Consider the following 72,089-nt stretch of genomic DNA (forward strand, 5'->3'; position numbering starts at 1 on the left):
GAGATCGCAGAAGGGTCAGCTGGAAGACAGCTGGGGATTCCAGCTGGGATATTCTATCTGATTCTATTCTATTTGATTGGCTGTGTGGCAAAGGTGGTTGGCTCATAATCGCACCCTCTGTGCCACCAGCCTCCCTTCTCTCTACCTTTCTTTTCTTCACAGCACTTATCCAGTTATGTTTCCTCCTTGGCTAATGTGTTATCTTTCACCAGTATGCTATGGCAGGAGGGGAGGGGCCTTCATTAGACGATTGACACTATCTCTAGACCTGACTCAGGGGAGGCTCTTGTGAGACAGACTTCCTGGAGAGACAAAACATGACAGATAAAAGCAATGGCTCCACCCTTGTTCAACTTGGTGAACCAATGAGTATTTACTGGGGTGACTAACTGGAGTATGGGGGACTCATTACTTACAAGGAGCAGGGATGTCTCAAAAGCAGTGGCAACATCAGAGAGATCACCCTGACATGGGTTTAGATTTCTCCTGCAGGCTCCACATGACATTAGACCAGAAGTGCTGGTATTCTCTATCCTTCAAGCTGACTGGGGACATCTCACCTGGATAAGGTAGGTGCATTGAGAGGTCCTTTATAGTCTCAAGATTCCCCACTCTTGGTAAGTCCCAGGCCCTGGCTGATATGGCCTGATTAGATTGTTGGTGGCCTCTCTGGAGAAGAATCTGGCTTCCCAGAGAAGCCTTTGCTAGGGTAGGTAGAACTCCTTCTGCACAGGATGTGTCTATGCTCAGGACTAAAACGGGTCCTAGAATGAGCTAGGAGCTGCCTATGATTAGCCATCCATCTCCTTGTTTCCCACAAGACTGCTTGTAACTCTGACGGTTGCTGATTCAGGCCTCCCAAGCAGGGTATGTCCTCCTGCTGACCCCTCAGGCACAGGACCAGCTCTTCTCTGTTCCCTTTAAATCCTGCATCCCCACCTCTCCTGTGTATTTAGTTGGTGCTGAGGCTTTCCTGCCATCATAAGGGTCAGGGGAAGAAGGCCATTGTAAGTGTCGGCAAGAGATGGTAGTGGATCCTTATGGTTCCCACAGTGCCCAGAGCAGAGGGAGAGGGGGAGGGAAAGAGGGAGGAGAGGGAGAGGGAGGGAGAGGGGGAGGGGGAGGGGGAGGGGGAGGGGGAGGGGGAGGGAGGGATCTTACTTGCTATGATATGAACGTGGCCTTTCTGTGAGAAGACCTTCCTGTAAGCTAGAAATACTTTCAGCACAGGTGAGTTCTTTATGTGATGGTGTGGGGCCATGAAAGCAGTCTATTTTGGTTGAATGAGGCTTGCTCCAGTGACCCAGTAGGAAACTACAAGGGACAGAACAGTGAGCCACATTCCTAGAGACAGGTGCCTGACACCATAGAGCCCCCAACTCCATAATTCTGTGACTATCAGCCACGCAGACAATGTTCCGAGTTTCTGGCATTCTGGCTAGACTCCATTCCCACAGTTACTGGACTATAGCCAGGTATGCTCTTCCCCATAGTTACCTGGCAGCAGCAAGATAGTCCAGCCCACAACAAAAGGGGCTGCTTGGCCCATCCTCACTCTCTTTAAGCTCTTACCTTTTTTACTCTATTCTCTAGCCCTCCTTCTCTCTCTCCCTTCCCCCTTCTTTCCACGTGGCCATGGCCAGTGGTCTCCCTCTTTCTACCTTCTCTCTTTCTCCCTGCCTTTCTACAATAAAGCTCCAAAACCATTTTTAAAAAGAGGATGGAAGGAGGGAGTGAGTGAGTGAGGGAGGGAGGGATAGAGGGAGGTAGAAAGAGAGAGAGATAGAGATATCTCACTTGGTATGATATGAATGTGGCCTCTCTGTGAGAAGACCTTCCTGGTAGCTAGAAACACTTTCAGCACAGGTGAGTTCTTTATGTGCTGATAAAACATGGGAAGTGGAAGATGCCAGAATCTGCCTGTGAATAAACCCTATGTATGACAGGCTCTTACCCATGTGTCTCAGGGAACAGCTCACAGATTTGGAGGGTTGCCACTTTAAGCCATTGAGGTAGGATGTGCTCTCCTGGTGTTCCTTCATATCTAGGACTGTTAGTCATTTCCCTAGAACTGTCAGTCATTCTACTGGAGCCTTGTACCCCTGGCTTTGACAGGTGTCTCAGCTTCTGTGGGAGCTTACCTGGGTGACCTGGGAGAAGAGTAGCCGAACAGCAGGATCAGATAGTATCGGATCTATTATTTCCACCATGTCTAGGACACAGATATGAGGTGTCTGTTGGACAGTGGTGTTCCAAAGCCCTGTGTTGGCTGTATTCATATGGATCAGTTTTATAGCTATGCATGATATTGTATGATATTGCAATGCAGAGTGAAGTTCTCAGAAGCAGCCCTCTGTCCCCTGATGAGTCTCCAATCCTGTGGGCAGCATGTCTTTACGGTTAGATTTGCTTTTATCCTGGATACTCCAAGTCAGTATCTCCTTCCAGACCTGTTATGTTTCCAAGTCTGGGGTGTTTGTGTAATTCTGGCAAGGATTCCCACATTAGGGCCCCTCCTGCTCCAGGGGAAAGAACATGACTGTGGAGGGTCAGCCATCAGCCAGTTTCTGTGTGCGTTCAGGCCTGTGCTGCACAGGGCTGTATAACTTTCTTCCAGTAGGGGTCTTAATAGCTTCATTTTTGCAAACAGACTTGTAATCCTTGAATGGTTTCAGTTCAGAACGCAAACACCCAGCATGGCCAGCAGAGGGCAGCGCGCATCCCATTCAGAACTGTATAGTTGGTCATTCCGTTAGTCACCACAGGTTCTCGACGTATTCCACGTATTCCCCCTATTTGAAAATAATATTTAAATCTATCATTTGAGAAGTCCATTGTGTATGCGGTGCGTTTTCATCTATTCATTCCTATTCTATTTAACTTCCCTTGGATGCTCCTTCCCATGTTCACCCCACATTCATGCATTTAAAACTCGTTAGAATTAGCCCACTAAGAGCAGTATGCACATGGGTGTTGGGTTACCTCTAAGGATAAGGACAAACTTCCAGTGGCACATCCCCCAGATAAAAGCATGCTCCTATCTCAGCAGCCATCAATTACCCCACAGCTCCTCAGTTAGGACTTGGCCCCTGGGACCTTTCCTTCCAAACTCAAGTTTTTACTAGGATGATCTTGTTCAGGCTGGGTGCAGGGAACAATAGCTGTTGTGGGCTCACAAGTGCTATGGCCCTGTCATGTCTGGAGCACAGCATTCCTTAGTGTCATCTCCATTCTTTGGCTTCTATGGTCTTTCTGCCCCCTTTCCGTAACAATCCTTGAGCTTTCTTTTTCCTTCCTTCCTTCCTTCCTTCCTTCCTTCCTTCCTTCCTTCCTTTCTTTCTTTCTTTTTTTCTGTGTAAAAGTGTTTTCTTTGATATACTCACAGTCTCCCATTTTTCAATTTTGTTTTGTAGTTGGTGCTTTCGAGTTTAAGACAATGCGCTGGCTTTCTGTAAGCAGAAACATCTCTTTCTGTTTGCCTCTCGTCTAACAGGTTGAGGTTTATATTCGAGTATCTCACCCAACTTGATTTTGTATTAACATATGAATCCAGACGAGTACTGCGGGTCTGAAACCAGTCTCTGGAGTTCATCCTGTGATTGGCTGAATTACAATGTAAAGTTTTGACTCTAGTAACATGAGGGTACTAACTAGGAATCAGTAGGGTTCTAATGTGTGGCTGATAGGCAGGGGAAATGTCTTATAAAGACCCCAGTGAAGCTTACAAATACCTTCTGAGAGTTTCTGAACATTTAAAAGATTTAGGGGACATTGATTTCTTACGTTTCTGCCAGGAGAACTAGCATAATACATGCATCTGAAAATGTGAACTCTCTTTGCGTAAGGAGTTGCTAATCATCATTCTGTAGCAGGTGCCAGGTAGGCTTTGAGTCTCCTGGGGACATTCCTACCAGATACCTATCAATTTTGGACTCCCATCGGTCTCCTCAAAGCGAGACACACAGTGTGACCAACTAAGAGGTGAAGAGTCCTCTAAAGAGCTGATTTAATTTCCTAGCAAATAGAAAGGTAAACTGGGAGCAGTGTGTGGGAGTGGGTCTTATGTACATGGGGCAATGGAAATAAAACAAGAACCCCAGTCCGAGCAGCTCATAATTAACAATATTGGCCTAGTTCCCACCCATTCTCCTTTTGATATTGTATCTCAGTGAGGTAGTCACTGCATTTCTGTGCTTAGTCGTTTGGATGACACATGGAGTGTTGGCTCTATGTGCCCACTATTGCAAGTGAAAGTGTCATCTCCCTTGGTTGACATGGGGGTCAGGGCACCGAAGCCTAGAGTTACTGGAATGTGATAGTGACTATCACACTCACGTCTCATATCTTTCTACCTCGTTCTTCCAGGAAGTGTCCCCAGATTGTCCTCTTATAAATGTAGGGGAGACACTAGCCTATCAGCATCTCTGGAGAGTACAGCAGTGGTCTTTTTAAGTCACATCTTACCCAGAGGTTTGTGGCCACTGACATCTGCAGCCAAAATGAGATGGGTGAGCATTTGGATCTCATGGCCATGGGGCCCTTGTGTCAGTGTGGAGCTTTCATAGGTGAGGTAGATGTGGTGACTGGGGTTGGGCCTAAGTAAGCCCGAAGTTACATGACAGTCATAGGCAGAAGTAGCCTATTCCCACATTACTGTTTCCACACTATCAGCTTCCATTTCTTCTTTCTCAGAGTAGGATAGTCCAGGCTTGTTGAATTGCCCATAATATCTAGAGACAGCATCTTTGATCAATGGTGATCAATCCTTCACTGAGCAGCCATTGCTGACTGACTGGCCTCCTTATTTCAAATGCTGCAAAATTCCCACACTTTTTAGAACAGAATTGAAATTCACAAAGAACTCATTTTAGCTACAAGAAGGTGTATTTCAAAGAATGATTGGCTTTATTGAGAGCGTGTAATCTATTAGTGGCCACTCCCAAAAGAAAGAACTCCCTCCATCCCCAGCAGCCTCCTGCTTAGACTCCTCAGTTTGGGTTGAGGTCTTAGAAGCCTGTTCCCAGTCCTTGCTGGAATTTTTTTTTACTGGCTTGATTTTGTGTGGGTCTTGTACAGGTAACCACAGATACTGTGAGTTCATATGTGTACCTGCCATGTCACGTCTAAAGGAGAGCACCTCACTGCACTCCTCATCCCCTGGGGACATTCTTTCTACCTCTTCTTTCCTGCCACTACTGAGCCTTGGGATAGGGATTTGGTATCAATGTCCTATCTTACACGTTCTGTCTTAGTTAGGGTTTCTATTGCTTCAACAAAACATGACCAAAAAGCAAGTTGGGGAGGAAATGGTTTATTTTACTCTCAGTTCCATAGGACAGTTCATCCTCAAAAGCAGTGAGGGCAGGAACTCAAGAAGTGCAGGAATTCAGAAGCAGGAGCTGGTACAGAGGCCATGAGGGAGTGCTGCTTACTGGCTTATTTTCCTTGGCTTGCTCAGCCTGCTCTCTTATAGAACCTGGGACCACCATCTCAGGGAGGGCCCAGCCCATTGTGGGTGGTGCCATCCCACAATGGGCTGGGCCCTCCCCCATCAATCACTAATTAAGAAATTCCATACAGACTTGCCTACAACCTGATTTTATGGAGACTTCTCCTCAATGGAGGTTCCTTCTTTTCAGATAACTATTTAGTGTCAAGTTGACACAAGAGTAGCCTACACACTTGTTATGCTCAACACTTCGAATGGCTATGGGTTTTTGTATTGGTTACTACCTTCTGCAACAGGAAACTTCTCTGACAGAGATTGGGGCATCACAATCTATGATTATGAAGCATAAATATTTAGAAGGCAGTTTAACAACATGACTACTTAACAAAATATGGGCCCATTGGGGCTATGATCTTTCTAGCCATGGGTTCAAGTACAGTTAAGAGAGCTTAAGTTTATCCTTATAAGCAGGATTATATAAGTTTTGTGTTTGTATATCAGTATTGTAGCATGGTGGGTCTAATGTTGGTTAAAAGTATTGATGAATTTCTTCCACAGCAGCCTAGGTGGCTCTTTGCATCACTTCTTGATTGATAATTAATGTGCAAAAGTCCAGCTCACTGTGGACAGTGTCCCCTCTGGGCTGGTGGAACTGGCTATTCTAGGAAAGGAGGCTGAACAAGCATTGAGGACCAAGACATTAAGCAACAACACTCCATGGCCTCTGCATCAATTACTGCCTCTAGATTCCTGCTCGCTCAGCTTTAGCTTTTGCTAACCTTAGCAGGTGTACTGATTGGGAGGAATGGCTTCCTCTAATTAACATGACTTTAGTGTTCTGGCAAGCTAAAGTTTTATAACTTGTCTCTAGTTCATGCCCATGAATAAGGTCTGTGAATTTATACTAAAGTTATAAAGTTTGTTAACATTATTGGGGAGTATCTGGGTTGTGTTCCAGACATCTGAATTTTTCCTCCATGGCCAACCAGTACAGGGAGGGGACTGGAACATGTGGATGAGACATGGCTTTGTTTATAGAAGGAGGTCTATTGACCACTGTGACAACATACTTGGACATTCCAATGAGTTTTGAACTAACCCTTATACAAACTCCAAAGGTACATCCTGCTCCAGGCCTCATTTGATTTAGCTCCAGGCTTTCACGAAATTCATTGATATTCAAATTCCATCTCGGACTGTCTTCTTTCAATACCCTACCATAGCTTGGACTTTAAGTACCTCTGTTGGTTCCATGGGAGTCAATGGCCAAGATCCATCCCTGGAGCTGCCAATCACTGGCCATGTGACTCAGGGATTGCTATTTATACTTAATTTTTCTCCCTGGAACATCATAGGGAGTACTAGAACATCTTGTAGTTTTCATTTTTTTACTCATTCCTACATGCCAGAGGTTTACCTGTTAGGGCAGTTCACGGTATGTGATGGTTAGTTTCAAATGTCCCCTTGCCACAACCTAGAACAACTTGTGGGTAGAGTCTTAGTTGAGGAATTGTGTACATCAGTTTGGCCTGTGGGACATATCTCTCAGGGATTTTCCTTATTATTCAATAATGTAGACAAGCCCAGCTCACTGTGGTTGGAACCATTTCTGGGGCAGGTGCCCTTGAACTATATAAAAAAATCTACCAAGGACAGTGGTTCCTATTGTACTTTTTTTTGCTGTGAAGTGAGTTCTTTGGTTGGAGGTAACACTGAGTAGAATAACAAAAAATCTTGCCTGCCTTGAAGTTGCTGTCTTGCATTCATGTCTTGAGTTCCTTCAGTGATGGGACTGTGACCTGAAATTTTACTTTGAATAAACCCTTTCTTGCCCTATGTTGCTTTTATCCAGTCAGAGTATTTTATCACAGCAACAAAAATAAAATATGAATCTAGGACACATTAGTGTCCTAGAATCAGTGACTCAAGTATAAGCTATACATCCACTGGGCTGACAATGATGTGGGTACTGTGCTTTGGGATAAGGGTCTGTGAGTGGAGAAGCAGACCCTGGTCATCTTCAACTCACTGTGGCCAGGTAGGAATATCACCACAGCTTCTGTGTTTTCAAGAAAAGGAAAGACTTTTAAATGATACACGTGGTGGTTTGGGTAAGAATGGCCCCCATAGACTAATGTGCTTGAATACTTGGGCCATAGGGAGTGCCAATATTAGAAGGTGTGGCCTTGTTGAAGGAAGTGTATTACTAGGAAATGGGCCTTGTGGTCTTAGAAGTTTAAGCTAGTTCTCTGCCTGCTGTCTGCAGCAGATGTAGACTCTCACTTCCTCCTCCTCCTCCTCTTCCTTATGTCTATTTTTATGTATCTATACTTTAGTAGAAAATAAAACTGGAAACTCAACAAGTTTTGGGAAATTAAAATTGATTGCATGGCTACATAGTGGTCCTTGAGACTCAGTAGAAATCTTTATGTTTAGTTCAGAAAACAATGAGAAAGCTCATTTCTTTTTTTTCCTTTTTTTTAAATTAGGTATTTTCCTCATTTACATTTCCAATGCTATCCAAAAAGTCCCCAATACACTCCCCCCACCACTCCCCTACCCAACCACTCCCACTTTTTGGCCCTGGCGTTCCCCTGTACTGGGGCATATAAAGTTTGCAAGTCCAATGGGCCTCTCTTTCCAGTGATGGCCGACTAGGCCATCTTTTGATACATATGCAGCTAGAGTCAAGAGCTCCGGGGTACTGGTTAGTTCATAATGTTGTTCCACCCATAGGGTTGCGGATCCCTTCAGCTCCTTGGGTACTTTCTCCAGCTCCTCCATTGGGAGCCCTGTGATCCATCCAATAGCTGACTGTGAGCATCCACTTCTGTGTTTGCTAGGCCCCGGCATTGTCTCACAAGAGACAGCTATATCTAGGTCCTTTCAGCAAAATCTTGCTAGTGTATACAATGGTGCCAGCATTTGGAAGCTGATTATGGGATGGATCCCTGGATATGGCAGTCTTTAGATGGTCCATTCTTTCGTCACAGCTCCAAACTTTATCTCTGTAACTCTTTCCATGGGTGTTTTGTTCCCAATTCTAAGAAGGGGCACAGTGTCCACACTTTGGTCTTCGTTCTTCTTGAGTTTCATGCGTTTCACAAATTGTATCTTATATCTTGGGTATCCTAAGTTTGTGGGCTAATATCCACTTATCAGTGAGTACATATTGTGTGAGTTCCTTTGTGATTGTGTTACCTCACTCAGGTTGATGCCCTCCAGGTCCATCCATTTGCCTAGGAATTTCATAAATTCATTCCTTTTAATAGCTGAGTAGTACCCCATTGTGTAAATGTACCACATTTTCTGTATCCATTCCTCTGTTGAGGGGCATCTGGGTTCTTTCCAGCTTCTGGATATTATAAATAAGGCTGCTATGAACATAGAGGAGCATGTGTCCTTCTTACCGGTTGGAACATCTTCTGGATATATGTCCAGGAGAGGTATTGCTGGATCCTCTGGTAGTATTATGTCCAATTTTCTGAGGAACCACCAAACTGATTTCCAGAGTGGTTGTACAAGCTTGCAATCCCACCAACAATGAAGGAATGTTCCTCGAGAAAGCTCATTTCTACATTAAGGTTCTGACCAGCACATGAGTCCTGTGGACAATGCTTTACTTCTTAGTGCCCTTCCTTGAGGTTACTCTAGGACATTTCAGACATCAGTAGTCCATGAGCCTTTGGGGCTTTCAGAGCCTCTCCACTTCTCCCTAGAGATAAGCTATGTCTTTTAGTTTGCTAGTTCTAGAAAATGGATAAAGCATACAGTAGTGACAGGCGATACAGATGTAATGTTATTTTCTAGGTTCTGGATGAATTGATTTGATGATTAGGACTAGTGGCACCTTGTCTGCAGTAGGCTGCCTTCTGAGCTACTATCCCTTAACCCTGTGACTATCAAGTCACTGTGAGTAGTTTGTCTTGGTTAGAAAGCTGGCTTTCTAGTGTGAGGAGCCTTTCTATAGGCTGAAGAGAATCATTCCTACATCGAAAATATCTTTCACATTCAAAACAGAGGTGAGGTGCTGAAAGATGCAAAGGACTGTCTGAGGCTAAACCAGCATCTCTATCTCTGTCTGTCCTAGACATGTATAGCTATAGAAACACAGATAGATGCCCAGAAACACATAGAGATGGATTTACTGAGACAGACTGAGGCAGGTACACAGAGGTAGATACTGAAGACCTTTGAAGAATGCTAGGTAAGACCACTTATTCACAGGATGCTATCTTGTCATTTTGCTCCCTCATGCCTAGGACTAGTTAGCATCAGCTACCCTTGGTCCCTATATTTCCAGCCTTGACACATTTTTCAGCTTCTTTCCAACCATGATCTTGGAGCAGCAGAACATCAGAATCAGTAAGTAGAGTTGCACAATTTCCACATGGGCCGGAGTTCAGAGAAGATGGGAGTTCTAGGCTAATGAGTAGCCAGTGCCACCCCAAGGCCTGATTGTGGCTGTATTTATAGGCATCATGATTGCATGCTACCAAAGATTAGGGAATCTTTGGTGACATTGGGATCCAGAGTATATCTCCAATGATCAAAATTCCTGTCAGTTTTCATGAGTTGTTTACAGTCTTGTGGGTACTGTATCTGAGTATGGATGGATTTTGTGTCATTTTGGGTATCCTGAGTTGTTGTCTCATGCCTGGATTACTTTGTTCTCAAGGTTAGGGGGTACTGAAAGCTTTCTGGCAATGGAGCTCATAATATGATCCTCACTGTTAAAAATGACTATGATTATGTAAATAGAATTTTACATTATCATCATCAAGCAGTAATTCCTGGTTATGGGAAACAAACAGGGGAGAGTGTGTAAAAGGCATTAACAACCTTCAGAGTCATCAAGAGGTCACAAAAAGCACTCGAGTAAGTTGCCAGGAACAAGGTTCAACTTGTGCCATAGAACTGGTTCAGTGAGGAGTTCCCATTGCATGAGAAACCAGAACAGACACAACAGCAAACACTGCTACCACCAGCTGAATTTCACTCTGTACCAAGGCATGTACCTCTCAGATCTTTTGATACATTCATTATACCAGTATGAAATGGAGGAAGGGAGAAAGGAGGAGAGAAGGAGAAAGAGGGAAAGAGAGGGAGAGAGAATGAGAACACAGAGAAAAGGATGGGGAAAATTTTAAAGAGTTGAAGAGACATGGGTGGAAATAGAGACATGGACTGAAAAAAGATTGACACCCAGAACTGTAGAGAGACAGATTCACTGAGACAAGAGTGTGGCAAACAGATAAGAGCAAAGATTGAGCAATGGAGACAGAGTCCCCCTTCTTCCTGTTCTCCTTCCTTCCTTCCTTCCTTCCTTCCTTCCTTCCTTCCTTCCTTCCTTCCTTCCTTCCTTCCTTCCTTCCTTCCCTCCTTCCTCCCTCCCTCCCTCCCTCCCTCCCTCCCTCCCTTCTTCTTCTTTTTCTTTCTTTCTTTCTTTCTTTCTTTCTTTCTTTCTTTCTTTCTTTCTTTCTTTCTTTCTTTCTTTCATAATAAGATGTGTATGATTGTAGATGTGCATGTACCATGGCATATGTGTGATCACAGACTACTTTTGGACATGGGTTTTCTCCTTGTACTGTGGATTCCATGGATCAAAGTGAGGCTGTCTGGCTTGCACAGCAAGTGCTTTTACCTGCTGATCTATCCCACAGGCTTAGTCTTTTAAGCAACAACAGCAACAATAACAGCAACAACAACAACAACAACAACAACAACAACAACAACGAAACAAAAATCTCTATCATTTGGCCTCATGATACATGCCTAAACATGATAATTGCCCTGGTAGTAGAGGAGAGGAGTCTCAGTCACAAGTCAGATCACAGGAGAGTCTGGGAAAGAAAGCCCTTTGGTGTTCATTCAGTACCTTGAGAGGTTGTTTGTGTCTTTCACGGAGCTCTACAATAGCAAATTCCTTAAACACACAACTTAAGTCTGGTGAACCAAACCAAACTGGAAAGTTTATTATTCTCCAGGTCAGTAACTCTTTTATTGTTGTTTCTAGAATATTTATTTTGCTTTCATATATATGAAGAGGTCTTTGTTGGTTTGGAGTTCAGCAAGAAGCAGAAAGATAGATAGATCAACAAATGTGTGATAGATCAACACATTTTCTGGGATACAGTTGAGCAACCAAGACTTAGAAAAAGATTGGATAGGTGATTCTATGGTGTCATTCAGGGATCACTAGAAGGAGCTCGAAAGTGACAGCCCTAGAGGAGTCCTGAGGTTCTAGACCTTAGAGTATGTTGAATTTCAGGGGATAATACTGGCTAGTTTTAGGGGCATCTATGGAAGGTTTAGCACAGAGGCTTGATAAGCTTTCTGGAGACACAATTCCCTTCAAAATTGTGAAGACGAGTGGAGTGAGGTCTAATCATGGGGATAAAGAGATACAATCTCAGGTCTGCTGCTTTCTCTTGTGCTGTTTGTATCCCTGTCCTTCACTGAGGCATTTAGCATAAGAACTGAGCGGTCCAGGAGATTATACCATCCTTTCCTTTTCCTACTTTTATAACTAGAGACATTTCTGCAACCTAGTATTTATTCCTTTAAAACTGGAATGACATTATCATTAGGCAGTTGTTATGTAGCTGAAGCAAGACAAGATCTAAAACCCTAGAAGGTAGCTGCTTGGCATGATCTTTCATATCATGAAATGAAAGGAAATTCTGTCCCAGAAAGGGACTTGGAGAATTGGAATTCCCTGCTCTCAGTCTAGAAGATGCTTGGTTCTTACAGTTTTGCTTGTAGAGCTCCAACCACCCTGTGACAAATTTTGGGTTAATTTCTCACAAGATAACCTCCAATCCAGCTTGCATTCCTCAACAGAGTGTATGGGGAATCAAGGGCATTCCCTGAACCTTCCATTTTGCCAGTAGCTATGGCCATCCTGAATGCTGAAGTGAATAGAGCAGTTGGTTATGCAGGCCACTCTAGAGGTGGGTGCTAAGAGTGCTCACATAGATCCAGATGCATCTCTTTCAGCATAAGGCATTATGTAGGAGAGAGATGGAGTAAGGACTCCCTTTCCTCATCACTGATGGCATAAACATGGCCTCTGACATCAGATACCTCTAGATGGGTAAGGAGCCAAAACTCAGGGACCAAGGATCAGGGAAGAGAACACCAAGCTTGACTGGGATGGAAAGGAACATCTTTTGTCAGAGATACCTGAGAGGTCAGAGGGCAGTGAGAGCTACATTAATAAAGGAATTCTGAAGCATATTTTAGGCATCTGGAAGACTAGGTCACTATTGGAGAGCATAGTGTATGTGGATGTGCATGGGCAGGCGGGTGTGTGTATATGCTTGTGTGTGTGTATGTGAGTATGCAGATGCACTATTCTCTCTTTATACACTTACTTTGAATTTTGTAGATTCTTTCAATTTAGAAATTATATGACTTTTTTTTTTGTCTCAGAGAAAATGTCTTCTGTATTCTTTGGTAATTTCATTCCCTCATTGTTTCCTGTCTTCTTTGTTATTTCTTCAACTACAGAAATTCTTGAGTATTTTATCAATGCATTTCATAACATTAATCCTACTGAGTGTGGGATGTCTTTCTATATTCTAGTATCTATCTCTTTCTTAAGATGTTTAAAGTTTTCATTGTAGAGTACCTTCACTTCCTTGGTTAGGTTTTTGTTGCTGTTTCTTTTATTTTTTGTTTTTGTTTTATTCAAGACGGGGTTTCTCTGTGTAGCCCTGGCTGCCCTGGAACTTGCTTTGTAGACCAGGCTGCTCTTGTATTTAGAGAGATCTACCTGCCCCTGTCTCCCAAATGTTGGGATTAAAGGCATGGACCTCCCTCAAGTCCTTCCAGATCCTCTCTTTCCCCCATCCATAGAACTTTAAGTTCTTTCTCAAAAACAAAACAACGAGACAAACAAAAAACTCCCAAGCCCAATACAACAAGCTCTCCAAACCTAGAAAACAAAACACAATATTCAAAATGAAAAACAAAACAAAACAAGAAAATCTCAAACTGTAACCAAATAAAAATACACATAAAAAACTGGAATCCATTGTTTGTTGGTCAACTGCACTTGAACATGAGACATGCCCTGGAGAGGTTGGTATATGCAGTGCCATTCCAATGGAAAAAACTGATTTTCCCTCTCCCAGCAGGTATAAGTGACAGTTCAATTGTTAACTTTTACCCTAGTGGCTAGGCATTCATTCATTCATTCATTCAAAAATATAATATAATAAGATGAAACACAAACTATCATATCAAAATTGGACAAGGCAAACCAACCTTGGGGAGGAAAAGAGTCCAAGAGAAGGCACAAGAGTCAGAGACCTACTCACTTGCATGCTCAGGTATCCCATAGGAACACTAAACTGGAAGCCATAATAAAAGCACAGAGGACCTAGTACAGATCTGTGCATGCCCTTGTACATGTTATTTCAGTCTCTGTGGGTTCATATGAGCTTTGATCATGGTGATTTAGAGGACCCGGTTTTCTTGGTGTCCTACATTCCACTTGGGTCTTACATATTTTTCACTCCCTCTTCAAAAGGGTTCCCTGAACTCTGAGGGGACAGATTTAGGGTTGAGTGTTTCAAAGTCTCTCCCTGTCTGCTTAATGCCTGGCGGTGGATTTTTTTATTTGTTCCCATTGCTGAAGGAGGAAACTTCTCTGATGATTGTTGAACAGAGTACTGACCTATGAATATAGCAGAATATTATTAGGAGTTATGATGGAGACACAAACTAGAGTTTTCTTATCTGAGAAAATGCCTCCACAAGATCCAACTGTAAGGTATTTTCTTAATTAGTTATTGACAGGAGAAAACCCAGCCCATTGTGAGTGGTGCCACCCCTGAGTCTTATGTTTATGAGAAAGCAGGCTAAGCAAGCCATATGGGAACAATCCAGTAGCATCATCCCTCCATGGCCTCTATATCAGCTACTGCCTTCAGGTTTCAGCTCTGTTTGAGTTCCTGTCCTGGCTTCCTCCAGTACTGAATTATGATATGGAAGTGTAAGCCAAATAAACCTTTCCTCCCCAACTTGTTTTTGGTCATGATGTTTTGTTACAGCAATAGAAACCCTAAGAGAAGTTGGTACCAGTGTAGTGGGGTATTGCTATGAGAGACCTGACCATGTTTTTTAGTAAAACTGTGGAGAGACTTTGAAAACTTTAGACCAGAGAAGCAATTGAATGTTAAGAACTCAGTAGGATGCTCTGTGGGAGCTTGGAAGATAAGAATGTTGAGAGCAATGCAAAGAATGGAGACCTGGCATGTGAAGTTTCAGAAGGAAGTTTAAAATCTCTATCAGGTTGTTTGCTATTTTGAATTGAGATTCTATTCTGGTCAGCTGGGGTTGAAGAGTCAGCCATAATTAACAGGAGACCAGCAATATTGAAGTAAAACCTTTACATCATTGGGACAATTGATGCTAGTTAGCTGGAGCTGGGAAATTAGCAGTAATTGTGAAGAGACCAGGCTCATTGAGCTAAAAATTTTCTAGGAAATATTTCCTCACATAAGCTGTATTCCAGAAGTTTTGGAGGTTGTTCCTTGTGCTGGCAGCAGAACTAGGTAGTACAAGAATTATGCAAGTGGTATTTGTCTTGAAGACATGAAGGGGTCATGGAGAACAATTGAGTCTTGACAATGTGAGAAGGCAGATGAATCCATTGGTAAAGGGGCAGCCTTAGTGGCAGGTGAAGGCCCAGGACTGAAGGTGTCATTCAAAGAAGTTGAGGAGGCTTGACACCAGGAAGAACGTCTATGAAAGGCTAATGGTGAAAGTACAGCCCAGTTGCAGTAGAAGACCCCAGAAATGTGAAGATGCCCATACTATGAGACAATCATCAAGAACAGTGGAGAGGAGCCAGCTGGACCCTAGAAGACAAGCTGTATGTGCTGCAGAGGTCAGAGCCCCTTGGAGGAGCTCAGAAGATTGTGAGTGAATCCCAGGTAATTGGACATGATGTATTTTTAATTTAATGATTAATTAAGTGATTAATTTTATATCGCTTCTCTCCTCCCATTCTTTCTCCCTCACCTCTACTCCTCCCTTTCTCTTGAGAAAAGAGGAGGTCTCCCCTGGATATCAACCAGCCTTGTCAGCAATACTATCCAGTCGCAGTAATACTAGGTGCATCCTGTCCTAATGGGGCTAGATGAGGCAGCCCAGCAGGAGGAAAAGGTCCTAAGGGCAGGAAACAGAGTCAAAGACAGCTCCTACTCCCTAGTTGACATGATTGGGTTCCTTTCTGTGTTTCTCTGTATTGTCTTATTTCCTACTGTACTTAGGATGCTGCACACTTATTAGATATATGAATTACTTACATTTTGACTAGTTCCTGGTGTTCTTCTTACTTTGTTGTCCTCTTTCTTATGAAAGAGATATTAGTTTGATTTATCCTCATTTGCTTATTTTGGCTATAAATGCACATTTTCCTTGGGTCATAGTAATAGAACTTTCTTTCTGAGCAATGTTCCAGAGATTTTGTACCATATTTCGTTCTTGTTTTATAGTCTGAGTTTTCACAGTGAAGTCTTCAATCCACTATGTGTTGATTTTTGTATATAATATGAGACAAGAAACTGAAAATGAGACCTAGGATTTCAGCCTGTGAGTGGCTGAGTTAAAGGCTAGGTTGATTTGTTGGATCATAATATATCTATGATCACAATAAGGGTATTAATTGGAAAACAATTAGGTCCTAATACTAGACTTGAGGTAGGTGAAGTTATTCTGTATCTAAATTACGAAAAATTTGGGTGAATTTACAAAGGCTTCTTGAAGTCTTTGTACCTTCAAAAAAGGCCTACATGTATGCCCATGTTTTTGAACCCAAAACATAGACCCATAGAATCATTCTCTAACCACTACTGAGGAAATCTACCTTTCTTTGGCTAAGTAAATGGTAATGGTCACTTTTAGGTAAAGGCCTTTCTTGTTCTGCATTTTCTTAGGACCTTCCCAGCTCTTCTGTACTTCAGCAAACACAGAGCCTCGACTTATAACTGGTGCATCAAGATGAATCATACTGTGTTACTCATAAAGATGTGCACTGTCTTTCTGAACACTGTTTTTCAGTTATTAATTTATAGTAACTAATTTGGATATAATGTGTGGAAATGAATATTAAGGGCATAAGGTGTTGAAACCCTTACCTGCAAATTTGGATCAGGTACTATTTAATAATATAGTTTTAGTTGATTTTTTACCTTTAATGTTGGACCCCAGTGATGTAGACTCAAATTCTATGTGTAGTTATTAGGATGGCATCCAAAGCCCAGAGTATTCACTATTTAAAAAGTAGCAGTGTGTCTTTTCCCTTTCATGTTAGCACACAGACTTACTTTTACTCTCTGCTCACTGACACTGGGAGCCTCCTGTGTATAAAGTCTTTTCATATTCATGCAAGAAACAGGTTAGTTGATATAAAGGTATAAAAGGTATAAAGCTACCAGTATCTCTGAAGAGTGGCTTTTTGTTAGTCCCAACTTGGGGTGGGAATGGTGGCTGTGGATTCAGAAACCCAAATAAAAAGATGGTATATGGATCCAAGTGTGGAAGGTACATTGTGGCTACATGAAAATTACAAATATGAAGGAGGTGGCAGGGTGGTTGTGATGGTTTGATCTGAATAAGCCCTGACTGCATAACATAATTTAGGTAGCAGTGGCTCCATCCATGCCCCTGCTCCCTACTTTGGCCACCTGAGTTAACTTCCTACTTGGAGTAAGATGGACCTCAATAGTACATTTCTTGAAAAATCAAATGGAATCACATTAACTTAATTCTTGGCCATATTTTTTTCTTAAGAAGACATGGGTGTCTGGGCTGTTCTTTAATGCAGGTGCCCTGAAATATTCACATTTTCTTAACACAATACAGATTTATAGAAGAGTCATTTTGGTATGAAGAAGCTACACCTCCGGGTTTTTTTCCTTTATTAAAGCAAATGGTTACACATGGTACACATGACTTCTGGCAAACCAACGGCGTTTTTGGCAACATCTGCCTTTTCCTTTATAACAGGTGCTAACTTGAAGTAAAAACCATGGGCATTTCTGAATGTGACAGTTGTTGTTTCCTTGGAGACATTTTATTGTGTCAAGAACAGCAACTGAAAGAAAAGAACAGAAAAACCTCAGATTCTTGCTATAGCTGCAGTGACGTTTAGCATGCTTGATGAAGGCACAGTTATTTAAAGAAAAAGTTCCACAACTGATACTCTGGATGTCCAATAAAATATGAGCTGTCTTAAACTAACCTACCAGGGAGAATCCCACAGCTCAAAAGCTACGTATATTTGTGGTTATTACACTCGAAAGAGCAAATAGAGGATCCTTTCTTTTCTATTAATTTTGAGACATGGTCTTACTCTATAGGTCTTACTGGCTTGGAATTCATTATTTAGGTCAGGCTGGCTCTGAGTCACAGAAATGCCCTTTCCTTATCCTCTTAGATGCTGGGAATAAAGGATGAACCACCATCTCTGGCTGTAGACCATTCTGTTCTACAGCCACCACAGTTTGTCACCACAAACTGTTCAGTGGGACAGTGGTGCTATGGTGGTAGGAGGAAATGGAGTGACACTTGGCTTTCCCACCCCCGCACTTTCTCAGAGAAGCTCCATAGCTTAACTCACTCACTTGTTCACACTAAATCCATCTTCCTGAGCTCTGTCTCATAGCATTTCTCTACATTTTATAGATTCTGACTTTTCTTGTGTATGACTGTTGAAAGAGCAATGCTCTAAGTCTAATGTTGGCCTCTACAATGATCATCCCGAGTCAGACCCTCCAGAGGTGACCACCTCAAGATTTTGTTTCCTTTTGTGGTGCTGTCTGTGCTGAGAAGATTCTAAGAGCATATTTAGTATATTCTATGTTCTCTGGTGAAATACTTGCAGCTGATTGTCTGGTACTAGAACATGCAGTAAAGATTAAGTTTTTTTTTTTTTGGGGGGGGGGTTTCAAGACAGGGTTTCTCTGTGTAGCCCTGTCTGTCCTGGAACTCACTTTGTAGACCAAGCTGGCCTTGAACTCAGAAATCTGCCTGCCTCTGCTTCCCGAGTTCTGGGATTAAAGGCGTGCACCACCACGCCTGGCAAAGATTAAGTTTTAAAAGTTAGTGGCTAGAGATCCACATTGCTGTTTGTTTGTTTTTCTTGTTTTTCTTAATGACACCATTAATCTAGATATTCCTATATGTGTTTTTCCTCTTTGTTTTTGATCTAGATATTCCTATATGTGTTTCTCCTCTATGTTTTGTATTTGTTGTTTTAAATCATTAACTTGATAGAATCTAGAATCACTTGAGAGATAGGCTTCTTTTATGCTTGCAGGAAACTACCTTGATTGTGTTAATTGATGTGGGTTGACCCATTTTAAGTGTGGACAGGACCATTCTGCAGGCAGACATCATGGAATAAGTAAAAATGGAGAAACTGAGGAAGCTTGCACTCATTCATTGCTCTCTGATTTTGGACTGTGGTTTATTGTAGTTTCCTTTCCAGTTGCTATGACGAAATATTCTGACAAAAACATTGTATGAGAGAAAGGGCTTAGTTCATAATTGCAAATTATAGTTTGTCATTACAAGGTCATCAAGGTGGCAGGAACTTGAAGTTAGTTATCACAACCACAATCAAAAGCAGAGCGATCACTTTCTGCAGTCTTTTACAGTCCAGGCCTGAAACCCTGGAAGTGGGCATGCCTTCTTACCTCACTTAATTCAACAAAGACAATCACCTATAGGCAATCTAGACAATTCATGATTCTTTTCTATAATGTTCTAAGATTGTGTCAAGTATCATGTGGATGCCATGTGACCAGCTACTTTAAGCTCATATTGTCCTGGTTTCCCTGCCACAGTCTACTATATACTGAACTTGGAGATAAATGCATTTTCTCCCCTTTGTTTTTTTCTGAACATTACATCATATCAAAAAAAAAATCAAGGCAATTGCTAAGCAGAGGAAGGTTAAACAGACTATGACCGTTTTAAACCAAGGAGAGACTTAGAACTCAGTACATTGAATGCCTCTCTGATGTAACAGATAACAAATGTGAAGTCCATTGCTCTTCATAGAGTAGAAAGTTCACAAAGACAGAACTTGGACCAGGATGGATTTTCCCAGCCCCATTTTGATTCTCATCCGATCCAAGTACACCCCTAGCTGACCACTGCATCCTGCTGCTCCACAAGAATCAATTTCTGGATTTCCTTTACCAAATTGTATTTATCACAAGGAAGAAGTGACTATGGGCTTTGCCAGAAGTAATTCAGTTACATTTTGAGTTCAAGAACTCCTTATGCACTGATGATGGTTAGCTTGATTCCTGATATCATAGACTGTGCTCTTGACTTCTGATCACTAGTCATATGATTGGGGTAAACTATTTATCCAAGAAATAGTGATTGTGACTCCCTTTTATTCACAAGACCATTGTGAAGAATAAGTTAAAATGAAGGCCTTGTTCTTCATTCAAGGTCTATGTTTCCTGCGCTTGGCCTTCCAAGACATGCATCATCTTTCACCAAGTTACCTAATCTAAGACATCAAGTTCATATTTCATATTAGTCACGTTTATCGTGGTCATGTGTTAAGTGGTCCTGTGAAAGGTCGTTAAGAAGTGGGTGCCTGTCTCCTGATAGACATCTGGCCTCTTGGGGAGCTATGCTTTCCTGGGGGTAAAGAAGAATGGTTTCTACCAAGAATATTTTCTAGATTTATTTTCTAGACAAACATGATAAGAAAGGGGTTGAAAATCTTGGAAATCTCTTTTACTAGCTCTTTGTTCTGGCCAGGCTCTTTGCCTGATACCTAGGACAAAGGCTGATGCCCCTGTTGCCAGTTGGCTACATGCTTTTGAGCCTTGGAATGCTGTCCTACTGAGCGCTCCTCAAATCCCAAACTAATTTTTCTCCTGGTCTCTGACCCATTGTATCCAGCTCTGGTCAGGGGTTCAGCAGGTCTTGGTACTTACCTGGGTTGATCTGAAAGCATGATAGAAAGAAGATCATCAGCAGAAAGCAGGAGATCTTCATGGTTGCTGCACGTGGAGCTGATTACAGGCAGGGCCAGTGATGCAAAGCTTAGCTAAAGGTGAATTCAGAGCACAGAGTGCATCTGCAGTCATAGAGAGGAAGAACTAAGTAACCTCGAAGTTGAGCTTTAAGGAGAGATGACAATCTAGAGTGCCTGCCCAATAGCTAAGCTCTACAGTGCTTATCCAAGGCATCTCAAATCCCGAGATCATTTTGTCTCTGTTGCCTAGACCTAGATTTTGCTCTCACCCTGAAAATGCTAAGTGCCACTTGTCTAAACAGGACTCGTAAATGCTCCATAGGAAACATACAATTTCTTTAAACTATGTTTACCACCAAGACTTTTAAATCTATCATAATTACACATTGTATGGTTTCACTCCTGGTTGTACCCTGGTTGTTTTACAGTGCCGGACATGGATAGGAGGCAGAAGGAAGTGTCCTCCCCATACTTTCATGGTTATATGATTTAATTGACATCATTTAAAAAGATATGGTGGATACATTACAAACTTTTAGAGGGAAACTGACCATGAAAAACATCCATGTCTATCAATAATTTGCTACAACTGTAGCATTCTAAACCCTGATCAGTCAACTAAAGGAAGGGTGGAAACCAGGAATCTGGCTCCTGCCTGCTTTTCTTTCAGCCCTTGTCCCTATGGTTTCACTAATATATAGCTTTCTGTCCAAAGACAGCACCAGACAGTTATCACAGACATTTAAGTAATTGGAAAAATGAGAATACCAAAATATTAAATATTAAAATATTTATTTTGATTCCCTTATAGGATACTCTTTACCAGCTGAGGTGGTCAGCTGTTGATAATGTCCAATGTCACCCATACATACAGGTGACCAAGACTTGTAATGCTCTTGGTCCCTGAGTATACATGTCTTCAGAATTACAGAATCAGACACCTTTCACTGTGGATCCAAAATGGCCACACACTGGTTTTGGCTCTTTTCTGTCTTGAAGTGTAAAATACTTCACCCTTCTCTTAACTTTAGGTTGTATGAGAAACTAGGTGGTTTTTCTTAAGACTCTTTCCTATTCTCTCTTGGATTGATTCTCTTGGGAATCATTTCCTGATCTCTTTCACTCCTGCTATCTGTAAGATCTAGAAAGTCAACTCGATTCAATGTCATCTGTGGGCAAGAGTGTTTCATAGCATGTCTGTGTCCTTCTTTGTCTCTCACAAGAAGTACAGTAGCATCTGTATCTCTCAGTAAGGCCGAGGCTGATCCTCTGGTGTGATTTGTCTTAGCCTACTCTTCTATTCTTCCATTGTAGGATGAACTTTATTTAGAGTGGCCTCATAACAATCTGATAATTTTTTACATTGGTGATTATATTCAGAGTTGTAAAATGATCCTGGCTCTTTACTTCTTTGATGTCTATTTACTATGAAAAGTTTAATAAAGATGGAATGCAGATAATGTTGTTAAGTTATAGTGAGAGATCCATAGAATATTCATCAGTCATTTCAAAGAGGGGTATTTGTAGGAAAAGTAATTACAGTTTTGTTGTTTTGGAAAAATGTCCTGATCTTGTATTTATATGATGAGTATATTGCTGACATGCTGTGTTTCTCTTCTTGTAGCTGTGACAACTCAGGGAAAGATGGGAATATTTTGGCTTATAGTTTAAGAGACACAGTCCATGATGGCATAGATGGTGTGGAAGAAGGAGCATGCAATCACATTGACTCCACAGTCAAGAAACACAGAAGGGACCAGGGAAAGGCTCTGTTGGGGAGAACAATTGTTGCATAAGCACAAGGATTTAGGTTTGTATCTTCAGTGTCCACTTGAAAGCTGTATACGGACTTACTTGCCTTGCTTGTGACCCCAATGCTAGGAGAAGTGGGGTGAAGTCCTACGTGCAAGGATAGTAAGAAGAACTGAGGGAGTTTTACCTTGGGGCAAGATCCCTCCTAGCTAAGCTTTTTGTTTATGTTTTTGTAGCTTTATGAAGTATAGTTATATCATGTTAGGCATTACCATGACCTGATTATTACTTTTATTTGGAAACATAATTTTCTGTGAAATTGATAAGGTATGTATTGCAATGGATAGTCTTGGTTGTCAATTTGACCATATCTGGAAGGAACTGCAATCCAGAAATGGAGGGCCCAATTGTGATCCAGATCTTGAAGCATAGTGATAGTGGCCATGCTTATAAATACCTTGTGAAAAGAAATTAAAGGCAAGTTAGGGTTCAGGTGAGGAGCTTTTAATCCCAACACTGAAGAAACAGAGACTACAGAGCAAGTTCCAAGACAGCAAAGCTTAAGGCAGTGAAGAAGTCAGTGAAAACAGAAAACTGGTGAAATTGTAATAGACCAAAGGGGACCATGTTCCAGCCCCAGCAGGCAGAGGAACCTGGCAGTTTCAGTCATGTGGCTCTTGCTTAAGAGTCAAGAGTAGACAGGGTTACTGGGACAATTGATGCTGGTTAGCTGGAGCTAAGGAATTAGCAGTGATTAAGAAGAGACCAACATCACTGATGTGAAATCTTCTGGGAAGTGTTATCTGAGAGCATAAAGAAGCTGTGTTCCAGAGATAAACATCTTGGTCATAGCCTGGTGATTTAAAAATCACCTTGGTCGTAATGGTTGCAAAGATATGAAGGTATCATGGAGAGCATCTGAGCCTTGGCACTGGGGAGAGGCCAGGCAAGGCCAATGGTGAACTTCCAGCCTCAGTGACAGTTGAGCCTTGGCACCATGACACATGTATAAGAGAGGATATTAGTGAAAGTGAAGCTTAGTTGTAGTAGAAGATCCCAGTGCTGCAGAGATGCAAGTACCATGGGATGACCACCAAAAGAGTAGCAGCAGTGGAGTGAAACATTCTGGAGCCTAGAAGACAAGGTGTGTTTGCTACAGAGGGCAGAGGTAGAGAAATGTCCTCCCTTTGGAGGAGCCCAGAAGATGATGTGTGGATCCTGGATTCTAGACATTGGACATTGACTTATTTACAGTGTTGCAGTTTAATTTTGCTTGGTCCAGATTGTGACTGTGCCCTGAATCTTCTGTCTTGAAGAAGGTATTTAATTCAATCTTAACGTTTGCAGGTGTCCAAAGCTTGATCTTTTAAGAGATTTTGGATTTTTAGAGAGGTTGGATATTTAAAACAGATTGAAGTTTTAATATGCTTTAATTTGTAAAGACTGTTAGACTTTTAAGGTTATTTTATGTTTTTAACATGAGATGTTGAGGATGAATAAGAAGGGTAGGGTTGTAGCTTAATAGTGATGTATTTGTGTTTCAAGTTAACAAGGGGTCTTTTGTATTGGCTGGTTTTGTGTGTTTGCTTGACACAAGTTAGAGTAATCAGAGAGGAAGGAGCCTCAGATTAGGAAATGCCTCCATGAGATTGTAAGGCATTTTCTCAACTACGGATCAGTGAGAGGTGGGCCAGCTCATGGTGGGTGGTGCCTGCATTCTATGAGAAAGTAAGCTGAGCAAGCCATGGGAAGCAAGCCAGTAAGCAACCTCGCTTCATAGTTGGTCTTTGTATCAGCTCCTGTTTCCAGGTTCCAACCCTGTTTAGTTCCTGTCTTGACATCTTTCAATGATCTGGAAGTATAAGCCAAATAAACTCTTTCCTCCTCAACTTGCTTTTTGGTCATAGTGTTTGATTGCAGCAATAAAATCCTAACTAAGACACCATAATCATGCACACTTTATCGAATGATCCTCTTCCGCCTTTCTTCTCTTCATACCCTTTCATGGTTAATACTTTCCTTACCATTCCACTTTTAGTATGCTTCATTTTAATCAAGCTTCACTCATCCTTGAAACTTCTCTTTACCCATCTTATGGTTCTCTTTGTAGCTCCGAAAACCTATATGTAAACATGTAGCCATAGATACATACAGAATGGTGCTTTTAAAGTAGCAGGTTTGCACCCGAGTTCTCTGAAAAAAAATCTTTATCCCTTTCCATAGTCCTCCTTTATCCTGTTCTATATTTTCTAATGTAATTTAAGTCTTTCCATTCCATTATTTCCCCTTAATCTTTTACAGATGAGTTTTCTTTATTGTCTCAAAAATTTCTAGAATTACCTATATTTGATGAATTCATGATGTCAATGACTCTAGGGAGAACTGTCATAGCCCTAGTGGTGTGTGACACACTGATCAGTGTTAATACTTTAAGGAGGCCAGAATGTGATGGCCAAGTATCTCATAACTTTGGAATAGTTTTCAAATGTTAAGAAGAGTAGAGGTCTACTCCTAGTTCATTTGTCAAAATGGAAACCTGAAAACATCACCCCAGAAAACCCACTTTCCTGGTAAATGTTTGCAGAACTGAATGGTAGTGTTCAGTACTCACCCCTAAGAGACTTGCCTCAGTCTCAGATCTCCTATGGCTCAGATTTGTAGATACAGTGCAGTTAGAAGTGGATGGATAGGGGTAGGTATGACTATATTTTATAACATACATATATCAAATTAAAAGGTCCAGAATTGCATACTTGATTGGAAGAATGCAAAGTTTAATGTAAATTCATAGCATGGAATTAGTTACTAAATCAAGATTGCAGTAGCAGTTATCACCATTGTCTGGACTGTGACCTTGAGATTCATTATCCTGATTGTCTTGTATACCATCACTGCATATTTTCACTCAGCTGCCACATATTTTGTGATATTCCTCCTGTCTAATTTAAAGATTAGATTTCATGGCCACTAGCTTCTTACTTTCTACATCGCCCTGCAATTAGTAACTGACTTTTTTCATTCATTGTTTCTATGAGTGTGACAATGTCCACGTGCATGTGCATGTGCGTGTGCGTGCGTGTGTGTGTGTGTGTGTGTGTGTGTGTGTGTGTGTGTGTGTGTGTGTGATGTCTGGTAAATTTCATTTAGATTAATATACTCCAGAGCCATTCATCTGCTTGACACTGGCAGAAATCTATTATTTTTAATATTGGAATGGTTTTCTGGTATATATGTATTCCATATTTTCCTTGTTTCTTATTCAATCAAGCTATACTGAAGTCAATTACATGTTTTGATTATTATGAATTATTAAAATCTAGTGAATGAGTGCAGATATATTTTGGGAATATTTCCTTTCAGTTCTTTTAAAAATATTATTTATTTATTTTTATTTATATGAGTACACTTGGTATCTTCAGACACACCAGAATAGTGTATCAAATCCCATTACAGATGGTTGTGAGCCACCATGTAGTTGTTGAGACTTGAACTCAGGATCTCTGGAAGAGCAGTCAGTGCTCTTAACCGCTGAGCCATCTCTCCAGCCCTCCTTTCAGTTATTTTGAGTATGCATCTATTAGTTCAATGCTACTACAGTAGTATATAGCCCAGAACTTGTTCTTAGGAAACCCACATGAGAGCTAATGTTTATACAATAGTTGTGCTGATGTTCCCTGTTAGGAACAGTGTGGAAATTATCATCAACCTGTGCATCTTCATCTAGTATCATCCTGTTTCTCTGATGATGGTCTTTTTAATAAAAGTGAGGTGGCTCTCGTTTGGATTTTAATATTTCTCTAGTGATTAGTGATGCTGAACACTGTTTCATTGACAACTGTTATTTGCAAATCAGTATATGAATAAATATGTCCAGGTTCTTTGGCATTGTTTTAATTGGGTTCCTTTCTGTGTTTCTCTTTCTTGTCTTATTTTATACTATAATTAGGATGTTGCACACTTATTAGATATATGAATTACTTCCATTTGACTAGTTTATCCCATTATTCTTACTCTGTTGTCTCCTTTCTTGTGCAAAAATATTTTTTAGCTTGATACATGCTCATATGTTTATTTTGGCTGTAACTGCCTATTCTACATCCCTCATATTCCTAGAATTGTCTTTCTGAGCAGTGTTGAACATATTTTGTACATATTTCTTTCTCGTTTTATAGTCTGAGTTTTTACATTGATATCTTTCACCTATTATTTGTTGAATTTGTATATAATATGAGACAAGAGCCTGAAACTGAAACCTAGGAGTGGCTGAGTTAAAGGATGCATTGAACTTTTGACTCATGATACATCTGTGATTACAACAAGGGTATTGACTGGAAAACTATTAGATTCTAATGCTAGACTTGAGGTAGGTGAGTTATTCTGTATCTACATTATGAAGCCTATTGTTGTGTTTACAAAGGCTTCTTGAAGTCTTTGTATCGGATGGACCATCTAGAGACTGCCATATCCAGGGATCCATCCCATAATTAACCTCCAAACGATGACACCATTGCATACACTAGCAAGATTTTGCTGAAAGGACCCTGATATAGCTGTCTTCTGTGAGACTAGGCCGGGGCCTAGCAAACACATAAGTGGATGCTCACAGTCAGCTATTGGATGGATCACAGGGCCCCCAATGGAGGAGCTAGAGAAAGTATCCAAGGAGCTATAGAGATCTGCAACCCTGTAGGTGCAACAACATTATGAACTAACCAGTACCCCGGAGCTCTTGACTCTAGCTGCATATGTATCAAAAGATGGCCTAGTAGGCCATCACTGGAAAGAGAGGCCCATTGGACATGCAAACTTTATATGCCCCAGAACAGGGGAACGCCAGGGCCAAAATGTGGGAATGGGTGGGTAGGGAAGTGGGGGGGAAGGCATGGGGGACTTTTGGGATAGCATTGGAAATGTAATTGAGGAAAATACATAATAAAAAAAATTAAAAAAAAAAGAAAATACAATGAGACCATAGTTATGTATAACCAACATGAGCTAATAAAAACATTACAAATTAAAAAAAAAAAAGATCTGCCTTTACATTGATCTTTCTGAGAACGGAAACTTGAAATTCCTAAACTTAGGTGTAGGTTTAGATTTTTCAAAACCTGTTTTAATAAGTGTTCTTAAATGCGTCAACCTCTCTTCTGGCCCATCACCCACCAGAAGTGGTAGAAAAGAAAGGAAATGTGGGTGGTGGACCTGTTTAGAAATAGTTCTTTGGGGCTATTTCATTCTTCTTTGTCAGCAGTCCATTACACTTGGCAATCACCATTCAGAGCAGTTTGATCCAGAATAAACTGTGATCAATTGGCCTGAGTCAGCCAGTGAGAGGCACAAGAAACCACTGGAATATCACAGTCTTTGGCGTCTTACTCTCTACAAACTCACAATAAGCGAAGATCAGCAACACAATGCAAAATGAACCAATTACAAGAGTGTTGGCAGACAAGACTAGCTAGGCACATCAAGACAAACTAATGCCAAAGCCTCCTCCTGCTGTCTGTGGGGTCATATTTATATTCTTTCTAAACACCATGTGTCCTCTCACAAGTCTGGTTCAGTGAAACATTCTCTCATCTGTATCTGTTAGAGAAAAACGTTCTTTCCTATGTCTGCTTCAGGAAAACATCCTTTCACCTTTCAGCCCCAGCAAAGCATCATATGGCATAATTGAGTTTCCCAAATAAACCAGAAATTTCCACTTCATTTAGGCCTCTCGAACCAACATCTAAACAGTTCTAAGGAAACCTACCTTTCTTTGGCTAAGGAAATGGAGATGGCCATTTTGAGGTGAAGTCCTTGCTTGATCTAGGTTTTCTTAGGAACTCCCTAGCTCCTTCATACTTCAGTATACATAGAGGCATTGACTTCTAACTAGTGCACTGAGATGAATCACAGTGTTACTTATGAAGATGTGCACTATCTTCCAAAAAACTCCTGATTCATAGAAGCTAATTTTGATATAATGTTGTCAGAATGAATTTTAAGGTTGTAAGAAACCTTCCCTGCAAATTTAGATCAGGTAGGATTTAATAATGAAGTTTTAGCTAGTGGATATTTTTACTTTTTTTTTAATTTATTTTTTATTAGGTATTTTCCTCGTTTACATTTTCAATGCTATCCCAAAAGTCCCCCATACCCACCCCCCTATCCTCTACCCACTCACTCCCCCTTTTTGGCCCTGGGGTACCCCTGTACTGGGGCATATAAAGTTTGCAAGTCCAATGGGCCTCTCTTTGCAGTGATGGCCGACTAGGCCATCTTTTGATACATATGCAGCTAGAGACAAGAGCTCCGGGGTACTGGTTAGTTCATAATGTTGTTCCACCTATAGGGTTGCAGTTCCCTTTACTTTTAATGTTGTATCTCAGTGATGTAGAAAGGACTTAAATTCTTTGTGTAGTTATTAGGATAGACATCCAAAGCCCAGTGTTCTCATTATTTAATCAGTAGTCACTATTTTAAAAGGATCTGTTGTCCCTTCGCATTAGCACACAGAATTACTCTTACTCTCTGCTCAGTGTCTCCAGAAGCCTGTTATGTATAAAGTCTTTCCATATTCATGTGAGAAACAAGTTAGTGGATTAAAGGTATAAAGCTATTCTTATCTCTGAAGACTGTTGCCATAGTCATTTTGTTGGTCCCAACTTGGGGTGGGAATAGTGGCCACTGGATTCAGAAACACAAATACAATGATTATAATTGGAACCAAATGGGGCACGTACCTTGTGGCTGCCTGGAAACTACAAATATGAAGGAGGTGGCAGGGTGGTTGTGATGGTTTGATCTGAACAAGCCCATAAACTAATTTAGGAAGAAGTGGCTCTATGCCTCTGCTCTGTTCTCTTGCCACTTGAGATGAATTGGAAATAATGTGGTTCTTATTAGTACATTTCTTGAAAAAATGAAATGAAATCATATTTTCTTATTTCATGACCATATTTCTATTTGACCAGACAGGGATTTTATACTGGTCTGTTCTTCACTGCAGGAGCCTTTAAATAACCCACATTTTCTTGACTCAACACAGATCAATAGACAGTTCAATTTAGCATGAAGAAATTACACTTCAGTGTGTTTTCCTTTATTACAGCAATGGTTTCACTTTCTTCTTTCAAGTTCTGATGTATCAACAGTTTTTGTGGCAACACTTGCCTTTTCCTTCATAACAGGTGCCAACTACGTTATGAAAGCGTGGGCAGTTCTTGAGGTGACAGGTGTCTTTATTCTCAATACATGACATTGTGTCAATCATAGCAACTGCAAGAAAAGGAGAGAGAAACCTTCAAACTTTTGGCTGTAGCTGCAGTGATTTTAGACTGTTTGTGGAAGGCACAAGAGTTCTACATAAAATACATTTTTAAAAATCATATAAAGAAAAATTTCCAGAATTGAGTTTTAGGACTTCTAATAAAAAAATCATGTTTTTATTTATGAACTCACTAACAAGAGAGATTCCCCATTGTCATATAACTGTGGTTACTACATTAGAAAGGGCAAATAGAGAATACTTTTTTCTATTTATTTTGAAACAGAGTTTCACTCTATAGACCTTACTGGCTTGGAATTCATTATTTAGGTCATGCTGGCTCTGAATCGCAGAAATGCTCTTTTCTCATCCTCTTAGGTGCTGGGAGTAAAGGATGAACTGCCATCTCTGGCTGTAGAACATTCTCATCACCACAAACTGTTCAGTGGGACAGCGGTGCTATGGTGATGGGAGGAAACAGAACAACACTCTGTTTTCCCATCTCAGAACTTTCTCAGAGAAGCATCACAGTCTAAGCCCCTCACTTGCTCATACTAAATCCATCTTCCTGAGTTCTGTCTCAGCCTTTTTCTACATTTTATAGATTCTGACTTCTGTTTTGTATGATTGTTGAAAGAGCAATACTCTAAATCTAACCTTGGCCTCTACAATGATCATCCCGAGTCAGACCCTCCAGAGGTGACCACCTCCAGATTTTGTTTCCTTTTGTGGAGTTGTTGGATGCTGGCATGACTCTAAGAGGATGCTGCATGTATTCTATGTTCCCTGGTGAAATATTTGCAGCTTATCTTCTAGTACTAGGAAGACTAATAGAAATCAAGTTTTGAAAGAACATTGTTGTGCTTTTTTCTTAATGACATCATTAATCTAAGTACTGATACACATACACACACATAATGCTTCTCCTCTTTGTTGATCATTTTTAATGTTTCTTTTAAATTTTCAGATTGACAGGATCTAGAGTCACTTGGGAGAAGGGCCTCTTTTATGCCTGTGGGAGATTGTCTTGATTGTGTTAATCTATATGGGATAACCCATTTACCTGTGGATAGGACTATTTCCTGGGCAGGCATTATGGATCATATAAAATGGAGAAACAGAGGAAGCATGTACTAATTCATTGCTCTCTGATTTTGGACTGTGGCTTATTTTAGTTTCCTTTCCAGTGGCTATGACAAAAGGTTCTGACCAAAACAACTTAGGAGAGAAAGGGCTTAGTTCATAATTGAAAGTTTCAGTCCATCATTACAAGGAGATCAAGGTGGCAGGAACTTGAATTATTTAGTAGTCATGACCACAACCAAAAGGATACAGACAGATATAGACAGACAGACAGACAGACAGACAGACAGACAGACAGAGACAAAGACTGACAGAAGCAGAGACAGACAAATACAGACAGGTAGACAAACAGATATAGAAGGACAGAGAGATAAATGGAGACAGACGGAGTAAGACAAACAGTGATAGAGACATAGAGGATGGGGGACTTGCATGCCAGTGCTTACTTAGCTCTAATTCTGCCCTCGCTTACAATCCAGGCCCTAAACCATGAAATGGTGACATTCTTAATGGGCATGTCTTCTTTTCTCAGTTAATGCAATAAAGAAAATCACCTGTAGATAACCTAGACAATCCCTAATTGATATTCTCTTCCCAAGCCATTCTAGATTGTGTCAAGTAGACAAGAGTATCCATCAGGTGGATACAGTGTGACCAGCTACTTCAGCTTTCCTTGCCCTGGCTTCCCTGCCACAGTATATCATATGCTGAGCTAGGAGATAAAATAAAGACTTTCTCCTTTGTTGTTGTTGTTTTCAGAATATTATATAACTCAGAAAAAGAAACCAAGTCAATTGCTAAGTAGAAGAGAATTGATAGAATAGGACTGTTTTAGAGCCGAGCAGAGAGTTAGAACCCAGTTCATTCCATGTCTCCCTGATCTAACAGAGGACAAATATGTCCATTGTCTTCACAGAGCAGAAAACCCACAAAAACAGAGCCCGGACAAGGATGGATTCTCCCAGTCCTGTTTTAATTCTCATTCTATCTAAGCACATTCCTGGCTGAGCACTGCATCCTGCTGCTTCACGAGAGTCAAATTCTGGCTTTTCCTTTGGGCATTGTGTGGAGTAATTCAGGTACATTCTGTGTTTCAAAACTCCTTATGTAGAGATGCTGGTTATGTTCTTAGCCTGTCTGTGCTGTAGCATCTCAGATTTATCAAGGAAGGGGCCGGATTGATCTCAGTCATTTCTCACATTCTAATTCTGATCATTTTACCTTGGTGGACAACTGGCCATTTTTTTTTCTGGTTTTTGTTCTCCAAGAATCATTTTCTTTTTTCTTTATTTGCAGAAAAATAAAATGAGTACCACAGAGCCTGAATAAGAGACTGAATGCTTTTCAATTAGCCCATGAAAGAAAAGCCACATTTTGCTGAGTTTAAAATCTAGTTTTCTAAAAAAAAAAAAAATCCCTGAAAAATGTGTTGGTTTCTTGGAAAGTTTATGATTGTTCACTAGACATCTGATGTCTTTCTGTAGACTTTAATCCAATAGTTTTTATCCCAAGGGATAGATCTGCTTTACAGTTATGAAACTTGGGGTAAATATTGATATTGCATTCAGAGGCACTCAAAGTGCCATGTCTCTCCTTCTCCTAATTCTATTTTCTTTCCATTCCCAACCAGGTGACTCAAATTTGTGTGGGCCGTTGGTATTAGTCAACTGGAAAGGAAGAAAGAAATTCTTGTTAAGGCATCACAATGGACAACATTTGTACCTCCCCTTGTCCTTCTAACCAGGTGCCCTGGCCTGACCAATGGAAGGGTGGAGTGCTATAGTCTTGCACAGCTGGCATACAGTCTCCAGATGGACTCTGAATGCAACTGTGTGAGATTCTTGGTGGATATTTCAGAGGTCAGTGTTGGGTGCCAGGGTGATCCAAGGCTTTTTCACAGACCCTGATAAAAGGGAAAGCTGTGTTCTTGACCAAAGCAAAGACAGCACTGGGGGCTAGGGCTTCAAAGAACAAGGCTTTGATCAGTCTCAAGGGCACTGTGTGCTGAGTCTGTGATACATTTGAGATAGTCTGTGATCCCTTTGTGCCACAATGATTGGTTAGCTTCCTGCTAACTTTGTTACATTTCATGATAGCTTTCTGCTGACTCTCCCTCCTGCAAACCATATGCAAAAGTTATACTTCTTAATAAAGTTGCTTGGCATGAGGCATCAGCTCATGCAAGATCAATTGACCTGAAATATTCTTTCTTCTTTGTTTGTTCCTCTCCAGTCCTCCACTGTCAGAAACCTGTAACTGACCAGGTCATGGGGAAATCTCGTGTTGAGACCCATAGTGGATAGGGAAGGTGGGAGTTGGAGCCACAGACTCCTCTGTCCTGGAATCCTCATCTTTGACTCATTTTCAAGGGAGAAAATGGACCTAGTCTCAATGATATGCATGTTTAGCCTTTAGGGAAAGGAAGAAAGAGTATGCAGATCTAAAAATGCCTTTGCTAGAGCCATGTTGTACAGTTAATGAGAGGCAAAAATTTTTGCTAGAGAGAATGCCAAGTGGATCAGCTTTTCCACTCTTGCTCCCCCTCATTGGCCTGTGATCCCCCCCAAATAATCAATATCTGAACATTCCATTTTCCATTTTGTCCCTGAAGTATTTGAAAACCTGTAGGTTTTTTTCTAACTTTATGTGTGTATAGCCTTTTGATCTCACACCAAGCAATTCTTGAGTTTTTTTCATTGGATTTCATGATCCTTTCCGTAACCTCCTTTTAGCATTGTGCCAAAACCAGACCTTAAGAGTTCCCACATAGCCACATCACAACTCATGGCTACTGGGCCTTGACCTACTGAACACTGGTCATGTGATTGTGACTCCTTTTTATTCATAAGGACGCTGAGGAATAAATTAAAACGAGAGTCCTTGTACATCATTTTAAGTCTGTGCTTCCTACGCTTGGTCTTTAAAGACATGCATCATCTCTCTCCAAGTTACCTAATCTAAGACATCAAGTCCACATTCCCCATTAGTCAAGTTTACGCAGTCATGTGTTAAATAGGCTTGTGAAAGGTCGTTAAGGAGTGGGTGCCTGTCTCCTGATACACATCTGGCCTCTTGGTGAGCTATGCCTTTCTGGGGGTAAGAAAGAATGGTTTCTACAAAGAATATTTTCTAGATGACCATGAGAAGAAGGAGGTTAAAGATCTTGGAAATCTCTATTATTAGCTCTTCATTCTGTCCAGGCTCATTTCCTGATACCTAGGACAAAGGCTGAAGCCCCTGTTGCCAGTTGGATACAGGCTTTTGAGCCTTGGAATTATGTTCTGCTGATCACTCCTCAGATCCCAAACTCACTTTTCACCTGTTCTATAACCCAGTGCACCCAGCTCTGGTCAGGGGTTTAGCAGGTCTTGATACTTACCTGGGTTGTTCTGGAAGTTGGATAGAGAGAGGAGCAGCAGCAGAATGCAGGAGAACTTCATGATTGCAGCACACTGAGCTGATTAAAGACAAGGCCAGGGCTAGAAAGCTTAGCTCAAAGTTGAACCCAGAACACAGAGTGCATCTGTAATAATAGAGAGGCAGGAATATGTAACCTCAAAGTTGACCATTAAGAGAGAGGTGGCAATCTCTCCACCAATAGCTAAGTTCTACAGTGTTTATCCAGGTGTCTCAAATCCTGAGGGCATTCTTTCTCTATTGCCTGTGCCTACATTTTGCTCCCATCCCAGAAATGTTAATTACCTCTTATCTAAACAGGACTCATAAATGTTCCATAGGAAACACACAATCCCTTTATAATAGTTATTGCCAAGGTTTGTAAACTTATACTAATTACACATTGGTAGGTATCACTCATAGTTTGTTCCCTGGTATAATTACAGGACAGGATATGGATAGGAGGCAGAGGTCAATGTCTTTCCCAGACTTTTATGTTATTATGATATAAATATCACCATTTAAGAAACACTTGATCTTTGAAAAGGGAGCAAAAACCATACAGTGGAAAAAAGACAGCTTTTTCAACAAATGGTGCTGGCACAACTGGTGGTTATCATGTAGAAGAATGCGAATTGATCCATTCCTATCCCCTTGTATTAAGGTCAAATCTAAGTGGATTAATGAACTCCACATAAAACCAGAGACACTGAAACTTATAGAGGAGAAAGTAGGGAAAAGCCTCGAAGATATGGGTACAGGGGAAAAATTCTTGAATAGAACAGCAATGGCTTGTGCTGTAAGATCGAGAATTGACAAATGGGACCTCATAAAATTGCAAAGCTTCTGCAAGGCAAAAGACACCGTCAATAAGACAAAAAGGCCACCAACAGATTGGGAAAGGATCTTCACCTATCCTAAATCAGATAGGGGACTAATATCCAATATATATAAAGAATTCAAGAAGGTGGACTCCAGAAAATCAAATAACCCCATTAAAAAATGGGGCTCAGAGCTGAACAAAGAATTCTCACTTGAGGAATACCGAATGGCTGAGAAGCACCTGAAAAAATGTTCAACATCCCTAATCATCAGGGAAATGCAAATCAAAACAACCCTGAGATTCCACCTCACACCAGTCAGAATGGCTAAGATCAAAAATTCAGGTGACAGCAGATGCTGGCAAGGATGTGGAGAAAGAGGAACACTCCTCCATTGTTGGTGGGATTGCAAGCTTGTACAACCACTCTGGAAATCAGTCTGGCGGTTCCTCAGAAAATTGGACATAGTACTACCGGAGGATCCCGCAATACCTCTCCTGGGCATATATCCAGAAGATGTCCCAACCGGTAAGAAGGACACATGCTCCACTATGTTCATAGCAGCCTTATTTATAATAGCTAGAAGCTGGAAAGAACCCAGATGCCCCTCAACAGAGGAATGGATACAGAAAATGTGGTACATTTACACAATGGAGTACTACTCAGCTATTAAAAACAATGAATTTATGAAATTCCTAGGCAAATGGATGGGCCTGGAGGGCATCATCTTGAGTGAGGTAACCCAATCACAAAATAACTCACACAATATGTACTCACTGATAAGTGGACATTAGCCCAGAAACTTATAATACCTAAGATATAAGGTACAATTTGCTAAACACATGAAACTCAAGAATAACAAAGACCAAAGTGTGGACACTTTGCCCCTTCTTAGAATTGGGAACAAAACACCCATGGAAGGAGTTACAGAGACAAAGTTTGGAGCTGAGACGAAAGGATGGACCATCTAGAGACTGCCATATCTGGGGATCCATCTCATAATCAGCTTCCAAACGCTGACACCATTGCATACACTAGCAAGATTTTCCTGAAAGGACCTAGATATTCCTGTCTCTTGTGAGACTATGCCGGGGCCTAGCAAACACAGAAGTGGATGCTCACAGTCAGCTATTGGATGGATCACAGGGCCCCCAATGGAGGAGCTAGAGAAAGTACCCAAGGAGCTAAAGGGATCTGCAATCCTATAGGTGGAACAACAACATGAACTGACCAGTACCCCCAGCTCGTGTCTCTAGCTGTATATGAATCAGAAGATGGCCTAGTCGGCCATCAGTGGAAAGAGAGGCCCATTGGTCCTGCAAACTTTATATGCCTCAGTACAGGGGAAAACCAGGGACAAGAAGTGGGAGTTGGTGGGTGGAGGAGCGTGTGGGGGACTTTTGGGATAGCATTGGAAATGTAAATGAAATAAATACCCAATTAAAAAAAAGAAATATTGTAGATCAAGTGATCATAGGTGTGCGAGTTTATTTCTGGGTCTTCAACTCTATTCCATATCTACCTGCCTGTCACTGTACCAATACTATGCAGTTTTTTATCACAATTGCTCTGTATGTAGAGGTCAGGGATGGTGATTCCGCCAGAAGTTCTTTTATTGTTGAGAATAGTTTTTGATATCCAGGGGTTTTTGCTATTGGAGATGTATTTGTGAATTGCCCTTTCTAACTCAGTGAAGAACTTCGAGTTTGAATTTTGATGGGATTGCATTGATTCTATAGATTGCTTTAGGCAAGATGGCCATTTGTACTATATTAATCCTGCCAATCTATGAGGATGGGAGATCTTTCCATCTTTTGAGATCTTCTTGGATTTCTTTCTTCAGAGACTTGAAGTTCTTGTCATACAGATCTTTCACTTACTTGGTTAGAGTCACATCAAGGTAGTTTATATTATTTGTGACTATTGTGAAGGGTGTTGTTTTCCTAATTTCTTTCTCAGCCTGTTTATCCTTTGAGTAGAGGAAGGCCACTGACTTGTTTGAGTTAATTTTATATCCAGCCACTTTATTGAAGTTGTTCATCAGGTTTAGGAGTTCTCTGGTGGAGTTTTTGGGACCACTTAAGTATACTATCATGTCACTGGCACATAGTGATAGTTTGAGTTCTTCCTTTCCAATTTGTATCCCTTTGATCTCCTTTTGTTGTCTAATTGTTCTAGCTACAACTTCAATTACTATATTGAATATATAGGGAAAGAGTGAGCAGCCTTGTCTAGTTCCTGATTTTAGTGGAATTGCTTCAAGTTTCTCTCCATTTAGTTTGATGTTGGCTAATGGTTTATTGTATATTGCTTTTACTATGTTTATGTATGGGCCCTGAATTCCTGATCTTTTCAAGACTTTTATCATGAAGGGGTGTTGGATTTTTTCAAATGCTTTTTCAGTATCTAGTGAAATGATCCAGTTATACTACTCCTGGGCATATACCCAGAAGATGCTCCAACATGTAATAAGGGCACATGCCCCACTATGTTCATAGCAGCCTTATTTATAATAGCCAGAAGCTGGAAAGAACCCAGATGTCCCTCAGCAGAGGAATGGATACAGAAAACGTGGATCATTTACACAATGGAGTACTACTTAGCTATTAAAAACAATGAATTCATGAAATTCTTAGGCAAATGGATGGAACTAGAAAATATCATCCTGAGTGAGGTAACCCAATCACAAAGGAACACACATGGTATGCACTCACTGATTAGTAGATATTAGACCAGAACCTCAGAATATCCAAGATACAATTCATAGACCACATAAAGCTCAAGAAGCAGGAAGACCAAAGTATGGATACTTAGAAGGAAGAACAAAATATCCAGAGGAGGATATAAAGAGACAAAGTGTGGAGCAGAGACTGAAAGAAAGGCCCTCCAGAGACTGTCTCACCTGGGGATCCATCCCATATACAGAAAGGCATCCAATATTGTGGATGTCAACAAGAGCTCACTGACAGGAGTCTGATATAGCTGTCTCCTGAGAGGCTCTGCCAGTGCCTGACAATTATAGAAGTAGATGCCTTCAGCCAACCATTGGACTGAGCAGAAGGTCCCCAATGGAGGAACTAGAGAAAAGACCCAAGGAGCTAAAGGGGTTTGCATCCCCATAGGTGGAACAACAATATGGACCAACGAGTACCCTCAGAACTCCCAGGGACTAAACCACCAACCAAAGAGTACACATGGAGGGACCCATGTGTCCAGCTGCATATGTTGCAGAGGATTGCCTAGTCAGTCATCAATGGGAGGAGAGGCCCTTGGTCCTGTAAAGTCTTGATGCTCCAGTGTAGTGGAATTCCAGGACAGGGAAGCAGGAGTGGGTGGGTTGCTGAGAAGGGGGAGGAGGGACATGATAGGTGGTTTTTGGATGGGGAAAACAGGAAAGAGGATAACATTTGAAATGTCAATAAGGAAAATAGCTAATAAAAAAAGAAATATTGTGGATACATCACAAACTTTTAGAGGAAAGTAGTAAGAAAATTGTCCCTGTATATAAAGAATTTGCTACAAACGTACCATTCTAAACCCTGGTCAGAGGCAACTAAAAGGAGGCGGGAAATGAGGAGCCTGGTTCTTGTCTTTTTGTCAGCCCCTGTCAGTCTGGTTTCACTGACACACAGCTGTCTATGCTTTTCAGCCTCTGTGGACAGCACTCGGCAGTTATCACAGACTATTAAATAACTAGCAAAATGTTAATATCAAATATTGAAATATTGAATTTTTTGTTTATTTATTTTTTTCTGGATTTGAATTTTAATTTTTTACGCACATTCATCCTCTTATTTTTTGGAACTGATCACCCTGAATATCTCAGTGATATGTTAAAAAGAGATCTTAAATAGAAGTGTGGAACATTATGGTCCTCAATAGACCAAATACATTTTCTCCAATGGAAAACACTGGGTACATCAAACACTTCCAGGCTGGTCTCATGATCAGGATGAATTTGGTAGCACAATAAGGGAATCAGCAATATTAATACAAATACTTTTATCTGGGTACAGTTCGATGGGTTTTGTTTTGCTTTGTTTTTCTTTAAAAATATTTATTTGTTTATTTATTTTATTTTATTTTATTAGGTATTTTCTTCATTTACATTTCAAATGCTATCCCAAAAGTCCCCCACCCACTCCCCCACCCACCCACTCCCACTTCTTGGCCCTGGCATTCCCCTGTATTGAGGCATATAACGTTTGCAAGACCAAGGGGCCTCTGTTCCCACTGATGGCCGACTAGGCCATCTTCTGATACATATACAGCTAGAGACACGAGCTCCTGGGGTACTGGTTAGTTCATATTGTTGTTCCACGTATAGGGTTGCAGACCCATTCAGCTCCTTGGGTACTTTCTCTAGCTCCTCCATTGGGGGCCCTGTGATCCATCCAATAGCTGACTGTGAGCATCCACTTCTGTCTTTGCTAGGCCCCAGCATAGCCTCACAAGAGACAGCTATATCAGGGTCCTTTCAGCAAAATCTTGCTAGTGTATGCAATGGTGTCAGCGTTTTGAGGCTGATTATGGGATGGATCCCTGGATATGGAAGTCTCTAGATGGTCCATCCTTTTGTCTCAGCTCCAAATTTTGTCTCTGTAACTCCTTCCATGGGTGTTTTGTTCCCAATTCTAAGAAGGGGCAAAGTGTCCACACTTTGGTCTTCGTTCTTCTTGAGTTTCATGTGTTTTGCAAATTGTATCTTGTATCTTGGGTATCCTAAGATTTTTTTTATTTTTTGATAGGGTACTTTTCACAAGCTCAGGTGTTAGGCTGTTGATATTGTCCAATGTTACCTATTATTATAGATGACTCTAGGTCTTTTAATACTCTTTGTCCCTGAATATAAATGTTCTCTGTGCTACAAATGCAGGGATCTGCACACTGTTGATCCAAGCATAACCACACTCTGATTTTGGCTCTTTTCTGTCTTGTAGTGTAAAATACCTCACCCTTATCTTACTTTTAGGTTGTTTGAAACACTAGGTCCTTTTTCTTAAGACTACTACTGAGTCTTGGACTGCTTCTCCTGGTCTCTTTCACTCCTGCTATCTGTATTGATAGCACTCCTGCTATCTGTAATCACACTGAATCTTAGCAGTAAGATCAGGAATATCAACTAGTTTCAATGCCATCTGTGGGCAAAAATGTTTCATAACATGTCTTAGAGTTTTACTGCTATGAAAAGACACACATGACCAAGGCAACTCTTATAAAGATCAACATTTATTTGGGGCTGGCTTACAAGCTTAGAGGTTCGGTCCATTATCATCAAGGCAGGAGCATGACAGCACCCAGGCACAGCATCCAGGAGCATGGGGCTGGAGGAGCTGAGAGTTCCACCTCTTGTCCTGAAGGCAGCTAAGAGAAGAGTGGCTTCCTGGCAGCTAGGATGAGGGTCTTAAAGTCCATGACCACAGTGATACAGCTACTCCAACAAAGCCGCCACTCCCTGAGCCAAGTATATACAAACCGTCATATACCATGTCCTTATTTGTCTATCACAGAGGGTGTGCTGTTGTACCTGTGTTTCTCAGGCTGAAACTGATCCTCTGGTATGGTTTGTTTTAGCCTAGTCTTTTTTTTTTTTTTAAGATTTATTTATTTATTATATGTAAGTACACTGTGGCTGTCCTCAGATACTCCAGAAGAGGGCATCAGATTTCGTTACAGATAGTTGTGAGCCACCATGTGGTTGCTGGGATTTGAACTCCGGACCTTCGGAAGAGCAGTCGGCGCTCTTAACCACTGAGCCATCTTGCCAGCCCCTAGCCTAGTGTTTTATTCTTACATTCTAGGATAAACTTTTTACAGACTGGCCTTAGAAAAATCAGATAGTTTATACTGCTGATTAGATTCAGAGTTGTAAAATGGTCCTGCCTCTTTATTTCTTTTAGGTCTACTTACTATGAAAAAAGTTTTATTAGAGATGGAATGTAGACAATGCTAATAAGCCATAATGAATGACCCAAACCACCAAATACCAAGTAATTGTATTCATCACAGTATACTTTCCTTTTGAAAATATATCAATGTGATGAGAGAATATTCACCAGACATTTCCAAGAATGGAGTATATAGGTCAAAATACGTATAGTTACATTATGTTTGAAAACTGTCCTCATCTTACACTTATATGATGAGTCCATTACTGACATGCTATGTTTCTCTTCTTGTAGCTATGACTTCCAAGGGCACATGGGAGTATTTTGGCTTGATAGTTTAAAAGACACAGTCCATTGTAGAATAGAAGATGTGGAGGAAGGAGCATGTAATCACATTGAATCCACCATCAAGAAATAGAGAATGAACTAACCAGTACCCTGGAGCTCTTGACTCTAGCTGCATATGTATCAAAAGATGGCCTAGTCAGCCATCACTGGAAAGAGAGGCCCATTGGACACGCAAACTTTATATGCCCCAGTACAGGGGAACGCCAGGGCCAAAAAGTGGGAATGGGTGGGTAGGGGAGTCGGGGGGGATGAGGGTATGGGGGACTTTTGGGATAGCATTGGAAATGTAATTGAGGAAAAAACGTCATAAAAATTATTAAAAAAAAAAAGAAATAGAGAATGAACCAGGGATTGTTGCATGAGGGTTAGAATCTGGGTTTGTATCCCAATACCTATTTAAGAGCTATCTTACTTGCCTTGCTTGTGACCCCACTGCTAGGAGGGATGGGACTGTATCACAATAATAAGATCACTGGGACTTGCTGGCTAGCAGCTTCACCCAAATAAACAAAAAAGCAAACAACAAACTCTAGGCTTAGTGAGAGAGTCTACCAGAAAAGCAAACTATGATAGAGCAGGACAGCTAATGTCTTCTGTGGGCTCTGTGACCTAACATAGATGGTCAAGCATACACCACACACACATTTATACATTGCAACACCAACACATCAACACACACACACACACACACACACACACACACACACACACACACACACACACACACCAGACAGGAAAAAGGTTATTTCTATCAGATTTGAAGGCATACTTCTGGCATCATCCCTTCTTTAGTTAGCCTCTCCTTCCTAACTAACTGCTGGCTTCATAGGCTACTGGATATATCATACATAATACAAAATCTACTCATTCCAGCTTCAAACCTCTTTATACTGTTTAATAGTGCATGCACTTTTCAAAAGTCCAATGTTCATGTTTCTGTTGAGACTCAAAGCAATCTTTAAAATATGAGTCCATGTAATAGAATAACAATGAATGACATCATGACAAAGTTCAATGGTAGTGGATAAATGTTCCCTTTCGAAAAGGAAAGTGTGTGCTAAAGAAAGATGTAACCTTAGCTTCATTCAGTGAACTTAGAAACTAAGACAGCCTGGGGATAGGAAAACCAATAATCGGCCGGAGAGATGGCTCAGCGGTTAGGAGCACCAGCTGCTTTTCCAGAGGTCCTGAGTTCAAATCCCAGCAACCACATGGTGGCTCATATTCATCCATAATGAGATCTGATGCCCTGTTCTGGTGCATCTGAAGACATCTAGAGTGTACTTAGATATAATGATAAATAAATCTTTTTCTTAAAAAAAAAGAAAGAAAGACAAGAAAGTCCAGGCCTGGCAGGACTACATGAGAATTTGTCTCTAGGAAAACCAATCACAGTCACAGCAGGTGAAAAAAGGCTTAAATCGGGCTGGAGAGATGGCTCAGTGGGTAAGAGCACCCGACTGCTCTTCTGAAGGTCGGAAGTTCTAATCCCAGCAACCACATGGTGGCTCACAACCATCCATAATGAGATCTGATGCCCTCTTCTGGTGCGTCTGAAGACAGCTACAGTGTACTTACATAAATAAATAAATAAATCTTAAAAAAAAAAGGCTTAAATCAAATAACTTATATCAGGAGAACAGACAATAATAAATTTTCTTAGATACATATCATAGTAGAAACAGTATAGTATAAAACCTTGCTATATTTATATTTGTTTGATGAGCACACATCCTGCATTCTTATGGAAGTCATCTTAGGCACCTACTGTCGAAGTGAATATTGAGGTGAACAGTGGAAATAGAACATTGTCTCAAGGAGACAAAGAACAGAAATAAGTAGGTGTTAGAAGCTTTCCACTAAAGGCTCAAGGAACATTTGTGAGAAAAGCAGACTCAACAGTAGTCGTAGGCTACAGGTCAGAAAGAGAAATAAACAAGCTGTGCACAAGGATAAACCAATCCGTCTCAAGGTCTCCTTTCATTAGTTTCTATGCAGTCACACTGTTCCTTTACTCACTTGAAGACTTAAATCAAAGCAAAGAAACAAGGGTTTTCAGTGAAACTATGCCCAACCCAAATATTAATACATTTTATTTGTGTTCATTTTGTTTTATTGTTGAGAATTTCATAATTCATGTATTATAGGTTATGTTTGTTTTTGTTCTCTCTCTAACATACTTATATGAATATGTACATATACTTACACACATAAACACACATATGTGTGTGCATATATATATATATATAACAAAAATAATAATGCATACATATTAATAAACTGGTTGAGTTAATTTAGTGTTACATGCAAGTGTATAATATCAGGGATGGCCAGTTGGTATTGGATAATCATTTAAGGTTTCATCCCTCAGGGAGACTTATCTCCCATCTCTTGGTATTCATTAGTGGGTTGCAGTGCTTTGTCCATAGGTGGAGTCCTTTGAGATTTGCCTCTTCTTTATTAGCATGGCAATTACTTTTGTCCTTTTCCAGTTCTTATTTAGACAGCCATATGGTTGAGGTATGATGGGGGTAGTGTCCCTGTCATTTCATGATCAACTTCCCAATCCTCTGGTCTTCAGCAATCTTTCTGACCCTCATCTACTGCAGTTATTTTTGATCCACAGGTGCAGGAGTGATGCTCTAAGATGCATTCCGTTGATGTGAATGTCACACCAACCCCAGTAGAATCTGTATGACAAAATCTACAGACTGAGGAGAAAACTTCAAAAGAAGGAAGAAGGCCTCCTGGAACCAGTTGTGGAACTCTTGCCTGGAACAAATATTGAGCTGTAGTTCTCATGGCAATTTATCTGTTTTGTTTTCTTTTATTCCTTTTCTTATTTATAACACATTCCTCATAGCCTAGGTCAAGATCTTAAGCAAGAATAATGGGTAAGAAATCATCCCTTGAGATGGGGGTCACTAAAATGACCTTATCTCTGGGGAAATCAATGCTTTACTTCATAAATCATTTATAAATTTATACAATAGTATTATGATAGAGAAAAACTTTCCCAACAATAAAATTTTATATGGCTACACATGTGTCATTGGAGGTGGGCTTTGGTATATGGTAAAGAAAGCCTTAAATAAAAAGAATTAAAATAGTTTAAATTTATGTGCTGAAGATGTATAAAAATCAGGCATTAGATATTAGACAATAATTGATGATAAAGATTTATTAACCTGCTCTTAGAAATATGCCACTAGCCTTGGATGACTGCTCCACTGAACACATCCTTTCAGAGTTGTAATATTTGGATGATTTCTATTTTGCCAAATAGTGTGAAGGTTTGGTGTCTGCAGTTGGGATGGATTCCAAGGTGGGCTGGTTTCTGGGTGGCCTGTCCTTCAGTCTCTAGTCCATTTTTCCCCCTGAGTTTTCTTTAGACAGCAACAATTCTGGGTTAACATTTTTGAGATGGGTGGGTGCCCCCATTCCTCCACTGGGGGCCATGTATAATTACTGGAGATGGTCTCTTGAGATTTTTATCTCCACACTATTGGGTATTTTAGCAAATGTCACCCCTTTGGATCCTGGGGTATTCCTCTTACATTCCTAGTATCTGGTACTTTCTAATGGTTTTCCTCATTCCCCAACCTCCAACTGCTACTATATCTATTCATTCTCCTGGCCCTCTGGACTTCTCTCCTGTTTCTTCCCATACCTGGTCCTGCCCCCTTTTCCCCACCCCCTTTCCTTTCACACCCAGGTCCCTCTCTCCTCTGCCTGCTGTGATTTCTTTGTTCCTCTTCTAAGTGGGAGTGAAGCATCTATACTTTTGCCTTCCTTTTTGTTAAGATTCATATGGTCTGTGAGTTGTATCATGGGTATTATGAACTTTTGGGCTAATATCCAACTATCAGTGAGTACATACTATATATGTCCTTTTGAGTCTGGGTTACCTCATTCAGGATATTTTCTAGTTCCACCCATTTGCCTACAAAATTCATAAAGTCATTTTTAATAGGTGAGTAGTGTTCCATTATTTAAATGTATCACATTTTCTGTATCCATTCTTCCATTGAGGGACATCCGTTTTGTTTCCAGCTTCTAGCTATTATAAATAAGGCTGTTATGAGCATAGTGGAGCATGTGTCCTTGTTATATATTGGAGCATCTTCTGGGTAAATGCTCAGGAATTGTATAGCTGGGTCCTCAGGTAGAATTATTTCCAATTTTCTGAGAAACTGCAGGATTGATTTTCAAAGTGGTTGTACCAGTTTGCAATCCCACCAGCCATGGAGGAGTGATCCCCTTTCTCCAAATCCTTACCAGCATGTGCTGTTATTTCACTTTTTGATCTTAGCCATTCTGAATTGTGTAAGGTTGAATCTCAGGGTCATTTTGATTCGTGTTTTACTGAAGACTAAGGATGTTGAACATTTCTTTGGGTTCTTGTTGGCCATTCAAGATTCTTCAGTTGAGAATTCTTTGTTTAGCTTTGTATCCTATTTTTTAGTTGAGTTATTTGGTCTTCTGGAGTCTACTTTCCTGAGTTCTTTGTATATTTTGTATATTAGCCCTCTATAGGATGTAGGGTTGGTAAAGATCTTTCCCATTCAGTAGGTTGTCATTTTGTCCTATTGACAGTTTATTTGCTTTACTGAACCTTTTCAGTTTCATGAGTCCCATTTATCAATTCTTGATCTTAGAGCCTGAGCCATTGGTGTTCTGTTCAAGAAAATTTCCCATGTGCAGATGTGTTTGAGGCTTATTCCCACTTTCTCTTCTATTAGATTCAGTGTATCTGGTTTTGTGTTGAAGTCCTTGATTCACTTAGACTTGAGCTTTGTACAAGGAAATAAAAATGGATCAATTTACATTCTTCCACAAACAGACTGCCAGTTAGACCAGCACCATTTGATGAAGATGCTTTGTTTTTTCCACTGGATGGTTTTGGCTTCTTTGTTAAAGATTAAGTAACCATAGGTGTATGGGTTTATTTCTGGGTCTTCACTTTTATTCCATTGATCTAACTGTCTGTCTCTGTACCAATACAATGTGGTTTCTATCACTATGGCTCTGTAGTACAGCTTGAGGTCATGGATGTGATGCCCCTAGAAGTTCTTTTATTGTTAAGAATTGTTTTAGCTATCCTGGGTCTTTTGCTTTTCCAGATGAAGTTGAGAGTTGTTCTTTCCATGTGTTTTGGAATCTTGATGGGGATTGCATTGAATCTGTAGATTGCTTTTGGTAGGATGACCATTTTTACTATGTTAATCCTACCAATCCATGAGCATGGAGATCTTTATATCTTCTGAGGTCTTCTTTGATTTCTTACTTCAGAGGCTTGAAATTCTTGTCATATAGATCTTTTATTTGCTTGGTAAGAGTTACACCAAGATATTTAATACTATTTGTGGCTATTGTGAAAGGGTGTTATTTTCTTTATTTCTTTCTCAGCCCATGTGTTCTTTGTATAAAAGAAGATTACTGATTTGTTTGAGTTAATTTTATATCCAGCCACTTTGCTGAAGTTGTTTATCAGCTGTAGTTCTCTGGGAGATTTTTATTTTTTGGGGATCGCTTATGTATATTATCATATCATCTGCAAACAGTGATACCTTGACTGTACTATACTGAATAGACAGGGAGAGAGTGGGCAGCCTTGTCTTGTCCCTGATATTAGTGGGATTGCTTCTAGTTTCTCTCTATTTAACTTGATGTTGACTGTTGGTTTGCTGTATATTGCTTCTGTTATGTTTAGGTATGGGCCATGAATTCCTGATCGCTCCAGGACTTTTAGCATGAAGGGGTATTGGATTTTTGAAGGATTTTCCAGCATTTTATGAGATGATCATGTGGTTTCCCCCCTTGAGTTTGTTTATATAGTGTATTTTGCTAATGGATTTTTGTAAATTGAACCATCTCTGCATCCCTGGGATGAACCATTCCTTGATCATAGTGAATGATGGTTTTGATGTGTTCTTGGATTCAGTTTGCTAGGATTTTATTGAATATTTTTACATCAACATTCATAAATGAAATTGGTCTGAAGTTCTCTTTCTTTTTTGGGTCTTTGTTTGGTCTAGGTGTCAGAATAACTGTAAATTAGGTAGTGTTTCTTCTGTTTCTATTATGTGGAACAGTTTGATGAATGTTGGTATTAGCTCTTCTTTGAAGGTCTGGTAGAATTCTGCACTAAAGCCATCTGGCTCTGGGCTTTTTTGGTTGGGAGGTTTTTAGTGACTTCTATTTCCTTAGGAGATATGGGCCTGTTTAGATAATTTACCTGGCCCTGGTTTAATTTAGCTACATGCTTTCTGTCTAAAACGTCATTCTTTTCATGTAGATTTCCAGTTTTGTTTTGTTTTGTTAATAAAAGCATTTGTGGTAAGATTGATGATTTTTTTGAATTTCCTCAGTTTCTGTTGTTATGTTTCCTTTCTCAATTCTGATTTTGTTAATTTGGATACTGTCTCTGTGTCTTTTAGTTTGGCTAAGGGTTTATCTATCTTGTTGATTTCCTCAAAGAACCAGTTTTTGGTTTTACTGATTATTGGCATCATTCTCTTTGTTTCTAATTGGATGATTATTGCCCTGAGTTTGATTATTTCTTGTCATCTACTGATTATTTCCTGCAGTCTGCTCCTCTTGAGTGTGTTTGACTATATTTTTTGTTCTAGGAATTTCAGGTAGGCTGCTAAGTTGCTAGTGTAGGATCTCACCATTTTTTTTTTAATGAGGGCACTTAATGCTATGGATTTCCTCTTAGCACTGCTTTCTTTGTACCTCATAAGTTTGGATACACTGTCTTTGTTTTTGAATTCTAGAAAGTCTCTAATTCCTTTATTTATTTCTTCCCTGACCAAGGTATCACTGGGCAAATATGTTCAGTTTCCATGGGTATGTGGGCTTCCTATTTTTGTTGTTGTTATTGTTGTTGTTATTGAAGTCTAGCCTTAGTCTGTGGTGATCTGATAGGATGTATGGGATTATTTCAACCTTCTTGTATCTGTTGAGGCTTATTTGTGGCCTATTATATGGTCAGTTTCAGAGAAGGTACCATGAGGTGCTCAGAAGAAGGTGTAGTCTTTTGTTTGGGGGTGAAATGTTCTGTAGATATCTGTTAATCCATTTAGTTCATAACTTCTATTAGTTTCACCATGTCTCTGTTTAGATCTCGTTTCAATTACCTGTCCATTGGTGAGAGTGCGGTGCTGAAATCTTCCTCTATTATTGTGTGAGGGTCTATGTGTGTTTGCGCTTTAGTAAAGTTTATTTTATGAATGTGGGTGCCCTTGTTGCATTTGGGACAAAAATGTTCAGAATTGAGACTTCCTCTTGGTGGATTTTTCCTTTGATGAATATAAAGTGTCCTTCCTCGTCTCATTTGATAACTTTTGGTTGAAAGGCTATTTTATTGGATATTAGAATGGCAACTTTAGCTTGCTTCTTTGGACCATTTGCTTGGGAAACTTTTTTCCAGCCTATTACTCTGAGGTTGTGACTGTCTTTGTCACTGAGGTGTGTTTCTTGTAGGCAGGAAAATGTTGGATCCTGTTTATGTATCCAGTTGGTTAGCCTATATCTTTTTTATTGTGGAATTTAGTTTGTAGATGTTGAAAGATATTAAAGACAGACGATTCTTAATTCCTGTTTTGTTTGTTATTGGAAGTGGTATATGTGTGTGATTCTCTCTTTTTGGGTTTGTTGTGAGATGATTAATTTCTTGTTTTTTCTTTGGTGTAGAAACTTTCCTTGTTGGAGTTTTCCTTCTAGAATCCTCTATAGGGCTGGATATTTGATATGTATTGGTCCTTCTGGCCACCATCTGCACCTAAGAGCTAGGGCCAATCCACAGACCTCTGTGCACAGGTCTTGCCATGGGAGAGCTGGTCTCTAGGGAGTGCTCTGACTCCTGGGTTTAGAGGTGAGATCGCCATTTTCTCTCCAGTGACTATCTAAGGTGGGACCAGCCAGGAATACACAGTGCACAGGAGTTGTGGAGCAGCTGGTCTCCCAGAACTGCTGACACAGGCTTACAGGCCCACAGGAGGGACAAGCTTAAGCCAGAGATAGCAAGACCAACTAACACCAGAGATAACCAGATGCCAAAAGGCAAGCACAAGAACCTTACCAATAAAAACCAAGGCTACTTGGCATCATCAGAACCTAGATCTCCCACAAGAGCGAGTCTGGGATACCCCAAAACACCAGAAAAGTAAGATTTGTGTTTAAAATCACATCTCATGATGCTGATAGAGGCCTTTAAGAAGGACATAAATTACTCCCTTAAAGAAATATAGGAGAACACAGGTAAACAGGTAGAAGAAGTCCTTAAAGAGGAAACATAAAAATCCCTTAAAGATTTACAGGAAAACACAACCAAACAGGTGAAGGAATTGAACAAAATCAATCAAGATCTAAAAATAGAGGTAGAAACAGTAAAGAAATCACAAAGGGAGATAACTCTGGAGATAGAAAACCTAGGAAAGAGATCAGGAGTCATAGACGCAAGCATCACCAACAGAATACAAGAGATTGAAAAGAGAATCTCAGGGGCAGAAGATACCATAAAAAACACTGACACAATAGTCAAAGAAAATGCAAAATGCAAAAAGATCCTAACCTAAAATATCCAGTAAATTCAGGACACAATGAGAAGACCAAACATAAGGATAACAGGTATAGAAGAGAGTGAAGATTCCCAACTTAAAGGGCCAGTAAATATCTTCAAAAAAATTCTAGAGGAAAACTTCCCTAACCCAAAGAAAGTGATGCCCATGAGCATACAAGAAACCTACAGAACTCCAAATAGACTTTACTAGAAAAATTCCTCCCATCAATAATAATCAAAACACCAAATGTACAAATCAAAGAAAGAATATTAAAAGCAGAAAGGGAAAAAGGTCAAGTAACATATAAAGACAGACTTATCAGAATTACACCATACTTCCCACCAGAGACTATGAAAGCCAGAAGATCCTGGGCAGATGTTATACAGAGTCTAAGAGAATACAAAAGCCAGCCCAGGCTACTATACCCAGCAAAACTCTCAATTAATATAGATGGAGAAACCAAGGTATTCTATGACAAAATAAACTAACATAGTATCTTTCCAGAAATCCAACCATTAAAAGGATAATAAATAGAAAACTCCAAAACAAGGAGGGAAGCTACACCCTAGAAATAGTAAGAAAATAATCTTCTTTTTAACAAACCAAAAAGAAGATAGACAAATAAATATAATCCCACCACTAACTACAAAAACAATAGGAAGCAACAATCATTTTTCCTTAATATCTCTTAATAGCAATGGACTGAATTCCCAAAATAAAAAGGCATAGACTAACATACTGGATATGTAAACATGACCCAACATTTTGCTACATGCAGGAAACCCACCTCAGTGACAAAGACAGATACTACTTCAGAGTAAAAGGCTGGAAAAAATTTATCCAAGCAAATGGTCCAAAGAAGCAAGCTAGAGTTGCCACTCTAATATTGAATAAAATCAACTTTCAATCTAAAGTTATCAAAAAAAGATAAGGAGGGACACTTCATACTCATCAAAGGTAAAATCTACCAAGATGAACTTTCAATTCTGAACAACTATGCTCCAAATGCAATGGCACCCACATTCATAAAAGAAACTTTAAAGCTCAAAGCACACATTGCACCCCACACAATAATAGTGGGAGACTTCAACACCACACTCTCATCAATGGACAAATCATGGAAAACAGAAACTAAACAGAGACACAGTGAAACTAACAGAAGTTATGAACCAAATGAATCTAACAAAAAGAACTATACAAAGAATCAACCAAATCAGGAGCTGGTTCTTTGAGAAAATAAACAAGATAGATAAACCCTTAGACAAACTAACCACAGGGCACAGAGACAGTATTCAAATCAACAAAATCAGAAATGAAAAGAGAGACATAACAACAGAAACTGAGGAAAACCAAAAAAAAAAAATTATCAGATCCTACTACAAAAGGTTATACTCAACAAAACTGGAAAATGTGAATGAAATGGACAATTTTCTAGACAGATACCAGGTATCAAGGTTAAATCAGGATCAGATAAATGATCTAAACAGTCCCACAATCCCTAAAAAAATAGAAGCAGTAATTAAAAGTCTCCCAACCAAACAAAGCCCAGGACCAGATGGGTTTCGTGCAGAATTCTATCAGAGCTTCAAAGAAGACCTAACATCAATACCCTTCAAAGTTTTCCACAAAATAGAAACAGAAGCAACACTACCCAATTCATTCTATGAAGTCACAATTACTCTTATACCTAAACCACACAAAGTCCCAAAAAGGAAAGAGAACTTCAGACAAATTTTCCTTGTGAATATCAATGCAAAAATACTCAATAAAATTCTCACAAACCAAGACATCCGGGCACCTTCCCTGCCAGAGGAGAGGTGTCTGCCCTGCCCAGGAGGGCTTTACCTGAGTACCCGGGAGAGCCATCTTGGTTCCCAGATCCTGCTGAGACTAGTCTGCACAGGTGAGAGTGTGGACTATAGAAGCTAACAGCTCTTCTGCCAGGAGGGAAGGTCCGAATGCCAGATATCTATGTACCTTCCCTGCAAGAGGAGAGCTTACCGGCCAAGTGCTCTAACAACTGAAAGTCAGGAGAGAGCTAGTCTCCCAGGTCTACTGATAGAGGCTAACAGAATCACAAGAGGAACAAGCTCTAACCAGAGAAAACTATAATAACTAACTCCAGAGATTACCAGATGGCAAAAGGCAAACATAAGAATCTTACTAACATAAACCAAATGGTTATACTCAACAAAACTGGAGAACCTGGATGAAATGGACAAATTTCTAGACAGATACCAGGTAACAAAGTTAAATCAGGATCAGGTTAATGATCTAAACAGTCCTATATCCCGTAAAGAAATACAAGCAGTCATATTGTCTCCCAACCAAAAAAAAAAAAAAAAAAAAAAAAAAAAAAAAAAAACCAACCCCTGGACCAGATGGGTTTAGTGCAGAGTTCTATCAGACCTTCAAAGAAGATCTAATCCCAGTTCTTCACAAACTATCCACAAAATAGAAGCAGAAGGTACTCTACCCAATTCATTCTATGAAGCCACAATTACTCTGATACCTAAACCCCAGAAAGACCCAACAAAGATAGAGAACTTTAGATCGATTTTCCTTATGAATATCGATGCAAAAATCCTCAATAAAGTTCTCGCTAACCTAATCCAAGAACACATCAAAACAATCATCCATTCTGACCACATAGGTTTCATTCCAGGGATGCAGGGATGGTTCAATATACGGAAATCCATCAACGTAATCTACCATATAAACAAACTCAGACAAAAACCACATGATCATCTTGTTAGATGCGGAGAAAGCATTTGACAAAATCCAACACCCATTCATGATAAAAGTCTTGGAAAGATCAGGAATTCAAGGCCCACATTTAACCATGATAAGAGCAATCTACAGCAAACCAGTAGCCAACATCAAAGTAAAGGGAGAGAAGCTGGAAGCAATCCCACTAAAATCAGGGACTAGACAAGGCTGCCCACTTTCTCCCTATCTATTCAACATTGTAGTTGAAGTCCTAGCCAGAGCAATTTGACAACAAAAGGAGATCAAGGGGATACAAATTAAAAGGAGGAAGTCAAAATATCACTTTTTGCAGATGATATGATAGTATATATAAGTGACCCTAAAATTTCCACCAAAGATCTCCTAAACCTGATAAACAGCTTCAATGAAGTAGCTGGATATAAAATTAACTCAAACAAGTCAATGGCCTTTCTCTACACAAAGGATAAACAGGCTGAGAAAGAAATTAGGGAAACAACACCCTCCTCAATAGTCACAATATAAAATACCTTGGCGTGACTCTGACTAAGGAAGTGAAAGATCTGTATGATAAGAACTTCAAATCTCTGAAGAAAGAAATTAAAGAAGATCTCAGAAGATGGAAAGATCTCCCATGCTCATGGATTGGCAGGATCAATATATTAAAAATATCTATCTTGCCAAAAGTAATCGACAGATTCAATGCAATCCCCATCAAAATTCCAACTCAATTCTTCAACGAATTAGAAAGAACAATCTGCAAATTCATCTGGAATAATAAAAAACCTAGGATAGCAAAAACTCTTCTCATGGATAAAAGAACTTCTGGCGGAATCACCATGCCTGACATAAAGCTGTACTACAGAGCAATTGTGATAAAAACAGCATGGTAATGGTATAGTGACAGACAAATAGACCAATGGAATAGAATTGAAGACCCAGAAATGAACCCACACACCTATGGTCACTTGATCTTTGACAAAGGAGCTAAAACCACCCAGTGAAAAAAAGACAGCATTTTCAACAAATGGTGCTGGCACAACTGTTGGTTATCATGTAGAAGAATGCGAATTGATCCATTCCTATCTCCTTGTACTAAGGTCAAATCTAAGTAGATCAAGGAACTCCATATAAAACCAGTGACAGTGAAACTTACAGAGGAGAAAGTGGGGGAAAGCCTCAAAGATATGGGCACAGGGGAAAAATTCCTGAATAGAACAGCAATGGCTTGTGCTGTAAGATCGAGAATCGACAAATGGGATCTCATAAAATTGCAAAGTTTCTGTAAGGCAAAAGACACCGTCAATAAGACAAAAAGACCACCAACAGATTGGGAAAGGATCTTTGCATATCCTAAATCAGATAGGGGCCTAATATTCAATATAAGTAAAGAACTGAAGAAGGTGGACTCCAGAAAATCAAATAACCCTATTAAAAATGTGTCTCAGAGCTAAACAAAGAATTCTCACCTGAGGAATACCGAATGGCCGAGAAGCACCTGAAATAAATGTTCAACATCCTTCATCATCAGGGAAATGCAAATCAAAATAACCCTGAGATTCCATCTCACACCAGTCAGAATGGCTAAGATCAATATTCAGGTGACAGCAGATGCTGGTGAGAATGTGGAGAAAGAGGAACACTCCTCCATTGTTGGTGGGATTGCAAGCTTGTACAACTACTCTGGAAATCAGTCTGGCGGTTTCTCAGAAAATTGGACATAGTACAACTGGAGGATCCCGCAATACCTCTCCTGGGCATATATCCAGAAGATGTCCTAACCGGTAAGAAGGACACATGCTCCACTATGTTCATAGCAGCCTTATTTATAATAGCCAATAGCTGGAAAGAACCCAGATGTCCCTCAACAGAGGAATGGATACAGATAATGTGGTACATTTACACAATGGAGTACTTCTCAGCTATTAAAAAGAATGAATTTATTCAATTCCTAGGAAAATGGATGGACCTGGAGGGCATCATCCTGAGTGAGGTAACCCAACCACAAAAGAACTCACTTGATATGTACTCACTGATAAGTGGATATTAGCCCAGAAACTTACAATACCCAAGATATAATATACAATTTGCAAAACACGTGAATCTCAAGAAGAACTTAGACCAAAGTGTGGACACTTTTCCCCTTCTTAGAATTGGAACAAAACACCCATGGAAGGAGTTATAGAGATAAAGTTTGGAGCTGAGACAAAAGGATGGGCCATCTAGAGCCTGCCATACCTGGGGATCCATCCCATAATCAGCCTCCAAATGGTGACACCATTGCATACACTAGCAAGATTTTGCTGAAAGGACCCTGATATAGCTGTCTCTTGTGAGGCTATGCCAGGGCCTAGCAAAGACAGAAGTGGATGCTCACAGTCAGCTACTGGTAGGATTACAGGGCCCCCAATGGAGGAGCTAGAGAAAGTACCCAAGGAGCTAAAGGGATCTGCAACCCTATAGGTGGAACAACATTATGAACTAACCAGAACCTCCCTCCCCCCCCCCCCCCGGGCTTGTGTCTCTAGCTGCATATGAATCAGAAGTTGGCCTAGTTGGCCATCAGTGGAAAGAGAGGCCCATTGGTCTTGCAAACTTTATATGTGTCAGTACAGGGGAATGCCAGGGCCAAGAAGTGGGATGGGTGGTTCGGGGTTGGGTGGGGGGAGAGGGCATGGGGGGAATTTTGGGATAGCATTGGAAATGTAAATGAAGAAAATACCTAATTAAAAAAAAGTTGCTAAAAAAATTCTCACAAACCGAATCCTAGAACACATTGAAACGATCATCCATCATTATCAAGTAAGCTTCTCCCCAGGGATACAGGGATGGTTCAATATATGCATATCTATCAATGTCATCTACTATATAAACAAACTCAAAGAAAAAAAGCCACATGAGTATCTCATTAGTTGTCGATAAAGGGTTTGACAATATCCAACACCCCTTCATGATAAAAGACTTGGAAAGCTCAGGAATTCAAGGCCCATAAGTAAACATGGTAAAAGCGATATACAGCAAACCAGCAGCCAACATCAAACTAAGTGGAGAGAAACTTGAAGCAATCCCACTAAATCAGGGACTAGACAAAGTTGTCCACTCTCTCCCTAACTGTTTAATAGAGTACTTGAATTTCTAGCCAGAGCAATTAGACAACAAAAGGAGGTCAAAGGGATACAAATCAGAAAGGAAGAAGTCAAAATATCACTATTCACTGATGATATGATAGTATACTTAAGTGACCCTAAAAATTCCACCAGAGAACTCCTAAACCTGATAAACAGCTTCAGTAAAGTGGCTGGATATAAAATTAAACAAGTCAGTAGCCTTCCTCTACTCAAAGGATAAACAGGCTGAAAAAGAAATTACGGAAACAACACCCTTCACTATAGTCACAAATAATATAAAATACCTTGGTGTGACTCTAACCAAGTAAGTGAAAGATCTGTATGACAAGAACTTCAAGTCTCTGAAGAAAGAAATCCAAGATCTCAAAAGATGGAAAGATCTCCCATGCTCATGGATTGGCAGGATTGATATATTAAATATGGCCATCTTGCTGAAATCAATCTACAGAATCAATGCAATCCCCATCAAAATTCCAACTCAATTCTTCATATAGTTAGAAAGAGCAATTCACAAATTCATTTGGAATAATAAAACCCCAGGATATCAAAAACTATTCTCAACAGTAAAAGAACTGGGGGAACCACCATCCCTGACCACAAGCTGCACTACAGAGCAATTAATGATAAAAACTGCATGGCATTGTTACAGATACAGCTAGGTAGATCAAATAGAATTGAAGACCCAGAAATGAATCCACACAGCTATGGTCACTTGATCTTTGACAAAGGAGCTAAAACCATCCTGTGGAAAAAAGACAGTACTTTCAACAAAAGGTGCCTGTTCAACTTGTGGTCAGAATGCAGAAGAATGTAAATTGATTCATTCTTATCTCCTTGTACAAAGCTCAAGTCCAAGTGGATCAAAGACCTCCATGTAAAACCAGATACACTGAAACTAATAGAAAAGAAAGTGGAAAGAGTCTCTAGCACATGGGTACAGGGCTAAATTTCCTGAACAGAACACCAATAGCTTATGCTCTAAGATTAATGGCAGATTCCAACAAGAGTCTGATGGCAGGAGCCTGATATATCTGTCTCTTGAGGGCCTTTGTCAGTGCCTGGCAAATACAGAAGTGGATGCTCACAATCATCCATAGCACGGAACACAAGTTCCCCTGTGAAGGAGCAAGAGAAAGTACCCAGGGAGCTGAAGGGGTCTGAAGCCTCTTAGGGGGAACATCAATATGAACCAATCAGTACCCCCAGAGCTCCTTAGAACTAAACCACCAATCAAAGAAAACACATTGTGGGACATGTAGCTCTAGTTCTATATGTAGATGAGGATGGCCTAGTAGGTCATCAATGTGAGGAGAGTCCCTAGGTCCTGTGAAGGTTCTATGGCCCAGTATAGGGGAATGCCAGGACTGGGAATGGGAGTGAGTGGGTTGGGGAGAAGGGGGAGGGGGTGAAAGATAGGGGATTTTTGGAGGGGAAACTAGGAAAGGGGTTAACATTTGAAATGTAAAGAAAATATTTAATAAAAAAAGTTGAAAAAAAGAGAATTGACAAGTGTGACCTCATGAAATTTCAAAGCTTCTGTAAGGCAAAGGATACTGTCAATATGAAAAAGCTGCAACCAACAGATTTCGAAAAGGTCTTTACCAACCCTACGTCCAATAGAGGGCTAATATCCAATATATACAAAGAACTCAAGAAGTTAGACCCCAGAGAACCAACTAACCCTAGTAAAAATGGGGTACAGAGCTAAACAAAGAATTCTCAACTGAGAAATACCAAGTGGCTGAGAAGCACCTAAAAAATGTTCAACATCCTTAGTCATCAGGGTAATGCAAATCCAAACAACCCTGAGATTCCACCTCACACCAGTAAAAATGGCTAAGATCAAAAGCTCAGTTGACAGCAGATGCTGGCGAGGATGTGGAGAAAGAGGAACACTCCTCCATTGGTGGTAGGTTTGCAAGCTGGTACAACCACTCTGGAAACCAGTTTGGCAGTACCTCAGAAAATTGGATATAGTACTATCTGAGGACCCAGCTATACCACTCCTGGGCATATACCCCGTAGATGCTCCAACATGTAATAAGGACACATGCTCTACTATGTCCATAGCAGCCTCATTTATAATAGCCAGAAGCTGGAAAGAACCCAGATGTCCCTCAGCAGAGGAATGGATACAGAAAACGTGGATCATTTACACAATGGAGTACTACTCAGCTGTTGTAAACAATGAATTCATGAAATTCTTAGGCAAATGGATGGAACTAGAAAATATCATCCTGAGTGAGGTAACCCAATCACAAAAGAACACACATGGTATGCACTTACTGATAAGTGACTATTAACCCAAAAGCTTGGAATACCCAAGATACAATTCTTAGACCACGTGTAGCTCAAGAAGAAGGAAGACCAAAGTATGGATTCTTTGGTCCTTCTTAGAAGGGGGCTCAAAATACCCGTGGGAAGAGATACAGAGAAAAGTGTGGAGCAGAAACTGAAGGAAAGGCCATCCAGTGACTGTCCCACCTGGAATCCACCCCAGATACAGTTACCAAACTCAAACAGTATTGTGCATGCAAAGAAGTGCTTGATGACAGGAGCCTGGTATATCTGTGTCCTGAGAGGCTCTGCCAGTGCCTGACAGATTTAGAGGTGGATGCTCAAGTCATCCACTGGACTCAGCACAGGGTCCCCCAGTAGAGGAGCTAGAGAAAGGATCCACAGAGCTGATGGGGGAACAACAATATGAACCAACCAGTACCCCTAGAGCTCCCAGGGGCTAAACCACCAACCAAACAGTACACATGGAGGGACCCATGTCTCCAGCTACATATGTAGCAGAGGATGGCCTTATGGGACATCAATGAGAACAGAGGCCCTTGGTTCTGTAAAGGCTTGATGCCTCAGTGTAGGGGAATGTCAGCACAGGAAAGCAGGAGTGAGTGGGTTAGTGAGCAGGGGGAGGTGAGATGGGATGGGGAGGTGTTCAGAGGGGACACTAGGAAAGGGGATAACATTTGAAATGTAAATAAAGAAAACATCCAGTAAAAATAAATAACTAAATTAAAATGATATATAGTGTTTAAGTTTGTGTTTGTCATGGAATATTTTGGTTTTTTCATCTATGATTAATTAGAGTTTTCCTGGGTATAATAACTTGGGCTGGCATTTGTGTTTTCTTAGGGTTTGGACTACATCTGTCCAGGATCTTCTGGTTTTTAGAGTCTCCATTTATAAATCTGGTGTGATTCTGATCAATCTGACTTTATATGTTACTTGCCCTTTTTACCTTATAGCTTTTAGTATTCTTTCTTTGTTCTGGGCATTTAGTGTCTTGATTATTATGTCACAGGAGGAGTTTCTCTTCTCTTCTCTTCTCTTCTCTTCTCTTCTCTTCTCTTCTCTTCTCTTCTCTTCTCTTCTCTTCTCTTCTCTTCTTTTCTTTCTTTTCTATCCCTTTTCTTTTCTTTATTCTTTCTTGTCTTCCCATCCCTTCCTTATACATCGCTTCACTTCACTTCACCTCACCCTTCCCACCTCACAGTTCTCTCCCAACTTCCCTCCTCTCACCTCATCTCTTTTTTTATTAGATATTTTCTTTATTAATATTTCAAATGTCATCCCCTTTCCTAGCTTCACCTCTGATAATCCCCTATCCCCTCCTCACTCCCTTGCTTCTCAACCCACACACTCCTGCTTCATGGCCCTGGAATTTCCTAAAATTGTGGCATAGAACCTTCACAGGACCAAGGGCCTCTCCTCCCATTGATGAATGACTGTGCCATCTTCTACTACATAAGCAGCTAGAGCCATGAGTAGCACCATGTATTTCCTTTGATTGGTGGTTTAGACCAAGGGAGCTCTGGGGGTACTGGTAAGTTCATATTGCTGTTCCTCTTACGGGTATGCAAACCCCTTCAGCTCCTTGGGTCTTTTATTTAGCTCCATCCTTGGGAACCCTGTGCTCCATCCAATGGATGGCTGTGAGCATCCACTTCTGTTTTTGTCAGGCACTGGGAGAGCCTCTCAGGAGACAGCTTTTTCAGGCTCCTATCCACAGATTTTGTTGGTATCTGCAATAGTGTCTGGGTTTGGTGGTTGTTTATGGGATAGATCTCCAGGTGTGGCAGCTTATGGAATGTCATTCCTTCAGTCTCTGCTCCAAACTTTGTCTCTGTAACTCCTTCCATGCGTATTTGTTTCATCCTTCTAAGAAGGATGACAGTATACATACTTAGTCTACCTTCTTGAGTTTCATGTTTTGCAAATTGTATCTTGGGTATTCTGAGCTTCTGGGCTAATATCCATTTATCAGTGAGTGCATATCATGTGTGTTCTTTTGTGATTGGGTAACTACACTTATGATGATATCATCCAGATCCATCCATTTGACTAAGAATTTCATAAATTCATTGTTTTTAAATAGCTGCATAGTTGTTGTATACCGGCCCTCGGCCTACTTGAACCGGGTACACCTGGGAGGCAGGCTGGGGCTGAAAGAGACTAGACTTCGAGAGAAATTAATAGAGACCAAGACACCATTCTGTTCAAGGCCCACCAGTTTACTAAGAGAGTGTGCTTATAAGGGGGAAGGCCCATCCCCTACCAGTCCATTCTTGGTGTCTGGAGCCAGCCTGTAGGCGATGTGCAGGATAGGTTGTTCCTCTGGAATATCTCAGTGGCCTCTCAGCAGGTAGCAGGGTCTTGGAGGAGCAGTGGCAGGTGGCAGAACAATAGAGCTATCTAGGCAGGAAGGCTCCACCCTAGGTAATCTCCTTAGTGGCAGCAAGTTCAAAGTCTGGATCAGCCTGTTTCAGGCTGGGGGAGGTTACACATAGTACTTCAATGTATCACGTTTTCTGTATCCATTCCACTATTGAGGGACATCTGGGCTCTTTCCAGCTTCTGGCTATTATACATAAGGCTGCTATGAACATAGTGGAGCATGTGTTCTTATTACAAGTTGGAGCATCTTCTGGATATATGCCTGAGGTGGTATTGCTGGATCTTCCAGTAAGTATAATGTCCAATTTTTCTGAGGAACCACCATACTGATTTCTAGAGTGGTTGTATTAGCTTGCAATCCCACCAGCAATGGAGGAGTATTCCTCTTTCTCTATATCCTCGCCAGCATCTGCTGTCACCTGAGTTTTTGATTTTAGCCATACTGACTCCTATGAGGTGGAATCTCAGGGTTGTTTTGATTTGCATTTCCTTGATGACTAAGGATGTTGAACATGTTTTTAGGTGCTTCTAAGCCATTCAGTATTCCTCAGTTGAGAATTCTTTGTTTAGCCCTGTACCCCATTTTTAATAGGGTTATTTGGTTTTCCAGAGTCTCCTTGAGCTCTTTGTATATATTGGATATTAGCCTTCTATCAGATTTAGAATTTTTTTCAATTTTTTATTAGATATTTTCTTCATTTACATTTCAAATCCTATCACAGGAGGAGTTTCTTTTCTGCTCAAATATATTTGGAGTTCTGTAGGGTTATTATACTTACATGGCCATCTCTTTCTTTAGGTTGGGGAAATTTTCTTCTATGATTTTGATAAAGATGTTTTCTGGCCTTTGAGCTGGGAATCTTTACTCCCTTCTATTCCTATCATTCTTAGGTTTGGTCTTTTCACTATGTCCTAGATTTCTTGGATATTTTGGGTTAGGAGTTTTTAATGCTTTGTATATTCTTTGACAGTGTGTCTAGATCTTCTATGGTATCTTCTATGCCTGAGATTCTCTCTTCTACCTTTTGTATTCTGTTGGTGATGTTTGTATCTGTAGGCCCTGTCCTCTTTCCCAGGTTTTCCATTTTCAGGGTTGCCTCTGTGATTTCTTTATTGTTTCTATTTCCATTTCTAGGTCTTGGACTACTTTGTTCAGTTCCTTTGCCTGTTTGATTGTGTTTTTCTGTATTTCTTTGAGGATTTTGTTTGTTTGTTTGTTTGCCCTTTAAGGGCTTCTACCTTAGAAGTTAGTTAAATCTTAGTGTTTAAGTATGTTTTCCTGTATTTCTTTAAGTGAGTTATGTATATCTTCCTTTAAGATCTCTTATCTTCATGAGATGGGATTTTAGGTTAGTATCATGCTTTTCAGGTGTGTTGCAGTATCCAAGGTTTTTTGTTTTGTTTTGTTTTTTTGTGGTGGGAGAGCAGGATTCTGATGATGTGAAAGTATGTTGTTTTCAGTTAGTTCTGGTCTTGTGTTTACCCCTCGCCATCTGGTTTTCTTTGGGGTTAGCTGTCCTGGGTGTCTCTGTCTGAACCTTGTCCCCTGTGTCTCTGGGTTCTAGCAGATCTCCTGGGAACTCTGTGGCCCTGTCTGCAGCAGATCTCCTGGGAGTTGTGGTGTTGAAAGAATGGGGCACACTAGCAGATCTGCCCAGTTGTAGGTGCAGACCAGAAGGGAAATGGTGTTCTTGCAGAGGGTAGGGGGTTCCACATCCATTGGGCTCCTCAGGGGACTCAGCTCCTGCAGTTATTTTGGTGGATGTCTTACCTGCTGCCCTGGCTGCATCAGGTCTCCTGGGAGATCTGCAGGTTTGTAGTGTTGAGAGAGACGTACAGACAAGCAAATCAGCCTGGGCTCAGGTGGAGACCAGAAGGGAAAAGGCCATGTATGTATTTTGAGTAGTTCATCACATTCTTCTATCTCTGTTTTCTTCTTTCTTGTGACAAAAATGTTTTTAGTTTGATTTACCCTCATTTGCTTATTTTCTATAAATGTGTATTCTTCTTGGGTCACAGCTATACAAATATCTTTCCAAGCAGTGTTGTAGAGATTTTGTACCATATTTGTTTCTTGTTTTATAGTCTGTGTTTTCACATTGAAGTTTTCAATCGATTATTTGTTGATTTTGTATATAATAAGAGACATAAGGCTGAAACCAAAACCTAGGATTTCATCCTGTGTGTGGTTCGGTTAAAGGCTGCATTGAATTTTTGTATCATAATATGTCTATGATTACAATGAGGGTATTAATGGGTAAACAATTTGATCCTAATGCTAGACTTGAGGTAGGGAGAGCTGTTCTGCTTCTGAATTATGAAGACCTTGAGTAAGTTTAGAAAGGGTGATTAAGCTCTTTGTACATTAAAAAACTTTCCTTCATGTAGATCTTTGTGAAGCTGGAAACTTCAAATCTGTGATAGCCCCAAGAATCAACCTCTAAATGCTTCTGAGGAAATCTCTTTCTTTGGCTAAGGAAATGGTGATGGCCACTTTTTGGTAAAGGCCTTGCCTCTCCTGGGCTTTCTTAGGACCTTCTCATATCTTTTGTACTTTAGTATGCATAGAGGCCTTGACTTCTAAATAGTGGAACAAGATGAATCACAAAGTGTAACTCATGAAGATATGCATTGTCTTCTTAAACACTGTTCTCATTCCCTGATTCATAGAAACTAATTTGGATATAGTGTATCAGAATGAATTTTAAGGTTGTCAGGAACTGTAGCCCTTCCATGCAAGTTTGGACAAGGTCAGGTTTCATAATGTAGTTTTAGCTAGTGGGTATTTTTACTTTTAATGTTATAACTCAGTGATGCAGAAAGGTCTCAAATTCTTTGTGTAGTTATTAGGAGAGTCCTACAAAGCCCAGCTTACTCACTATTTAAGAAGTAGTCACTATTAAAAAAGGATCTGTTTCCCTCTTCACATTAGCAGCCATAATTACTCTTACTCTCTGCTCAATGTCTCTGGAAGCCTGTTATGTATAAAGTCTTTCTATATTCATGTGAGAAACAAGTGAGTAGATTAAAGGTTTAAAGCTATCCTTATCTCTGAAGAGTGTTACAGTAGTTTTTTTGTTGGTTCCAACTTGGGGTGAGAATAGTGGTCACTGGATTCAGAAACACAAATACAATGATTATAATTGGAACCAAATGGGGCAGGTACCTTGTGGCTGCCTGGAAACTACAAATATGAAGGAGGTGGCAGGGTGGTTGTGATGGTTTGATCTGAACAAGCCCTGACTGCATAAACTAATTTAGGAAGAAGTGGCTCTATGCCTCTGCTCTGTCCTCTTGCCACTTGAGATGAATTGGAGTAAAGTGGTCCTCATTTAGCACATTTCTTGAAAAAGTGAAATGGAATCATATTTGCTGATTTCATGGCCATATTTCTACTTTATCAGACAGGGATTTAGACTGGTCTGTCCTTCACTGCAGCAGCCCTAAAATAACCCACGTTTTCTTAATTCAATATTGATTTGTAGGAGACTTATTTTAGTATAAAGAAGCAACACCTTAGTGTGTTTTCTTTTATTAAAGCAATGATTACACATTGTTCATGTGACTTCTGGTGTACTAATAGCGCTTTTGGCAACACTTGCCTTTTCCTTTATAACAGGTGCCAACAGAATTATACAACCATGGGCATTCAAAGTAGTGACAGGCATTTTTCCTTTGGACACATTTTTTTGTGTCAGGGCCAATAGCTGTTAGAAAAGAAAAGAACAGAAAAACCTTAGTCTCTTGACCTCTGCTGCGGTCACCTTTAGCACACTGATGAACATACAAGAGTTCTATACAAAGTACATACAAAAGAAAACATTTTATAACTTGTATTCTGGACATGTAATAAAATATGATCTGTCTTTAACTAACATACCAGGGAGAGTCCCACAGCTAAATAGTCATATAGGTTGCGGTTATGACATTAGAAAGAACAAATGGAGAATACTTTCTTTTCTATTCATTTTGAGACTTAGGCTTGGAATTCATTATTTAGTTCATGCTGGCTTTGATTCATCCTCTTAGATGTTAGGATTAAAGGAAGAATCATGATCTCTAGCTGTAGAAAATTCTCATCACTACAAACTGTTCAGTGGGACAGTGGTGCTATGGTAGTGGGAGGAAATGGAATGACACTCGGCTTTCCCACCCCAGAAATTTCTCAGAGAAGCACCACAGCCTAAGCCCCTCACATGCTCACACTAAACCCATCTTCTTGGGTTCTGTCTCATAGCCTTTCTCTACATTTTGGGGGTTCTGTCTTCTCTTGTGTATGATTGTTGAAAGAGCAATTGCCTTCAATCTAACCTTGGCCTCTACAATGATCATCCGTAGTCAGACCCTTCAGAGGTGAGCATCTCCAGATTTTTTTTTTTTTTTTTTTTTGTGGAGCTGTCAGATGCTGGCATGACTCTAAGAGGATGCTTCGTGTATTCTATGTTCCCTGGTGAAATACTTACAGCTGATTGGCACTAGGATGAGAAATAGAAATCAAAATTTGAAAGCATATTGCTGTGTTTGTTTTTTTTTAAATGGCATCATTAATGTATGTATTGATATATATGTTTTCCCTCTTTATTTTTGATTGATTTTAATTGTTGTTTTAAATTATCAGCTTGACAGAGTCTAGAGTAACTTGGGAAAAGGGCCTCCATTATGCCTGTTGAGATTATCTTGATTGTGTTAATCAGTTTGAAATAACCCATTTTAATGTGGATGGGACCATTCCCAGGCAGGCATCATGGATCATATAAATGGAGAAACTGAGGAATAATGTACTCATTCATTGTTCTCCGATTTTGGACTGTGGCTTATTGCAATTTTTTTTAATAGTTTCTATGACAAAATATTCCGAGAAAAACAACTTATGAGAGAAAGGGCTTAGTTCATAATTACAAGCTACAATTTATCAGTACAAAAATATCAAGGTGGCAGGAAGTTAAAGAGTTATTTGTCATAAGCACAATAAAAAGGAGAGAAAGACAGGGAGACAGACAGACAGACAGACAGACAGATATAGATATACAGTGAAAGCTAAAGAAATAGATAAAGACAGTCTGAGAGACAGTAAAAAAAGACATAGAGTGTGAGAGAGAATGCAGGAGAGGGAGAGAGCAAGAAAGGGAGAGAGCAAGAAAGGGAGAGAGCAAGAAAGGGAGAGTGTAAGCAAGAGAGAGTGTAAGCAAGAGAGAGAGAGAGAGAGGGAGAGGGAGAGGGAGAGGGAGAGGGAGAGGGAGAGGGAGAGGGAGAGGGAGAGGGAGAGGGAGAGGGAGAGGGAGAGGGAGAGGGAGAGGGAGAGGGAGAGGGAGAGGGAGAGGGAGAGGGAACTTGCATGCTTGTGCTTACTTAGCTCTCATTCTGCACTCCCTTACAATCCAGGCCCTAAACCAGGAAATGGTGACATTCTTAATGGGCATGTCTTCTTACCCCAGTTAATGCAACAAAGAAAATCACCTATAGATAACCTAGACAATCCCCAATTGATATTCTCTTCCCATGCCATTCTAGATTGTGTCAAGTAGACAATGGTATCCATCAGGTGGATTCAGTGTGACCAGCTACTTCAGCTCCCGTTGCCCTGGCTTCCCTGACACAGTGTATCATATGCTGAGCTAGGAGATAAAGACTTTGTGCATTTGTTGTTTTTTTTTTTTTCAGAATATTATAGCACATCAGAAAAAGAAACCAAAGCAATTGATAAGCAGAAGTGGTTTAACAGAATAGGACTATTTTAGAGCCAAGGATAGACCAAGAACTCAGTCCATTCAATGTCTCCCTGATCTAACAGATGACAAATGTGTCTATTGTCTTTACAGAGTAAAAAGTCCACAAAGGCAATGCTTGGACCTTGATGGAATCTCCTGCCCTTGTTTTGATTTTCATTCTTCCTAAGTACACCTCTGGCTGACCATCTTATTCTGCTAATCTATAGAATGAAACTCTAGCTTTTCCTTTACTGGACTGTGTTAATCACAAGAAAGAATTAGCAATGGGTTTTGTGTGAAGTAATTCAGTTATATTAGCAACTCAAGATTTTGCTGTGCAGTGCTGATGGCTAACTTGACTCCTCATCCCTTGGACTGGCCTCTTGACCTACTGAACTTAAGTTATGTGATTAGAGTAGACTATCTATCCAAGAAATAGGCATATGGCTCCTTTTCATTCACAGGGACACCGTGAGGAATAATTTAAAATGAGAGTTCTTGTACCTCATTCTAAATCTCTGCTTCTTACACATGTTCTTTCAAGACATGCATCATTTGTCATGAACTTACCTAATCAAAAACATCAAGTTCATATTCCCCATTAGCCAAGTGTATTGCAGTCATGTGTTAAGTGGGCCTATGAAAGGTTGTTAAGGAGCCTGACTCTTGATAGAAATCTTGCCTCTAGATGAGCTATGCCTTCTTAGGGTAAGAAAGAATGGTTTCTACAAAAAATATTTTCTAGATGACCATGACAAGAAAGTGGTTGAAGATCTTGGGAAATCTTTATTTCTAGCTCTTCATTCTGGCCAGGCTCATTGACCTGATAACTGTGCCCCAGGCTGAAGTCCCTGATGGCCATTGTCCACAGGATGCTGACCCTAGGAATGCTCTCATGCTGATTGTTCCTCAGACCCTAAACTCATTCATCACCAGTTCTTTGACCCAGTGTCTTTAGTTCTGGTCAGGGGTTTAGCAGGTCTTGGTACTTACCTTGGTTGATCTGGAAGAAATATAGAGAGAGGATCAGTAGCAGGAAGCAGGAGATCTTCATGATTGCTGCACACAAAGCTGATTAAAGACAAGGCCAGAGCTGGCCTAATAGAGAGGCAGGAATAAGTAACCTCTGAGAGGTGACATAAGGAGGAGTGGCAACCTAGAGTGAATGTCCAATAGCTAAGCCTCACAGTGTGTATCCAGAGGAACGTCAAATCCTGAGGGCATTCTTTCTCTGTTGCCTGGACCTAGATTTTGCTTTCCTACTGAAAATGCTAAGTGCTACTTGTCTGAACAGGACTCATAAATGTTCCATGGGAAACTCAGACCACTTTTAAAAATTATGCTTATTGCCAAGGTTTTAAAACTTATCCTAGTCACACATTTGGTTGATTTTTACTCATAGTTTGTCTCTTGGTTGTTTTACAGTGCAAGGCATGGATAGGAGGCAGAGGGAGACATCTTCCCCAGACTTTCATATTTTTATGATTTAAGTGTCATCTTTGAAAAAATAAGGTGGATATATCAAACTTTTAGAGGGAAACAGACCATGAAAAATGTTCATATATATCAAGAACTTGCTATGAATGTAGCATTCTAAATCATGGTCAGAGCCAACTAAAGGGTGGAAAGAAGGAGCCTGTCTCCTGTCTCCCTTTCTGTCAGCTATTGTCCCTATGGTTTCACTGACACACAGCTGTCTATGCTTTCAACCTCTGGGGACAGCACTAAACAGTTATCACAGATGTTTAAGTAACTAGCAAAATGAAAATACTTAAAATATAAAAATATTTATTTTTGATTCCCATATATGGTACTTTTTTCCAGTTCAGGTGTCAAGCTGTTGATATTGTCTAAAGTAACCCATCATTATAGATGACTAAGATTGTAATGCTGTTGATCCCTGAGTATAAATGTTCTTAGTGACTACAGAATCAGATACCTTACTGTGGATCCAAACATGGCCACACTCTGGTTTTGGCTCTTTTCTGTCTTGTAGTGTGAAATACTTCACCATTCTCTTAACTTTAGGTTGTAAAAAAAATCTATGATTTTTTTCTGTTATGACTCCTACTCTCTATTGAACTGATTGTCTTAGGAATCATTTCTTGCTCTCTATCACTCCTGCTATCTGTAGATTAGCAAGAAGATCTGGAAAGCCAACTATATTCAATGTCATCTCTGGGCAAGAGTGTTTCATAGCATGTCTGTGTCTTTCACAAGAGGAAGTGCAGTAGTGCCAGTATCTCTCAGTAAGGCCAAGGCTGGTGTGGTTTGTCTTAGCCTACTCCTCTATTCTTCCATTGTAGGATGAACTTTTTACAGATTGGCCTCATAACAGTCTGGTGTTGTTCTATATTGGTGATTATATTCAGAGTTATAAAATGATCTTGGCTCTTTACTTCTTTGATGCCTATTTGCTATGACAAATTTTAATAGAGATAGAATGCAGATAATGTTGTTAAGCCATACTGAGAAATCCACATCACCCAACATCAAGTAACCGAGTTCATCACAGTATACTTTCCTTTTGAAATAGTATATCAACATGATGAAAGAATATTCACTAGGCATTTCCAAGAATGAGGTATATAGGACAAAATACTTATAGATTTATTATGTTTCAAAAATGTCCTGATCTTACATTTATATGATGAGTATTTTGTTGACATACTGTGTTTTTCTTCTTGTAGCTATGACAATTCAGGGAAAGATGGGAATATTTTGGCTTATAGTTTAAGAGACACAGTCTTCGAGGGCACAGATGGTGTGGATGAAGGAGCACGCAATCACATTGAATCCACAGTCAAGAAACACAGAAGGGACCAGGGAAAGGCTCTGTCAGGGAGAACGATTGTTGTATAAGCACAAGGACCTGGGTTTGTATCTTCAGTGCCCACTTGAAAGCTGTATATGGACTTACTTGCCTTGCTTGTGAGCCCACTACTAGGAGGGGTGGGGCTGTATGACAACAATAGGATTACTGGGACTTGCTGGCTAGCAGCTGCAACCTATCAAACAATAATCCAGTAAACAATCAATCAATCAAGCAAGCAAGCAAGCAAGCAAACAATGAGCTCCAAGTTCAGTGAGAGATTCTGGCATAAGAGAGCAGAGTGTGATAGAGTTGGAGAGTTACCATTCTTCTCTGGGATCTGTGACTTAACATAGGTTCTCAAACATGCAACACACATACATACATTGCAACACAGACACACAACAGGCAGTAAGAGTGTATATTATATTTCAAGGCCTACTTCTGATGCCATCCCTTCTCCAGTGAGCCTTTTCTCCTAGTTAACTGCTAGACCTTTTGTAGGTAGACCTGGTTCTGTTTGTATTTTGATGCTAATTCCACTCTCCTGGGAGGGGTTGCGGACAAGGTGTGAGTCATGTACCAGGTGACTTCTTGTGAACCAATCCCCTAATGAACAAAGGAGCCAATTACTGGGCGAGTAGCTGGGACTTCTGAGTTGGACAGAGGAAGAGAGGGAACAGGAGAGAGTTAGGTCCTTTTTTTGGTGTTATGCAAGCTGTCACAGGGGAATCAACCAAAAGTTCTACCTAGCAACAACATGTATATAGCACAACATGTAATGTGTGTTGATCAAATCCACTCCAAATTCCTTCCCCTTAAATTCCGATTACAACCCAGGAACCACTTTGCTTTCCCACTTTGTGTGTCCATTTAAAGAAGCCCACTCTGAGTTCACATAGTGCCACACATATGTATGTGGGCAGAGGGCCATCGACCACAGCATGGGTATGGGAGCCATATCCGTGAGACACAATCTGACCCTTTTCACCAGTTGCCATCAATCTCCAAAAGCATCTTAGCTAGGAGTGGGACTTCATGTTCTGATCCTCCACTCATGTTGATATTTTGCTGGGTTTTATCTTGTGCATGGCTTAGGCATTCTTTTTTAGTTAGTGTGGGTTCATGTATAAACAGCTATACCATGTTAAGAAAATATCTATTTCCTGCAGATATCTTCTACTTTACTCCTACATTTTTTTTTTTTTTCTGTCCCCTTGTGGTGGTTTTGGTAAACTTGGCCCTCAGAGATTCATGTATTCAAATACTTGGCCATAGTGCATGGCACTTTTAGGACGTGTGGCCTTATTGGAAGACTTGTGTCACTCTGGAAGGCTTTGAGCCCTCCTAAACTTAAGCTCTGCGCAGTGTGCCCAGTCCCCCCCTGGCTGCTTTTAGAGCAAGATGTAGATTCTTGATTCCTGTGAGACCACGTGTGCTTGCATATTTTCATGCTTCCTACCATGATGATAATGGAGTAAGCTTAGAAATTAAATGTTTACCTTTATAGAAGTTGCCTTGTTATGTTGTCTCTTTCCTGGATTAAAATCCTAACTGAAACAGTTCATACCAGAGACCAGGTTATTGCTGTGATAGGCTTGACCATGTTTTTGTTTGGAGGAATATGTCTTTGGGTCTATGGATTAGAAAATCAGTTGAATGCTTTAAGATGGTCTTCAATCCTAGTAGGAACATGGAAATCAGTGTTGCTCAGGTCAATTTGAATTGGGGAAACCTGACAGAAGAGATTTCCACAGGAGAAGGATTTTCATATATGGCCTGGGGACTGTTCTTGTGATATAATTTTTTAAAGAATGTGGCTGTTTTTTTGCCCTTGTCTGAAGAGTCTGCCTGAGGCTAAAGTGAAGAGATTTAGATTGCTGGCAAAGGAAATATAAAAATATCCTAGTTCTTAGCCTCTATCCTGTGGTTCACTGTTAAGAAGAGTATTTTTTTCCAGCTTAGAAACCTTAGAGAGATTAAATACAAAATGTGTGGTTCAAGTACTTAAAGAGGCTCCAGGAAGTGGAATGGAGCTAAATCCCATATGCAAGGATACTAAATGGAATTAAGGGAGTGATGGCCTTTAGGTCCGATTTTTCCCACTGAAGCTTACTATTTATGTTTTTGCACTAGGAATAGGCACATCATGTTGAGCATTATTATGAGCTGACAATTGTTTTCATTTGGAGATATAAGCTTGTGTCAAATTGACAAGAGTTGTATTTTGATGGCTATTCTTGGTTGTCACCTTGACTATATCTGGAAAGACCTGGAATGAACCGGAACCCAGAAATGGAGGGCACACTTGGGATCCAAATATTGAAGCACATTGGACAACCTTATAAAGATCTTGTGTAAAGGAATTAAAGAAAAACTTTGGTTCAGATGAGGAGCCTTTAATGCCAGCACTAAGGAGACAGAGGAATGCAGATTTCTGAGTTCAAGCTAAGTCTACAGAGCAAGTTCCAGGCCAGCCAAACTTGTGCAGTGAAGGAAATTGTTGAACACAGAAGGATAGTGATGATGTACTAGAACAAGGGGCCATGTTCCAGCCTTAGCAAGCAGCAGAACTCGAAGCTTCAGTCACATGGCTCTGGCTTTAGAGTAAAAAAGGAGGGGTTACTTGGATAATTGATTCTGGTCGATGGGAGCTAAGAAATTAGCAGCGATTAAGAAGAGCCCTGGGCCACTGTGATGAAATTTTCTGGGAAATGTTTTCTGAGAGCACAAAGAAGCTATGTTCCAGATATAGACCTTTGGTTGAAAGATGGTCTTGGTGATGTGTAGGAATCACACGGGTGTTACTGGTTTCAGTGACATGAAAGGGTCAAGGAAGGCAGCTGAAGTTTGGCATTCTGAGAGGCCGGTCTCAGTCAGCTGCTGGTAGGGTTTCTCGGAGGACAGTTATGCTAGGCTCCTGTCTGTAAATGAGGCTCAAGTGAGGATGCACTACATAGCATCAGTAGTGCATCCTCTCTATGAGATGGATCTCTCAAGTTGTTCCAGTCACTGGACTGCCTTTCTTCAGTGTGTTCTTCACTTTTGTCCCTGCAGTTCTTTTAGACAGGAATGATTTTGGGTCAGAAATTTTGACTATGGCTTGGTAACCCTGTTCTTCCACTTGAGGCCCTGTCTATCTACTAGACTCTTCGAGTTTCCTCTCTCCACATTGTTGGGCATTTTGGTTAAGGTCTGAGAGTCTCTCACCTTCCAGTTCTCTGGGACTTTCTAGAGGGTTCCCTCTATTACTACCCCCAGAGACGGCATATTTCCATTCACTCTCCTGGTTCTCTGAGCTTCTTTCCTGTCCTCTCCAGGATAATTTATCCTGTTCCCCTTTTCCCCTCCCCCCAAGCCCCTCCCCCACTCTGCCTCTCATGATTATTTTGTTTCCCCTTTTACTTGGGATTGAAGCATTCTCACTTGGCCTTTCCTGCTTGTAAAACTTCTTAA

At 40.4% G+C, this 72,089-nt stretch overlaps 3 protein-coding genes across 3 annotated transcripts; all 3 read right to left on the reverse strand.

Moving 5' to 3' along the window:
• Nucleotides 1-17,397: 17,397 nt before the first annotated feature.
• Nucleotides 17,398-20,488, reverse strand: LOC110300768 (beta-defensin 40). Its single transcript, XM_021171042.2, has 2 exons — nucleotides 20,428-20,488; nucleotides 17,398-17,558 (listed from the first exon to the last, which is right to left on the reverse strand). Exons 1-2 carry the CDS (start codon nucleotides 20,486-20,488, stop codon nucleotides 17,398-17,400), a joined length of 222 nt encoding a protein of 73 aa, XP_021026701.1.
• An 8,864-nt stretch (nucleotides 20,489-29,352) lies between these two features.
• Nucleotides 29,353-33,995, reverse strand: LOC110300135 (beta-defensin 37). The gene is made up of 2 exons (XM_021170199.1): nucleotides 33,935-33,995; nucleotides 29,353-29,483 (listed from the first exon to the last, which is right to left on the reverse strand). Exons 1-2 carry the CDS (start codon nucleotides 33,993-33,995, stop codon nucleotides 29,353-29,355), a joined length of 192 nt encoding a protein of 63 aa, XP_021025858.1.
• Nucleotides 33,996-63,689: 29,694 nt separating this feature from the next.
• Nucleotides 63,690-66,875, reverse strand: LOC110300749 (beta-defensin 38). Its single transcript, XM_021171022.2, has 2 exons — nucleotides 66,815-66,875; nucleotides 63,690-63,820 (listed from the first exon to the last, which is right to left on the reverse strand). The coding sequence occupies exons 1-2, from the start codon at nucleotides 66,873-66,875 to the stop codon at nucleotides 63,690-63,692; spliced, it is 192 nt and encodes a 63-aa protein (XP_021026681.1).
• Between the last annotated feature and the right edge of the window lie 5,214 nt (nucleotides 66,876-72,089).

This window comes from Mus caroli, unplaced genomic scaffold (genome assembly GCF_978045245.1).
Source record: "Mus caroli unplaced genomic scaffold, Mus_caroli_1 scaffold_10, whole genome shotgun sequence".
NCBI classification, from domain to species: Eukaryota; Metazoa; Chordata; class Mammalia; order Rodentia; family Muridae; genus Mus; species Mus caroli.

Bases quoted from the DNA above. Each gene is read 5' to 3' on its own strand.
- LOC110300768 (XM_021171042.2), bottom strand. From the start codon at position 20,488: ATGAAGATCTCCTGCTTTCTGCTGATGATCTTCTTTCTATCATGCTTT. The intron at 17,559-20,427 runs GTAAGTACCAAG...CTTTTCTTTCAG, and splicing joins ATGCTTTCAGATCAACCCAG to TTGCTGTTCTTGACACAATA.
- LOC110300135 (XM_021170199.1), bottom strand. From the start codon at position 33,995: ATGAAGTTCTCCTGCATTCTGCTGCTGCTCCTCTCTCTATCCAACTTC. The intron at 29,484-33,934 runs GTAAGTATCAAG...CTTTTCTTGCAG, and splicing joins CAACTTCCAGAACAACCCAG to TTGCTATGATTGACACAATG.
- LOC110300749 (XM_021171022.2), bottom strand. From the start codon at position 66,875: ATGAAGATCTCCTGCTTCCTGCTACTGATCCTCTCTCTATATTTCTTC. The intron at 63,821-66,814 runs GTAAGTACCAAG...CTTTTCTAACAG, and splicing joins TTTCTTCCAGATCAACCAAG to CTATTGGCCCTGACACAAAA.